This window comes from Nicotiana sylvestris, chromosome 2 (assembly GCF_000393655.2).
Source record: "Nicotiana sylvestris chromosome 2, ASM39365v2, whole genome shotgun sequence".
NCBI classification, from domain to species: Eukaryota; Viridiplantae; Streptophyta; class Magnoliopsida; order Solanales; family Solanaceae; genus Nicotiana; species Nicotiana sylvestris.
The window spans coordinates 15,918,050-15,990,138 of NC_091058.1; the positions used below are offsets into that span (position 1 = coordinate 15,918,050).

At 39.8% G+C, this 72,089-nt stretch overlaps 4 protein-coding genes across 9 annotated transcripts; 3 read left to right on the top strand and 1 right to left on the bottom strand.

The window, feature by feature from the left end:
• Positions 1-16,061: 16,061 nt before the first annotated feature.
• On the top strand, positions 16,062-16,415 carry LOC138882908 (uncharacterized). Its single transcript, XM_070163552.1, has one exon. It carries the CDS (start codon positions 16,062-16,064, stop codon positions 16,413-16,415), a length of 354 nt encoding a protein of 117 aa, XP_070019653.1.
• A 4,062-nt stretch (positions 16,416-20,477) lies between these two features.
• Positions 20,478-22,415, top strand: LOC104214787 (lysM domain receptor-like kinase 4). Its single transcript, XM_009764506.2, has one exon. The coding sequence runs from the start codon at positions 20,478-20,480 to the stop codon at positions 22,413-22,415; it is 1,938 nt and encodes a 645-aa protein (XP_009762808.1).
• Positions 22,416-24,322: 1,907 nt separating this feature from the next.
• Positions 24,323-26,173, top strand: LOC104214786 (protein LYK5-like). The gene has a single exon (XM_009764504.2). It carries the CDS (start codon positions 24,323-24,325, stop codon positions 26,171-26,173), a length of 1,851 nt encoding a protein of 616 aa, XP_009762806.1.
• Positions 26,174-26,425: 252 nt separating this feature from the next.
• LOC104214784 (protein DA1-related 1-like) lies at positions 26,426-32,202 on the bottom strand. Of its 6 annotated transcripts, none has more exons than XR_011405247.1 (12): positions 30,641-31,477; positions 30,351-30,441; positions 29,754-29,892; positions 29,150-29,270; positions 28,958-29,041; positions 28,246-28,365; positions 27,840-28,052; positions 27,686-27,748; positions 27,482-27,597; positions 27,294-27,352; positions 26,763-27,211; positions 26,426-26,643 (listed from the first exon to the last, which is right to left on the bottom strand). XR_011405247.1 is itself a non-coding variant. In XM_070167727.1 (12 exons), exons 2-12 carry the CDS (start codon positions 30,830-30,832, stop codon positions 26,871-26,873), a joined length of 1,539 nt encoding a protein of 512 aa, XP_070023828.1. In that variant the 5' UTR covers positions 30,833-30,935; positions 32,096-32,202; the 3' UTR covers positions 26,659-26,870. The 6 variants fall into 6 exon arrangements, 5 of the variants coding, with proteins under 5 accessions (XP_070023828.1, XP_009762802.1, XP_009762803.1 ...); XM_070167727.1 differs by lacking the exon at positions 26,426-26,643 and adding an exon at positions 32,096-32,202 and having other exon boundaries at positions 26,659-27,211; positions 30,641-30,935; XM_009764500.2 differs by lacking the exon at positions 26,426-26,643 and adding an exon at positions 31,889-32,199 and having other exon boundaries at positions 26,659-27,211; positions 30,641-30,935.
• Between the last annotated feature and the right edge of the window lie 39,887 nt (positions 32,203-72,089).

The window sequence follows — 72,089 nt, forward strand, 5'->3', positions numbered from 1 at the left end:
TTAGGAGTACAAACACATCTCTAGGATAGACAGATAATCCAACTCCACTACTAGCTCCCTGAGGAATTTGATCCCGACCCTCATATCGGGTAAAAGCTATTGCAACCCGCTCTACCTACCTTAGTGTAGTGTCGAGTTGGCAGCGATCACTTTTTGGTGCCATTGCCGGGGAGCTTACGGTGTTGACTATCTGTTTATTTAGTTTTATGTTTTGCTTCTCTTTCCTTCTTGTTTACTAATTTTGTTTGTGTTGATCAATCAGGCACAAATGGCTCTTAATGCAAATTACCCTCTCGGCAACGTGGTAGCGGGGGAGGAGGTAGAGGATCTAGAACTAGATGAGGTCTTACCTCAAGTTCCACGGAGAGGCCAAAATGCCAATGTAAATGCAAATGAGAACAACAATATTCCAGACCCTCCTCCGGCACCGCCAAGAGTGGCTCCCAGAGTTTTACCAAATCAAGGATATGCCAGTGCTATTGTGCCTCCCCGAATCTGGGCGGGAAACTTTCAAATCACAAATGTTATATTGACCTTGCTCGAGCAAAGAAGGTATTTCACGGGTGCCTCCGATCAAAATGCCTACAAGCACTTGAAGGGGTTCGTGGATACATGTTGGGGTAGTAAGCAGATAAACGTGTCCAAGGATGCGTTGAGATTGAGGCTTTTCCCGTTCTCTCTTTGGGGTAAAGCATTGGATTGGTTAGAAAGGCTCTCCAATCATTCTATTACAACATGGGATGAATGGGCGGACAAATTTATTGCCAAGTTCTTTTCTCCAAGTCATATGGCGGCTCTTCGAGATGAAATTTTAGCCTTCAAGCAAGAGCCAACAGAACCTTTGCACGAGATATGGGAAAGATATACAACAATGGTGAAAGAGTGCCCTAATAACGACATGACCGAAGCTATGATTCAACAAACCTTTTATCGGGGCATCAACACCACGAATCAATGTATTGTGAACCAACTGGCCGGAGGGAACTTTATGAAACTTTCTTACCAAAAGGCATGTGATGTACTTGATGAAATGGCCGACACCTCTTCGGCATGGCAAAGCCGAGCAAATGTGCCCCAAGGTGACCCCACGGTCATCCATTTGCACAAGGAATTGCACGATCATGGACAATCTATTGCCGAGCTTACAACAACTATGAATCAATTGGCAAAGGCGCAATTGCAACAAGTCCAAAACCCGCGCCACGTCAATGCAATGGAAGGTGTTTCTATGTTAAAAAAGAGGCAAAGAGGACAACAACCTCAAGGTAATTGTGAACAATATGACAACAACAATGATGGTGGTGGTTATTCAAATGAGTGCTATAATGATCAAAGCGAAGAGGTCCAATATGTCAATAACTACCAAGGGAATAGAGGCAACTCTTTGAATCAACAATGGCATCCTCAAGGAAATTGGGGCAATTAACAACAAGGCGGAGGTAATTGGAAAAACAACAACTAAAACAACAATTGGATTAATCAAAGTAACCAAGGGAATTGGACTGGTAATAACAATAATTGGGGCAACAATAACAATCAAGGAGGGTGGAACAATAGCGGGAACCAAGGCAACCGGGGGCAAAGCTTTCAAAGGCCCCTCATGTACCAACAACCGAACAATCCACCCCCCTTTCCTTCTCAAGGTCCAAGTTCTTTCGGGAGTGATATGGAGAGAATTGAAAGCATGTTCGAGCAAATGATGAAAAAGAACCAAGACTCCGATGCCCAATTAGCTTCTCATAATACATCTATCCGGAACTTGGAGGTGCAATTAGGACAAATCTCTCAAGCGTTGAATACTCGTCCCAAGGGTGCGCTACCAAGTGATACGGTAGTAAATCCGAAGGGTGGGAATAATAATCATGTGATGGTGGTTACAACAAGAAGTGGGAGAGGCGATGATGTGAATGCCTCAAAGCAAAAGCAAGTTATGGATGAAGATGTTGAGTTGCGGGATAATGATGTACCTATGATTGTTGATGATATGGTTAATCAAAATGTGAACAATGATGTGCGGATTGATATTGATGATGAAGCCGAGGTAGAGACTCAAGATACCGTGAACCCGTCTAGGGAACACGTGATTGACATGCCCGAGCCAGTTGTACCAAAGGCCAAGGCACCTTTGCCTAGGACACCTCTACCTTATCCTCAACGGTTAGCAAAGCAAAAGAGTGACAATCAATTCAAAAAGTTCATTGACATGATGAAGAGCCTCACAATAAATGTGCCTTTGGTGGAGGCGCTTGAGCAAATGCCGGGGTAAGCTAAGTTCATGAAAGATTTGGTAACAAAGAAGAGGTCGATGGAGTGTGAAACAATTAAAATGACTCATCAAGTGAGTTCCATAGTGCATTCAATGGCACCCAAGCATGAGGACCCCGAAGCTTTTACTATCCCTTGTACTATCGGAAGTGCGGATTTTGCCAAGACCCTTTGTGACTTGGGGGCTAGCATAAATTTGATGTCGTACTCGGTCTTCAAGACTTTGGGAATTGGACAACCCTGACCCACCTCAATGAGACTTCAAATGGTGGATCGATCGATGAAGCGACCTTTGGGCATAATCGATGATGTACTTGTCCGGGTGGATAAGTTTATACTTCCGGCCGACTTTGTCATATTGGATTATGAGGTGGACTTTGAAGTGCCGATTATTCTTGGTAGGCCTTTCCTAGCTACGGGGAAGGCATTGGTTGATGTTGAAGCAGGTGAGTTGACTTTCCGAGTGGGGGATGAGAAGGTGGTATTCCATGTTTGCAAATCAATGAGACAACCTAATATCACGGAGGTGTGTTCATTTGTAGACATTGTCACAGCTGTGATCGTGGATGACACAAGTTCCATGATCCATGTTGAATATCCCCTTGAGGTCGTGCTTCTTAATATGGATGTCAATGATGATGCTAGTAGAGTGGAGTGCGTGAATGCATTGCATGGTATGGGTTCATATTTATATGAGCCTAGGAGGCTATCTTTGGACCTTAAAAACCGCAAAACTCTACCAACAAAGCCATCGATTGAGGAGCCACCGGTGTTGGAGTTGAAGCCACTTCCTCCACACCTCAGGTATGAATTCTTGGGTTCAAATTCTACTTTACCTATTATTCTTTCTTCTTGCCTTACTAACATGCAGGTTGAGGCCACCTTGGTGGTTCTTCAAAAGCGGAAAAGGGTAATCGGATGGACTCTAGCTGATATTCAGGGAATAAGCCCCGCATTTTGCATGCACAAAATCATCTTGGAGGAGGATGAAAAGCCTTTCTTAAAGCATCAAAGAAGACTAAATGAGGCGATGTAAGAGGTGGTGAGGAAAGAGGTTATCAAGTGGCTAGATGCAGGGGTGGTTTATCCTATTTCTGACAATTCGTGGACCTCTCCGGTGCAATATGTGTCGAAGAAGGGTGGTATGACCGTGGTGACCAATGACAACAATGAGCTTATTCCCACTAGAACGATCACCGGGTGGAGAGTTTGTATGGATTACCGGAAGCTGAACAAGGTGACTAGAAAAGATCATTTCCCATTGCCATTCCTTGACCAAATGCTTGATCGTCTTGCAGGTCGGGCTTTCTATTGTTTTCTGGATGGTTACTCGAGGTACAATCAAATTCTAATTGCCCCGGAGGACCAAGAGAAGACCACCTTTACATGTCCTTATGGCACATTCGCTTTCTCTAGAATGCCATTTGGATTGTGTAATGCTCTGGCGACCTTCCAACATTGCATGATGGCTATTTTCACCGACATGGTGGAGGATGTCTTGGAGGTATTCATGGATGATTTCAGCGTGGTTGGGGATTCTTTTGAGGAGTGCTTAGTAAACTTGGATAGAGTGTTGGCCCGATGTGAAGACACCAACCTTGTTCTCAATTGGGAAAAGTGTCATTTTATGGTAGAAGAAGGTATAGTGTTGGGTCACAAGATCTCGAAGCGAGGAATTGAAGTTGATAAGACCAAGATTGAGGTTATTTCAAGGCTCCCTCCCCCTACTTCTGTCAAAGGGGTGAAGAGTTTCCTTGGACACGCGAGTTTCTACCGGAGGTTCATAACGAATTTTTCTAAAGTGGTGCATCCGTTGTGCAAGTTGCTAGAGAAATATGCAAAGTTCTTGTTCGATGAGAGTTGTATGCAAGCATTCGCGCTTCTTAAGCTCAAGTTGACTTCTACCCCTATCATTACCGCACCAAATTGGAGCTTGCCTTTTGAGCTCATGTGTGATGCTAGTGACGTTGCGGTTGGGGCTGTTTTGGGCCAAAGAATCAACAAGATGTTTCATCCGGTGTACTACTCAAGCAAGACCATGAATGAGTCTTAAAGAAACTATACAGTCACCGAGAAAGAATTGTTGGTTATTGTGTTTGCTATGGAAAAGTTTCGACCTTACCTTATGGGGGCCAAAGTTATAGTGCACACCGATCATGCCGCCCTTAGGTATTTGATGACCAAGAAGGACTCCAAGGCAAGATTGATGAGATGGGTGCTACTTCTTCAAGAGTTTGATCTAGAAATTGTTGACCAGAGGGGTAGTGAGAATCAAGTGGCGGACCACTTGTCCCATTTGGAAGAGGAGGTGAGGCCTTGTGACGGGCTTGAGATCAATGATTCATTTCTCGACGAACAACTCCTTGTGGTGTCAATGAAGGATATGCCATGGTTTGCCGATGTTGCCAATTACCTTGTGACCGGAATAATCCCGTATGAGCTCTCGTCTAACCAAAGGAAGAAGCTCAAGCGGGATAGTTTGGATTTCTATTGGGATGAGCCATACTTGTTCAAGATTTGCATAGATGGTGTGATTCGACGATGTGTCTCGGAGGAGGAACAATTGGGTATTTTGGAGGCTTGCCATTCCTCTCCCTATAGTGGCCATCATGGCGGGGCGAGAACGGCTTCTAAAGTGCTTAGTTGCGGATTTTACTAGCCTACCTTGTTTAAAGATGCGGGCAATTTGGTGAAGAGATGTGATGAGTGCCAAATAGCCAGCGGAATTTCTAAAAGGGATGAGATGCCCCTCAATACAATTCTCGAAGTAGATATTTTTTATATTTGGGGCATCAATTTCATGGGTCCTTTTGTGAGCTCTTCTGGGAACACTTACATTCTCGTGGCGGTGGACTATGTCTCAAAATGGGTTGAAGCCGTGGTTTTTCCCAACAATGAAGCCCGAAGTGTTGTGGCATTTTTGAAAAAGAGTATCTTTACAAGGTTTTACACTCTTCGTGCTATCATTAGTGATGGGGGTCTCACTTTTGCAACAAGGATTTCAACACGCTGCTTTCTAAGTACGGTGTCAATCATAAGGTTTCGACCCCCTATCATCCTCAAGCTAGTGGCCAAGTGGAAGTCTCCAATAGAGAAATTAAGAGTATTTTGTCTAAAACTGTCAATGCTAATAGGACCGATTGGTCGAAAAAGTTGGATGACGCTCTTTTGGCTTATCGGATGGCCTACAAAACTTTGATTGATATGCCACCTTACCGGTTATATTTGGGAAAGCTTGTCATCTTCTGGTGGAATTAGAGCACAAGGCCATGTGGGCTTTGAGAAAGTTGAACTTAGAATGGGATATTGCGGCAAATCTGCGGGTTGAACAACTTAATGAGCTTGATGATTTTAGATTCCATATCTACTCTAGCTCGTCCTTGTACAAGGACAAAATGAAGTACCTTCATGACAAATATGCTCTGGCCAAGTAGTTCAAGGTTGGAGATATGGTTCTCTTGTTCAATTCCCAGTTACGTCTGTTTCTGGGTAAGCTCAAGCCAAAGTGGAGTGGGCCATTTGAAGTTGTGTTCGTGACCCCATTTTGTGCTCTTGATCTAAGGAACAAGAACGGTGAAGTATTCAGAGTCAATGGACATCGGTTCAAGCATTATCTTGGGAAATTTGATGATAGCCACGTGGTGGCACTTCTCCATCTAAAATGATATGCTGGTAACATGCGTCGTGCCGCGATGTTAAATCAGGCGCTGCTTTGGAGACAATCCATGTCTTTTTTTTTGTTGTTTTCTGTGTTTTTCTTGGTAGTGTAGGTTTGATTTGTGAGCTAACTGATTGTGAGATGTTGCAGGGATTGAGTTGAGGCAGTGAAAATTAGTTTGGAAAAAAAAAGTTGAACAGTCTTTAAAGGTTGCCAGTGCGGCCGCATTGCACTTTGTGCGGTCCGCACTGGTGATGGTGAAAAGTGGTTCTCTTTGAAGTATGCCACTGCGGTCGCATTCCATTTAGTGTGGTCCGCGGTGGACCTCTGCGACTGCCGAGGTTGCCTACTCAAGCTTCATTTTGAACAAACCCAGCGCGGTCCGCGGTTGGTTTTGTACGACCGTGCTGTTAGGTAAGGCTGGGTCCCACTGTTTTCTATAAATAGAACTCACAGGTCACTATTTACCTTTTTCGAACTTTTTACACTCAGAGAAATAAAAGTATTGTTCATAACCTCTCTTGACCGTGATTCTTGCTTAAGATTGACTAATTACATTTCATTATCTCATTTGGTAATGTTTCACTCAGTCCTTGTACATTTACTTGATTAATTTTGTTTAATTTTATTATCATTAGCTCATAACTTCTTTTTCTTCTCGGTAGTTTTAAATGATGGATTTGTGTGCTAAATATGCATAATGGTTGGGCAAGTGAGTAAGGACAAAGTAGGTGAACAAATTTGAACAATTGTGCAAAAAAATGAAACCCTAACTTAGTGCCTGTGCAAATTACTCTCCGCGGTCCGCAGTTGCCTTTGTGCGGTCCGCAGTGCCCTGACGCGGTCCGCATTACCATTTTGCGCGGACCGCGGTGCCCAAATGACTGAAATTGAACCTATGCCTAGCGCGGCCACATTGCACTTTATGCGGCCTGCGTTGGCTTACCGCGGCCGCAGTGCTTCTTTGTGTGGGTCGCGGTGGTTGGATTCGGAGAGGTAGTGTTACAAACCTCACCTTAGTGCGAACCGCAGTTGCTTTTATGCGGTCTGCGGTGCCCCCAATGCAGTTGCAGTACTTTTTGTACGGATCATGGTGGGGAGATTCAGAGAGATGTTTTCCATGGCCTTGTCCCAATGCAGAATGCGGTAGCCTTTGTGCGGTCCGCGGTGCCCCAGTGTGGCTGCACTTCTGTTTGTGTGGGTTATGGTGTTCTATTCTGTACTATTTCTGCAACCTGTAATCTATTGTCTGCAATTCATTTTCAACCCTTTTTTCACTGCTTGTTCTAATACTAATCATGTTAGATGGGTATGCTTGCAGATAATGGTCAAACAACGAGGTGGAGGTGCCAAACAAACCGGGCGAGGTAGTTCCTCCTAGAGAGGGAAGCAAAGGATGGTAAAACTCACTCCCCATGCTAAAAAAAACATAAAAGAAATGAGAAAAGCAATCAAAGCGGCTGATAGAGCCATTGACAACTCGGGGAGTGAGTACGAGCCCTCCTGGGAGATCTCTTTAGATTCAGTCCCTCTTTACATCCCCTATCCGGAGAACGCCATATATAGAGACATTCCTCCATCTTCCCCTGATGCTCGAGCTTCAATCAACATTTCTTCTGGGTCGTCTAAGGGCTCAACGGCAGGTAGTGGGGATGAACACTCTACCTCTCCCACACCGTCTCTATCGGGAGAGGTTGTTAGGGGTAATGAGGGAGATAGGGAGTTACCTAGGGGTGGTGTGCCTCAGGTTGGGGGTGTTGACCGGACTAGGAATTCCGCTGTGTGGGAGGACAGATTTGTCAGCCAGGTGGCATTCCACAAGTTTAGGGAATGGTGGCCGTCACGAAAATTGATTCTTGAGAGGAGTTTCATTGACAGAGACCTCCTACCCCTACACCCCAATGTACATAGACAATTTCAGGCTCGGGTGGGTTGGGAGTTCTTTAAAGATAATTGTGTAAAGGCGAATGAGCATATGATCAAGGAGTTCTATAGCAATGTGGCCCACTTCTTGAAGGGCACTAAGGTGACCAAAGTGAGAAACAAAAATGTGGTATTTACCTGGAAGGCACTAAATGAATACCTGGGGTTCAATGATGAAGATTAGTCCTTTTACAATGAAAAGTTGGCAATGGGCGAGGAGGTTCGTCCGTGGTTAGCTTCATACCTGGCAATCCCGGGTACGGTTCCAGAGTGGTTGCAAGCAGGGGCCAAAATACTTTGGAGAACTTTCAACTTTGAGGCTAGAGGGTGGTTAACTTTTGTGTGCAGTCAGCTCGACCCCACTACCCATGATCAGACTATTCCACTTGCTCGGGCTGTTCTTGTTGCTTCTATTATGGCAGGATATCCTATCAACGTGGGCAATGTAATGTCCCGCATCATTTTTGCAGTGGGGGTTGAGCATGACTGGAACTATCCTTTTCCCAGCACCCTCACTATGTATTTTCGGGACCTGGAGGTGGAGAAGAGACCTTTTGACGTAAAGGTCAAACCCGTGGCTCCGTTTTCATGGTACAGTTTGAAGGGGTCAGACAACCCCAAGGATAAAAATTACAAGCCGCCTTGTTCTGTCCCAACCGACCAGTCTGAAGAGCCGGTTGCGCTAGAGCCCTCCACTGAGCCTACTTCCACAGTTGCTGACATGCCTCCCGGACCTTCCACTTCTGCTGGTCCTTCGACTTCAACTGGCATGGGGATTCCATCTTCTCGGGCCCATCCTATTACCGCCCACCAGTTGAGCCAGACACTTCATAGCTTGAACAACTGGATGGCGACTACTTTATCCAAGTTGTCCACCTTGACTTCTACCATTGCAGCTCAGTCGGCACCACAGCCAGTGCAGGTGCCCCAGTCTATCGAGGATTCACTTAAGGAGATTCTTGCCAACCAGCAAAAGATCCTCGATTTTCAGGTGCCTTGGTTAAGGCATTGGATTCACATGGCAAGGCCCTAAAGGAGCTTGCCAGGGAGCACAAGAAGTTGCGCAAAACACGGGCTTCCAAAGAGACTGTGAAGGGGCTGAGGGAGGATGTTGACAAACTGAAGGCAAACCAACTACCTTTAGACTTGCTATTTGAGGATCCAGCCCCAGTAGCAGCACCAGTAGCAGAGCCACAGCAGGAGCAGACACAGAGGCTTCCAAAAAAGAAGAGGAAGCTCCCTAGTGCAGATGAGGCAATCATCCAGTTGGCGGACCCACCGGAGGTTTCCCACAGTCAGCCACAGGATGTTCCAGATATTCATCCCATACAGGTCCAGGACCCAGTCCCAGCAGCTGAGCAGCAGGAGACCGAGAATCAGTCTGAGGTTCCCGTACATACAGAGGACTAGGGGGCCACTCATGTTCCCATGCAGACAGACGAGGCTTAGGGAGCTCCTATATCCTTTCCTTTTGATTTCTTGATGCTTATTTGTTTAGTTGGCATTGGGGACAATGCCAACTTTTATTTGTGGGGGTGCGCCCTACTTTTTATCTGGATGATTGTATATATTAGTTGACTTAGTTTATGTTTTTGTTGATTTTTTTTATTTGGTCTGTATATAACTTTACATTTAATTACTTTTATCAAACTTTTTATCTTCTCTTTGGTCTGTATATAAAGTTATATTTTTGTATATATATTCATCTCCTGTTGTATATTCTAATCCCCTATTGTAAATATTCATTCTATTTTCTATTTTTGTACAAATATTTCATTCTTAGCTTAGTAGATAGGCTCGCGGCCTTTTTGTTTCGGTTTTGGCACTTTCAATAAATCCTTGGTTTTCTTAATGCCACGGTTCTTTCCAAGGGTGGAGTATTGTGCGAACCGGGTGGCTCTTCCCGATGATGGATGGCGTGACAACCTTCTTAAGGGTTTGAGTCCATTTTTTATTTTTCTCTTATTTTTAGTAGTTAGTTAAGGGTACCTCAATCAAAGCTTCACTTGGTCCTAACACATTTGCCTTTGATCCCATGGTCAAAGACAAGGGGTTGTGTTTAAGATGGTGAAAGTAGTGACCTTGTGACTCTTGTTTTGACCAAACAAATATCATGTGGTCTTTCGGGACAATTGTATACTCAATTGTGTCTAAGGTTGTTGTGGGCCCCCGATTCTATGTCTTTAGCAATCCTTGAGTGTATGTGGTGAGAAATCGAATTGTGAGTCCTAGTCCCGAGCCAATGGTCTAGAACTTTCCCTGAATGTTTGTTGAGGCGAAATTTTGAGTGAAATTCGATTTGAGAAGTGATTATAGGCTCTCCTTGATCCAAACAATAGTCGAACAATTCCATAGCCTACCAATGATATAATCCTTAGCTAACCCTTTTGAGCCTTAAACCTTTTTCTTTCAAGAACCAATGCTACAAGCCTATACCCGTTCTAAATTATACCCTCTCTTGGCACCCAAATCGTCCCTTAAGTAATGGAAAAAGTCTAAGTTTGGGAGGGAGAGATAAGAAAGGAAACAAAGTGGTAAAAGGAACAAAAACAAAAGGAAAGGAACGCGATGAAAAGGAAAGAAAAGAAAAAAACAAAAAGAAAGCCCAATATGCAAAGAATAAAACAAGATTCAAGAAAAACAAAAGTGAAAAAGGTGTGGAAAAAAGTAGAAAAGGGAGAAATGCTTTGAATTGCATAAGAAAGAGTGAGAATGTGTCTCTCTAACCCCTTGAAAAGAAGCGAAATACTCAAAGAGTCAAAGAGAATTGTGCTAGAATAAATCAAAAAAAGTGCTTAAGGGAAGATGGAACTCATATAGACCAACAACTTTCATACCCTGAACCAAAAGCCTTCACATTGACTCCACAAAAGCCCTATATGATCTTGAGTTGGATGACGCTCGCATTAGTAGATACTTACATGAGGGTCAAGCATATGGTACTTAGAGCCGGACTTGTGACCTTTCCTTGAGAGAGAGACGAGTGACTTCCCATTAACCTTGGTTTGCGTGCTTATACTCTAAAAGGTGAGGTTTGCTTAGGGAGAGTTGAGGATGTGTGAGTTTGGGGTCCACAGCGACCAAAGTAGTTGAGAGAGTTCTTTGATGTAATGAGTCAATTCTTGATACTCTTGTGCACACTTGATCCATAGTTTTTCAAAGTTTAAATTTTGTTAATGATCCATTTGTATTGAGGGCAATTGTTAGTCCCAATTAATGCTTGTTGAGGTTACTTTAGGACAGCTAGAATTATTTGGATTTTCCTTTAAGGGGTGGGTCTTATTTTGTTTGCTTGAGGACAAGCAAAAGTTTAAGTTTGGGGGAGTTCATAAGTTAGGATTTTAACATATTTTATGCCCCTACTTGTATATGCTTTGATCATATATTGTTACAAAATAGTCCTAAAAGGCTCACAAGTTGTGTTTGATCGCAGGTTTGATCGACAAAGTGACGAAATGTCAAAGATCAGCTCAAAAAGGAGTGAAACCTGCTCAAGTATCAAAGACCAAGAAATTTAAGAAAAGAAAGCCTAGTACGGACCGCGCAAAGTGGAATGCGGCCGCACTAGGTGGTTCAGAGAGTTGGTGAATCAGGCTAGAAGAAGCGCGGCCACGGTACACATCTCGCGCTCCGCGGTGAAGTCTCCGCGGCCACACTACTATTTTGTGCGATCCACGGTACTAAGATTCAGAGAGATGAACTTTGCAAAGCCAGTTCCATGCGGTCCACGGTCATGGTTGCGCGGACCGCGCCAGCTCCCTCCGTGGCCGCGGTCCGTTCTATGCGGTTCGCGGAGTCTAAGTTCAAAGAAGCAGAAGTGAGCCCACAGTGGCCGCGGTCCATTTAATGCGGCCCGCACTGACCTCGCAGGGATATTTTTGTCCAGTTTTTCCAGCCTAGTATAAATAGAACATTTTACCATTTTTTAGGTTATCAGATATATCATTGGAGAGCTGCACTCGTGAGAACATATTTTGTAGCCATTTTTGGCACTTTTGCTTTACATTTACGATAGATTCTTGTAATTTAATTTTAGCAATTAATTAATATGCTTAGTTCTTCATCTATTTCTTCAATTTCTTTATCTAGCATGAGTAGCTAAACCCATTAGCTAGGGTTGTGGCTCAACCCTAGTGTGGGTAATTGATGGGTGTTGCTATCTAGTGTTAGATTGACTATAGGTGTTTGCTATTTTGGTTGATTTTATGTTATAATCAAGAATTGGTGGTTGCAAACACTGATTCAAGCTTTGTGGATTTAACTCTTCTCGAAAAAGAGAGCCTATGACCCCAAAAATTGAGCCAACAAGGAATTGAGATGGGCTCATGAGAAATGATAGTCCCAATTAACGGGTTAAATCTTAAGAGAGTAATTACCCTACTTGAACCCTAGTTGCTTGGTCTAATTTGCTTACCCATTTGGTCTTGAGAGAGTCAATTGGGGAAAATCACTCTCTCTACCGAGAGGTGTGAGAGTGGCTAAAATTATGCAATGGTTATAGCATAAGCCCCAATTATGTCAATCGAACCTTAGTAACAACTACCCGTTAATTAGCCACCTAGGTAGTGTCACGACCCTAGTGCCCGTCTTCCCATTAGATACAACTTAGCAATATTCTCGTAGCATAATTTAGTGTTAATCAATAGTTTTACAAAAATAGTTATAATTTGAAAACCCAAAAATGTTTAAAGTGACATTAGGAGTACAAACACATCTCTAGTATAGACAGACAATCCAACTCCACTACTACCTACCTGAGGAATTCGATCCCGACCCTCATATCGGGTAAAAGCTATTGCGACCCGCTCTACCTACCTTAGTGTAGCGTCGAGTTGGCAGCGATCAACCACCGCAGTCTAGGATGCAGACAACTTTTAGTAGCCCTCCAGTGGCATACAGTTCTGAATAAGGAGGTCAGTCTAGGTTCGTTCAGAGTGAGCACCGTACTGCATAGTAGGGTCAAAGTAGTGTGGGTTCTCATCAGCGTCAGCCTAGTGTTACTAGGGGACCCTGTGGTCCGTGCTATGGATACAGGTTGATGGGTCACATCTGAAAGTTTTGCCCTAATGGGCAACAAGGTTCGAGATCTCACCCGACACCTTCTATGGCTACTACTTCAGTTGCACCGCCCCCACCTAGGGGTAATGGGGCCTACATCGAACGCAATGCAGGAAGGTGCCACAGACAGCTGCTACTTCTTGGGGAACTCATCTTAGTTTCTGTGCCATGCCTACTCGCCCTACTGCAGAGGCTTCAAATGCTGTCATCACAGGTATACTTTAGAGTTTGTGCTCTAGATGTTTATGCTCTTATGGATTCTGGATCTACTTTTTCCTATGTCACTCCATACTTTGCTTTGGATTTTGGCATAGATACAAAACAACTATTTGAACCATTTTTTGTGTCGACTCTATTGGGAGATCCTGTTATTGCCTCCCGCATTTACAGGGGTTATGTGATCATAATCCAAGATCGAGAGACTACTATAGACCTTATTGAACTAGAAATGGTTGACTTTGATGTGATTATGGGGATGAATTGGTTATACAAGTGTTACGCCATTCTTGATTGTCGTGCTAAAGTGGTCAAGTTTGAGTTTCCTAATGAGCCTGTTCGTGAGTGGAAAGGCAATATTGTTGAGCCTCGAGGTAAATTTATTTCATACCTTAAGGCGAAAAAGATGATCACGAAGGGATGTCTCTATCATTTAGTCAGAGTCATTGACACAACTACGGAGGTAACAAGCATTCAGTTTGTGCTATTTGTTAATGAGTTTCTTGATATTTTTCCCGATGAGCTTTCGGGTATCCCACCAGATCGGATCATCGACTTTGGGATAGATGTGGTGCCAGATACTCAGCCGATATCTATTCCCCATACCGAATGGCTCCAGCCGAATTAAGAGAATTGAAGGAGCAATTGAAAAATTTACTGGATAAAGGGTTTATTAGACCTAGTGTATCACCTTGGGGTGCGCCAGTGCTATTTATGAAAAAGAAATATGGTTCTTTGAGGATGTGTATTGACTACAGGCAACTTAACAAAGTGACCATCAAGAATAGGTACCCACTACCTCGGATAGACGACTTGTTTGACCAGTTGCAAGAATCAAAGTTCTTCTCAAAGATTGATTTAAGGTCGGGGTATCATCAACTGAAGATTCGAGAGAAGGATATTCCCAAAATGGCCTTTCGGACCCGCTATGGGCATTATGAATTTTTGGTGATGTCATTTGGACTAACAATTTCACCTGCGACCTTTATGGATCTAATGAATCAGGTTTTCAAACTAGTTCTTGATAGATTCGTGATTGTTTTCATTGATGACATATTAGTCTATCCGCGAAGTCAAGAGGAGCATGCCAATCATTTGAGAATAGTGTTGCGAACGCTTTTGGAGAATGAGTTAGATGCCAAATTCTTTAAGTGTGAATTTTGGCTCGAATACGTGGCATTCTTGGGCCATGTAGTATCTCGTGAAGGTATTAAGATTGATTCTAAAAAGATTGAAGCAGTTAAGAGCTGGACTCGACCAACTACACCAACGGAGATCCACAGTTTTTTGGGATTAGCGGGTTACTATCAGCGGTTTGTTGAAGGATTTTCTACTCTTGCATCTCCGTTAACTAAGTTGATGCAGAAAGCAACGAAGTTTTAGTGGTCGGATGCTTGTAAGAGAAGTTTTCAAGAGTTGAAGGCTAGATTAACTACGGTGCCAGTGTTGACATTGCCAACAGGTTTGGGTGACTTTGTGGTTTACTGTGATGCCTCTAGAGTTGGGGTGGGTTGTGTATTGATGCACAAAGGTAAGGTTATCTCTTATGCTTCTAGACAGTTGAAGATCCATGAGAAGAACTATCCAACCCATGACTTGGAACTTGCCGCGGTTGTTTTTGTTTTGAAAATCTGGCGGCATTACTTGTACGGTGAGCATTGTGAACTATACACCGACCATAAAAGCTTGCAATATATATTCAAGTAGAGGGAATTAAACTTGAGCAAAGGATATGGTTAGAACTATTGAAGGATTATGATTTAACCATTCATTCCCATCCGGGAAAGGCGAATGTGGTAGCCGACGTGCTAAGCCAAAAGTCAGGAGGTACCTTAGCACAATTACCGATAAGTAAAGAGCTATCCGCTTGTGCCATAGCACGTTCTTCTCCTATTGATCATGTCAAGGCTAAGCAATTTGTAGATCCAAATTTGGTCAATATTCGAAATAGTGTAAAATCTAAAGAAAACCTTGCATTTTCCCTTGATGAGGATGGGGTGTTGAAGATGAACGGTCGCTTGTGCGTGCTAGATGTTGATGGGCTTCGTAATGAAATTATGGATGAGGCACACAGTTCGAGATATTCTATACATCCAGGGTCCCCAAAAATGTACAAAGACTTGCAGGAGATCTATTGGTGGAATCGGATGAAGGAAAACATTTCGGACTTCGTGGCTAGATGTTTAAATTGCCATCAAGTAAAGGCTGAGCATGAAAGACCTGGTGGGTTGGCTCAGAATATTGAGATTCCACTTTGGAAGTGGGAGATGATTAATATGGACTTTGTTATGGGTTTGCCTCGCACTCGCTTGAAACATGACTCTATTTGGGTAATTGTACACCGACTTACGAAGTCGACGCATTTCTTACCAGTAAAGATGACCGACACAGCACCACAGTATGCTAAGTTGTACTTGAAAGAAATTGTCCAACTTCACGGGATTCCAACTTCCATTATATCTGATAGAGGGGGCCAATTTACTGCTCATTTTTGGCAGTCCTTTCAAGTAGGATTGGGTACAAGTGTCAATTTTAGTACCGCTTTTCATCCATAGACTCATGGACAGCTGAAAGAACTATTCAGATACTTGAAGATATGTTGTGGGCTTGTGTCCTTGATTTTAGCGGGAACTAAGATGAACACTTACCTCTAATCGAATTTGCCTACCATAAAAGATATCATGCTAGTATCCAGATGGCTCTATATGAAGCTTTGTACGAACAACGTTGTAGATAACCTATTGGATGGTTTGAGCCGACAGAGGTAGGACTACTTGGTCTCGATCTTGTACATGATGCCTTAGAAAAGGTGTCTTTGATTCAACAACGGCTTAAGACTACACAAAGTCGACAAAAAAGCTATACAAATGTACATCGACGTAAGTTGTAGTTCAATGAGGGTGATCAAGTGTTCTTGAAAGTATCACCAATAAAGAACATTATGAGATTTGGGAAGAAGGGCAAGCTAAGTCCTAGATTCATTGACCCATATTGTATCTTGAAAAGGATTGAGAAAGTAGCCTATAAGCTGGAGTTACCTGCATCGATGACTTTGGTTCATCCTGTTTTTCATGTATCGATGCTACGAGGGTATGTGCATGATCATGCTCACATCGTCTCACCAGAAGTAGTAGAAATAAATGACGGCTTAACTTATGACAAAGAACCTGTTGAGATTCTTGATAGGCAAGTTTGTAGGTTGAGGACTAAAGACATAACTTTAGTTAAAGTGTTATGGCATAATCATGACGTCGAGGAGGCTACTTGGGAGGCCGAGGAAGATATGAAAATCTGATATCCACAATTATTCACAACTTCAGATATGACTATTTTTTTGAAATTTTGAGTTTAGAGTTTATTATAATTTAATTCCATGGGGCACGTGATTGATTGATTTATCTATTGCACATGGTTGTTAGACTTGTCTTATTTTGATAAATTTAATTGTTGTGATGTTGGGAGAGGCTAAGTACTAATGTCCGGAGATATAAGAAATCGCGGATACATTCATAAGGTAGTTGTATTGAGTTGAGCCATGTAAGGCCTTTTATATTGTATTCTTATAACTTGTTGTAAGGTTGAAATTTTGGGATAAGCCTATTAACGAAGGAAACTCTACTGATTTTTTTTTTTTTGGAGAGTTAGTCAAATTTCGAAGCCTTAAAGAGTTAAGGATTAAGCAAAAGGCTCGGAGATTGCGTTTTTAGACTTTAACATGACAAGAAATTTACATTCGAGGACGAATGTTTCTAAGTGGGGGAGAATGTAAAGCCTCGTAAATTCTTTTAGTTAACTCCTACTAATTTTGAACTTGAGAATGCAATGTAATTAAATCTGAGCTACATGATTATTCGAGTGGAACAAAGTTATTGGAATGCTTAGGGACAATATCAATAGTTAATCATTGAATTAGTGGATGTTACAAGGTCATTAAATGCATTTGAAGTATTTCAAGTTTCTATTCATAAGTGCTGAAGTTTTGAGAATTCAATGGTATGTAACCAACTTGAAGAGTTGGAATTTAATAAGGAAAATAAGGATTTAAAATCCTAGTATTCAGATGGCAACGAGAAAGGATTTAGAATATTAGAAAAAGTGGTTGGCCAACAAAGAGACAAGTGGGGGGGGGGGGAATGGAATTAATTAAATAGCAAGGATAAGGAAATAATGGAAGTAATTATGAAAGACAAAAGCAAGTGGAAAATAGAATGATTAAAGTTGAAGACCAAAATATTGCTTCTGTGATGGAATAAATTAGAACCCAGTGAAGGCGTGCAACTCAGCACACGAAATTTAGAATCCACAGCTGAAGTTTTTGTAGGCATTTTGTAAAGGGAGAGATTATATTATATTTGACTTGGTCTTGAGGATTAGAGAGAAGGAGGAATTATTTACCATTAATACATCTTCAATGTAAGAATTAAATGCCTTTCTTTGATAAATTTGATTCATTTATTACATCTCTTAACCCTCCAACATCGTGGGATTCATGGATTTTTGAGGATAATCTCAAGGACATTTCAAGAAACTCAAATATTAAAACTTTTAGGGTTTGACAAAGAGGTAATTTCTCACTCCAATCTTATGTACCATACTCCACGGGCGTAGTAGAGTATATTTATGAAGTTAGATTTGTATTTAAACATCTATTCATAAAACCCTAGAAGCTAGTCTTGAAATTGAAAAGTTGGTTAGTAAGAATGATGAATAGTGATGCGTATTGTTTGAACGATGTTATTTTGAGTTTATAGTGCAATGACTAGATTCCATAACAAGTTTAATAAATAAGTTGGAGTTAAAATTCAAGGATTTTCATTCAAATAATCAAATGAGGATTTTTGTTAAACTTACAAGATTAGATTTAAGTGTTAGACACTTAGTTGGTTTAGTAGGTATCGTTGTGATTCGTTCTTGAATTATGTGAGTTCGTATATGTAGATCGTGACTCATTGGCGTTACTGGATCAATTGTGATAAGGTTGGAAGAAATTTGAGGTACGTTGAAACTTACTACTCTCAGAACTTTTCTCCAAACTCATATCGAAACACGATTAAACTAAGTTTCAAAATGCGAGTCCTAGCTTGTGGGGACGAGTAAGTTGAGATTTTACCATTCTTGCATCATAAAAGATTTAAGTGATATGTATATTATTTTCGTGAAATATTGTATCTTAACTAAAGAAAAAAAACTAAATAAATAAGGAATAGCACTTGTAGTATTTTGAAATGAAAATACATGAGTTGTAAAGTATCTTGGATATAGCTATTCTCAAATAGTTGATTTGACTATAAATATCATCATTGATAAATGTAAAAGTTTTGGGAGTTACTTAAATTCACTGAGATTGACCTTGGACATTTTTCCTCATTAGGTCATGAAACTACATGTGCCGGTGTAGGCGTAGAACCTACCTTACGGTTGGGGACTGCGACAGAGTACTTCCCATTAGGGGAACTATTGTGCTACTTTATTAGCATGGCTGAGTCGATTCGTGCAGCACAACGATTAGACGACCTGAGCAAGTAGGGTATATGATACTTGCCGCTAGGTACATAACCTAGTTGACCTTCTTTCGTGTCGGTGATGGTATAGTGCTCCCGGTAAATGAAAAATCTAACATGATTTTGCAAAGATCAATGATAAAGGAAGACTTTGAAATATGTTTTACCATATTATTTTATTGTACTTTTTAAATTATTAATTGATATGAATATTTCTTTCTTGATATCAATTATTATTGCATATCTTATGTCTTCTTAAATATCGTCCTATTTTCTTTTTGTGGAACGGTTCATGATTCGTACTAGGCATGTGGAGCTTAGGCCTTTCGGCCACATTTCCATTTTCTATTTTCAGGGACTGGACCTGAGCAACTTGGACCGCATGGATAGGGCAGCTCTACATTTCCCGTTGATGTTATTTGGTGAGACTCCATGCTTGTATTTGTCGAGGACTTTATTATATTAATATCCTTTTGAGCCACCGGGTTAAGCCTTGGCTGACTATTCCAGTTCGTGTCATAGAGATTCCATAGACAACAATAGTATTCATTTTGGGTTGTAATCCTATGGTTACTTACATGTCGTGCATGAACGAAATTTTCTTTTATCTTTATGAAGCTTTGCCTTCAAAAAAAAATATTTACTTAAAGACATTATTCATGTTTTGCGTATATCTTAAAATGATTGAAATTGAAGAGCCTTTCGCATCCTCCTATTAAGCATATAGATGTGTATTAATCTATAGGATGGTTTCCTCTGGTCAGGTAGAATACCGGGTGCCGATCACCTAGTATTAGGGCATGACAAGAAGAATCAAGAAAAAAATATAATTGTACTCACAATTGATTAATAAAATTACTTTGTTCTTTTGTGATTGTTGTTAATTTTCGTGTGCCGAAAATTTATTGCAAACACTATTATTTTAAGAAAATAAAAACAAAAAAGAATCCCTCTTCCCCGCCCGTTTCTCAGCTTCTCCTGAATACTTCTTAAAAAAGTTGTCGAAAAAGTATTGAATCGGTCAACTTAGTATAAGCAGCACGATATTTCCAGGTAAGTGTTGCTTTTATGAATATCGGCTGTAGTATTTAATTTAGGTCTTTGGGGTCCTCCAATTAGATATTTGATGGTCCAGTCAATTTTGTTCAGCTGCTCCACACGCTTTCTCGCCTACAAAATTTCCTTAAGCAAAGAGTTAGGGCGGACCAATTACCTAGAACGCCTACATAAATTTTAGACGTAAGAAATGTAGCAAATTTAGTGACAGAAATTGTTGTTACCAACTATTTCTTTCAACTGTTGCCCAACTCTTCCATTTTTCATCTCTTATTATTTTTAAATTCTTTTTTACCTCCAATAAGTGAATTTTCATTTTATTTTGCAACTCAACTTGAATATCCATCTTTTTGGATAGCCAACTGAGATCACAAATGAAACTATAGTCCTTTTTTTTTTTTTTAATTTATAAGAGGGTGTTTAATCATTCTATGGGAATGTCCAAATACAATGTCCAGTTGCTTGTAGTTAAATTCTACAGGGTAAAACAGAACAACTGCAATAACGATGGGTCTGGCAGTAGACACAATATTCAATGTCAACGGGTCAACCTACCAAATTATCGTGATTGATCAATTATTCCTGTTTGACTTTCATTACCTCAAACCTTCTATTCTTTCACTTATTCCTACACGTATTCTCGTTGAAATTTTCTTCTTCCAACTCAAACTCCAATACTTTGAAACTCAACATTATTATGCCGCGTTGATGTTTGATCATTTTCTCAAATTTCAAAACTTCTGCTATGCTTATACAAACAACAATCTCTTGAGCTCCTCTTTGTTTCTTCTGAGTTGAAAATGAATTATTCTCATCTCATCTGTGTTTTCACCATTATATTTGCTTCTTCCTCTGTTTCAATCCTTGCACAACAGCCTTACATTGGAAAGGGAACAAACGTCTGCAGCAGCCAAGATAACTCCAATTCTGCTTTTGGGTATTTCTGCAATGGCGTTAACCGCAGCTGCCAATCTTATTTGACATTTAGATCTCAAACCCCTTTTACTTCAGTGGCCTCAATCTCTTCTCTACTTGGTGCTGACCCTTTGGAGCTTTCTCAGCTCAATTCAGTTGCTCAAAATGCTACCTTTGACACAAACCAAATGGTTCTTGTTCCTGTCACCTGTTCTTGTGCAGGTCAGTATTACCAAACAAACACATCTTATGTCATAAAAAAAGATGATACTTTCTTAACAATTGCAAATAATACCCTACAAGGCTTGTCTACTTGCCATGCTATTAACGCTGAGAACAAAGAACAAGCTACTAATCTGATTCTTGGTTCAAGAATTAATGTTCCTCTTCGATGTGCTTGTCCAACAAAGAATCAAACTGATGATGGTACAAAATATCTGCTTAGTTACTTGGTTACTTCTGGAGAATTTGTTTCCCTCATTAGTGGCAAATTTGGGGCAGACACTAGAGCAACACTTGCTGCTAATGGACTATCAGAAAATGATGCTACTATTTTTCCTTTCACTACTCTATTAGTTCCTCTTTTGAACCCACCTTTGAGTTCCCAAGTTGTAGGAAATTCTCCACCGCCGCCTCCTCCGTCAGCACCAACATCACCTGCTGTTCCTGTATCAAATAATGGCTCAAAAAAGACTTGGATATATGTTGTGGTTGGTGTTGTTGGAGGAGTTGTCGCTTTGTCTCTTTTGGGGGTGGTTATTTTCTTCTTGTTCTTTAGGAAAAGGCAAAAGAAAGCTGATCCACAGTTTGTTTCTGAAAGTTTTGAAGCAGTTGAGAAACCATTGAATAAGAAAGTTGAAGATGAGTCTGAGGAGTTCTTGGAAAGTTTATCCAGTATAGCTCAATCTGTCAAGATTTACAAATTTGAAGAGATCAAAACAGCCACAGAAAACTTCAGTCCTACATGTTTGATTAAAGGATCTGTTTATCGGGGCACGATCAATGGTGATTTTGCTGCTATAAAGAAAATGAGTGGTGATGTATCCAAGGAAATTAATTTGTTAAGCAAAATCAATCATTTTAATCTTATTAGCCTCTCAGGAATTTGTTTTCAAGATGGCCACTGGTATCTTGTTTATGAATATGCTGTCAATGGACCATTAAGTGATTGGATATGCCACCAGAATAGTGATCAGAAGTCTCTTAATTGGACACAAAGAGTACAGATTTCTCTTGATGTGGCCACAGGGCTTAACTATTTGCATAGCTACACATCCCCTCCTCATGTTCACAAGGATCTAAACGGTAGTAATATTCTTCTGGATGGCGATTTAAGAGCCAAGATTGCTAATTTTGGTCTAGCAAGGTCAGCGGATGGAGAAGAAGGTGAGTTTGCCTTGACAAGGCACATAGTTGGGACCCAAGGTTACATGGCTCCTGAGTATTTGGAGAATGGTCTAGTCTCCCCGAAGCTGGATGTTTATGCATTTGGAGTTCTGTTGCTGGAAATTCTCACTGGAAACGAAGTTTCTGTTCTATATGAAGGCTCGAATACTTACTTGGCTGAGGTGTTGATCCCTGTGCTTCATGATGAAAATGCAAAGGAGAATTTGAGCAATTTCATTGATCCTTCTCTGCAAGGGAAGTACCCTGCGGAACTTGCCATTGCCATAGTCAGATTGATCGATAACTGCATAAAGAAAGATCCTTCTCATCGCGATGGTATGGATGAGATTGTCCAATCTCTTTCAAGAATTATGACAGCCACACACTCTTGGGAAATGTCATATAGCATTTCAGTATCACCTCAAACATTGCCCTAGATCAATGAATGTAAGGTTTTCATATTTCCTTTTCTTTTTGGGTTTTTCTCCTCTCACGTGTAGCACGATTTGCTATGTGCATAATGTTATTACCTTATTAATGAATTTTGAAGAGCTATTGCTCCAATTACCCTACATAAATATCAGTTTAACATTTCAATCAAGCCACCTTGTGTTCTCTTGTTATGTTCTTTCTTGCTCTGTGTAATGCATGTAGTCCTCCTCATGTTCCAGATATATTCCAGGGGGTAAACCAGTCCTGGATTTAACCTAATAAAATAGAGCGACATCAAACATAATAAATGTCTTGCTAACCGGTAAACCCCTAAAACAAAATACAGGAAACAGGACTAAACTTACCTTAAAACATGGATGAAGACAGCAACTTGCTGGCATTACCTTGTAGTGGCACTATATCATTGACCATGTCCTTTGTTTTTTCATCTCATATTCTTGTTAGCTATACAACTTGTGGACGCAATAGAGCAACCTTTTATCAAGCCATTGTGTGTTGTGTAACCTGGGTATAAGCTATGTTGAAGCTGTAGTTTCAGCTACACTTAAAACATACATCAAGTATAAAGAAAAGATCTAATTGATTGAAGGAATATACCTGTTTGTATGTTCCCACTGATGCCACAACATTCGACTAATCCAGCCGTCTGAAAACCAATAATTAATTAGATCATCTTTGATTTGTAGAATTCGCAGATCAAGAACCATAAAGTATACGAAGGTTTTCGCATTGATGATGGCATAGTTACGGGGTCAGCCTCTGGAAAAAATGGAAACATTGACTATTAGCTTTCAAATCCAATGATTAAATGCATATCTAGGAGCAATATGTGAAGGCAAGGCCGGCCGGCTAGTTGTTTAAATTAAATTAATTTAATTTAACTTTTAAAAAAGGCCAGCAGCCTAGTGGTTATTTTTATTATTATTGGAAAGCAAGTACCCTTAGGAATTTAACTAAAACGATTAATGCATATCCAAGCCTCTTGTAACCCAATGGGTTTGTTATTGGTATATTTAAGTTGTGATCATTTTCAACTGAAATCAGCTTAAATGGAGCGATTCAGATAGTCAGGAGTTATATAGTTGATCCCAATTTGGCTGAAAGGCATAATTTTGTGACTGAGACGAGCATAAATAGAGCAATATGGACAGTAAGGAGTCAAATAGCCAACCCCAATTTGCTTGGGATTGAGTCGTGGTTGGTATTGTTTATATTAAGTTGTGATGATTTTGGACTGCAACGATTTAAATGAAGTGATATGAACAACAATGTGAGAAATAGCCGAACCCAACTTGCTTGCGACGAAGCACACTAGTTGTTTTGTTTATATTAAGTTGTGACAAGTTTGTTTATATTAAGTTGTGATAAGTTACCGACTTCTATCTTAGTTGGTTTAGTAAAACAATATCATTTGGCATATAAAGATTTCAATTTTCAGGATAAATTGTCTATTCCTGGATTTGTTGCAGATGATGCCTTTAATAAGCAGCTGCATCTTAGTTTCTTGCAAGACTGTACAAAGCACCAGACCCGCTCATCAAAGCTAGGTCAACAGCTGATGATGCAATACAAATTTTTCTTAGACAATATTGCAATTAGACCATAAATCACCATTTTGAAACTTCCCTCATATACTAGTAATTGTTTAATACTACTTTTTAAATGTGGAAGGCTGCAATGGTTGTTAGATGAAAAGGTCGTTTAACTAGAAAATTACTCCAGATCATAAGTGGTCTACATCAATGTGGTAGCATCAATTTGTCAATGACATATGATGTTTGACTTTACACAGAAGACCATTTTATGTTTTCACTTGACTTATAGAGCCCATAAGAGCATGCACCTCAGCTTTCTGTGGTGCCACTGAATCACTCTGAACCAATAGAATACCATGGGAAATTTTCTGCTTATTCTTTTCTTGAGTTTCACACTTCTATCTTCAAAGGTCTGTGCCCAGCAAAATTATTCAGGTAATTCTGTCATGAGTTGTAAAGGAACCAATGAAACAGGAACTTCTTCCTCCTTCCTCTATTCTTGCAATGGTGAAAAGCTCACCTGTCGAGCATTTCTGATTTTTAGATCACTCCCTCCTTATAACTCAGTATCTTCCATTTCAAATCTCCTAACTTCGGACCCTGATGAGATTGTCCACATCAACAACATCTCAAGGTCTGAAATCTTGGATCAGAACAAAGAACTTATAGTTCCAGTAAATTGTTCATGTTCAGGTCAGTACTATCAGGCTGTCACCTCTTATGTTATACCAAGCAAATACGACACCTATTTTACAATCGCAAACAACACATATCAGGGGTTGTCTACTTGCAATGCTCTTGTACATGAAAATGTATACAATCCAATGGATTTGCTTCCTGGTTTAAATTTGCGAGTACCGCTCAGATGTGCCTGTCCTACAAAGGATCAGACTAGAAATGGTGTAAAATATCTGCTAACTCATTTGGTTACTTGGGGAGACAATGTTTCTACCATTAGCGCGCAGTTCAGTATCAGTAGTCAAAGTACAGCATATGCAAATGGATTTTCTGAAAATTCAGTTCTTTATCCTTTCACAACTATATTGATTCCTCTGCCAAAAGAACCTTCAAGCTCCCAAACAAGGACTATTAATAGAGCAAGGACTGCAATCAATTACCCTTCTAAGCACAAAATATCGTACAAAAGTCTTTTTATTGGGGTAGGAGCTGGTGTTTCCCTTGCAGTCCTTTGTTTTATATTGTTCATTGTCTTAAAGCATAAAAAGGAAAACAAAAGAAGTGAAGTAGTACTTGGTAAAGGAAGAGAAGGGAAACAGAAATGGAATTTACAAGAACATGTCCTGGAAAGGATAGTTGGTGTCGATCAGATAATAAAAGTCTATGACTTTGAAGAACTGGTGGCTGCAACAGAAAACTTCAGCCCTCGAAAAAGACTTGGTAATTATGTTTATAAAGGGTTCGTTCGAGGAAAGTTGTCAGCCATTAAGGAGATGAGAACAGACATATCGAAGGAGGTTAAGTTCTTTTCAAAGATCAACCATTTCAATTTAATTACCCTCACTGGTGTCTGTAAGCATAATCAATTATCTTATCTTGTTTTTGAGTTCATGGAAAATGGATCCTTAAAAGACTGGCTTCACAAGGATGATAATCCAGAGGCTGAGAGCTGGAACTTCAGAATTCGTATTGCCTTAGATATCGCTGATGGTCTAGATTACATTCATAACTTCACAGCTCCAGCTTATGTGCACAATAACATTACTAGTAGCAGTATCTTACTTAACAGAGATCTAAGGGCCAAGATTGCTGATTTCAGCCTGGCGAGATCAGCTGACAATGAAAAGTCAAGTTCATCTATGAAATGCGTCAAGGGGAGAAATGGCTACTTGGCACCTGAGTACCTCGAAGCTGTTCAGGTTACTCCAAAAATAGATATCTATGCATTTGGAGTCATTCTGTTGGAGATAATTACAGGAAAAGGGGCTGTTTTCGAGCAGGATGGAAAAGAAGTATTGTTATCGGAGACAGTGCTTGGAATTATGGATGAAGAATCTAACATTCAAGAATTTGCAGATTCCAGGCTACAAGTTAAGCACCCTCTTGGTTTCATAATTCAACAGACTAATCTTGTGCTTCGATTGGTGAAACTATGTGCAGCATGCTTGAAGACAGAACCTGAAGAAAGACCAACTGCTGCAGAAATAATATCTACCTTAATGAAAATCCAGTCAGATGTACAAAACTAGAGAACTTGGGAACAGAATGAATAAGTGCTCATATGTTATATTCAGACAGGTCTCAGTAGTGAATGTTTCTTAAATGTAAAGTTATGACTTAAGCTGTGGCCTCTGTAATGTTCATTTGATTCCTCTTTCTCTCATTTTTCTTTGTTTGGAATGATTGAAGTTTGTTGTGTGTGTGTGTGTTTGGGGTTTTGGGGGAAGGGGGGGGGGGAGGGGAGTCTGAGGGATAAACACAAATTGCTGGTCAGTGGGCGCTGAATCTAAAACATCACTTCTTGATAGATGCGACTCTACAGGATGTACAATGGCAACTGTTAAGAAGAATACAGGGAATAACTAGACGCGAGGACTCCAATTTACAACATATTATGGAGAAAATGCTGAGTTTTGCTGCTTATATGGAGTCAATAGGTATTGAACAGCCAATCTCCCTCTTCTGCAACGTAGAAAAAAAATGAAGCGCCCTTTGGAGACTGGAAAAAAGATAATTCAGCGTTACTATGTTTAGGTTTCCTTTATATGAACAAGTATACAACTTAAAAGTATCGGAGATACATTATGTGTGCATCTTATAGATGCATTTACTCTTTACCTTTTCATTATTGGACTATTATTATGATGATTATCATCTCTGTGTGGTATTTGGTCCTATAAAACAAGAATCGAGTTGAAGTGGAAACACTCAGAGTGACTGAATAATTTAACAAGGGAAGGTTCCTGTAAGCTTGATATGATCAAGTGTTGTCTTCAGGCCATACTTGAGCACTGCCTTATTACCTTCTCTGAATCCATCCCCATAAGCTGCTGATGTGTCTGATTCAATCTGGTGCTTGAAAAAATCACCCAATTTCTTCTCAAACTCAGAACGTTTCCCTTTCTTTGATGAAGTAGTAGATGGTGATGAAGAGGATGATGAGGACGCCGAGGAAGATGCAGAAGTACTATTACTACCAGAACCAGCTATAATTTCAGACTCCAACCACATGTGAGCTAATACTTGGCAGATACCTTCTTCAACTTCTGGACTTAAACTCGGATAACCTACAATCATTTAAATGGAAAAGCTACCTTCAGAACGAGAAAAGGACATAATATACAAGTAGTTATGGAATGAAAGATCCACCTTTAAGCCTCAGCCATGCATGCATCATTTCATGAGCCAGAATTGAACCAGTCAATAACCTGGACAATCGTCAAGTATAAGTAAATTTGTTGTGGGACATAGTTAAGTAACATTTTCTTTTTGGTATCATGAGGAACAATTTTTTAGACTATCATATTAAACATGGACAGAAGAGTGGCATTTATTACCTAGGGAGACCATACAAGATTAAAATAGCTGTCACTTCACATCGTCGAATTAACCTGTAAGGCTCAGTAAACATATCTAAAATCCGATAACTACCAATCCGTGGCCGCCTTGAAATCTGAAATGTTTGTTGTGATAAAGACAGATTTCAATTTGAACACAATTATGGCCATTAAGGAAAGTGCAGAAGAAGGGAAGATTCATACAGTGCTAATGGTCTGTTCTTCAGACAGGCAGAGTCCTCGAGTCTCAGGCATGTGATGATGACCCTATCAAGATGAACAAACAAAAGCTAGAAGTTGAGTAACAGCTTTCTCAACCTCTGAACGTATAGTGTTTTAAGAAATGGATAAGTCTCACATTTTTTTCTCCTTCCATCGCTTCATTTAAGGCTTGTCTTTCCACTAGAAGCAAAGGAATTTGCTGCTCTACTTTCATATTTAAACCTTCGTAAAATTCTTGTATCTCAAGATAAAGTGGTTGGCATTCATGAGTATCCATTATTGCAGAGTCCAAGCACTCCAGACACAGCTTCCTACCATCATCATTTATCAAATATCTGGCATCTACGGGCTACAAAATTTAGAAAGCCTAATATTATTCAACAGGCACAAGAAAAAGAATGTCGCAAATAGTGACATATAATTCAGGTTTAATAATATCCCTATTCGTTCTGCTAATGTTTATGGCAGATACGAACTTTACATCCTTAAAAACCATGTCAAAACCCAAATGAAAATGTAGCAGTAGTATACTAGCAACTAACCTCCATTCTCTCACAACTGCAACAACGAGGTGTCCCATCAGTTTCATGTGATGGGCAATACTTCTGAAGCCAGAAAGGATGAGCCCTATATTCAATTAGACCAGCCGGATTTGTTGGAATCTAAAAAAAATAGAGAAAATATGGTTAGTCATAGTTTACCAGACAATGAAGCTGTTTAATACAGTAAAGGTCACTGTGCAATACCACAATAATAAAATGTCAATCTCAGCAAAAAAATCGAATGAATTCCACAAAACCTCTTAAGGCATCTCCCTGAGGATTGCTCGAGTCAAGCGGAAATTAAATTAAGGGCTCAATTTTGCTCATATCCATATATAATAATAGGAGTTCTAGTTGCTTTGCCTTCTATTTTGTTCTTTTTTTTTTCCTGATCTTTTCCCTCTAGTAGAATCAGTAGACTGTGTGAATGCGACAACGAAATGAAATTGCATTTGCTTGGCTAAAGTGGAGAAGTTGCAACAGCCTAAAATATGGAGCAGAAACATTTCATATGCTCGCTAAGTATTTCGATGGCAAATAAAACATACAACAAGATCAAATAATAGACAGAAAAAGCTTCTTGAGGAAGGCCGCTCTTATATCTGATCTAAAGTAGTAAATATGGAGATTGGAACTAGGAAGAATGTGATGCTGGTTAGAAGATCCAAAAGAACAATGAAAAGCACAAATTTGGATATGAATGAACACTTACGAAGTTCTTGCAAACATCACATTTTGGGTGATGCTGTTCTTTGTAGCATGATTTATGGTACGGACGGTTATCTGACATCGAAAACTGAAAAAAGAAGAAGATAAAGTTGCTTTTATATTCAACAATTCAAGGTAGTAATAATTGAAAGAACCATGGGATAAAACTTCAACAAGTATTTGAGTATATTTAGACCTCATAGTCAGAAATCGGTTGATTGCAACCATGGCAACGGAAACATTCTGGATGCCAAACAGCTCCCATGCAACTTAAATATCTTCCATGACCAATTTCAGCATTACAACCGGCACATACCCTACACTCAGACAAAATGGTACATAAGGTAGTCTGTACACAAATCTGAAAGAAAATAAAGTTTGAAATGACAAAGACGCTCTGAGAAGTCTTATATTGCCAAGAAATATAGATGAGTCCAGGGCATATGCAGATTTATCTGCAAAGATACAACTCTAAGGGCTTGCTGGAGCTCTTTCTCTGTTGAAATGCAAGAGAAAATGAACGAAGCTGTTCAGAGTACAAGAAATTAACCATCTAGTTTTCGGTATGATTTGAGACATCAATCTTTTGAATTTGTGAAAATAAATTTACATACATATTTAGAGGCAATTCCAAGTAAATAAACAACAGTGAATAGCATACATATACATATCAGACCACCGCTCTTCTTTAACATACGACTGCCTCTTCCATTCTTCTTTAAGTGTTTAAAGCATCAATCTCAGCCATGATGCCAGAGAAAGATTGAAGCAGAAGGATGAGTTTATAGAAGAGGTGTTACCTATATCCATGTGGATACGAGTGTGAGACTGGTGGAAAGAAACTTCCATAATCATATCGAGGTGGAGACGACTCCACATTCAAACTTTCCTGAAGAGCCTTGGCAAGCGCCTCGTCTTCCTCCAAGTTGGGTTCACTCTCTATTAAGTAGTGATACAAGATTAAGATATACATGATTAGCAATTAACCACCAATATACTAGAACTGGATAAGAAATTATAGGTTTGCCTAGATACTATATAACCCCTAAAAACACAATTCAAGTAAAAGAACAACAGTAAATAAGTTCTATTATGTCTGACCACTGAAAAACAAATTTAATTTTCAGATTGCTTGCGCATTTATAACCACACAGATTCTCCAAAGAAAGTTTAGGATAAAATTTGCAGGACCACCTCAATAGGGTGAGCATTTTTCACACTTTTTAGATCTACTATGCAGTTCGATAATGAAGTCAACGAGAAATTATCGAGTGGAAACAAGAAGACAGCTTCTTTGTTGTTTACATTATCGTTATTCACCAGATGATGTAGACAATCAGAAGTTCAATCTTTATACATGGGTGACATCCATATCGAATCCTAGTCATGCTACTTACCGATTACTTTTTTCCCTTTCTGATCCTCTTCAGCTAGAGAAAGTGCAATGGCACGATCAATTTCTTCATTATCGAAATCTGACAATGCATCCTACACTCAGTCCGTATTATCATATTCAGTTAGCAAGGGAAAGCCTTATTTAAGAGTTAGAACTTTCAGAGCATTTTCTCAGCAACACAGCTTGGGAAAATGCTCAGTTTCTCCTGCACCAAGAAGCTATAATAAACAGAACAACTTGAAAGAGATGGAGAAAAAAAGTTAAGCAAATTAGCAATCGAACACTAATTACCACTGAGGCAGTTGGTCCCTCCCAAATTGTATTGTCCTCATACCCTCCCTGATATTGCCCTCCTTCGTGCCCCGAATGATATTGTCCTAGGTCGTAGCCCCCATGATATTGCCCACTCTCATACCCCCCATGATATTGCCCACCAGAGATCCTGTGAGTGGAACCTCCAAATATCTTTTCTAGCCAGCCCATAACACAATTGCCGTCACTACTGCACAACAATAACTACGGATCAATCGCAAGCAAGTTGGCGTCAGCTATATGAATCAGTCACTGGTATGTTGGCATTAAAAACCTGCAAAGCCAAATAAGGATATCGATTAGTTAACAATAGAATTGTTTGTGGACTGGATCATCCATATCTGCCAGTAATCTCAAACTGATCCTATAAGCAACAAAACTAATATGAGCTTTGCAGAGATGGAACTGCACATACAAATAGCAAATTATCTACAAAGAATGAATGAAGAATATCATTAACAGAGGAAATGGAGCCTCTAAATAAAGCAAATCCATCATGACCACGAACACAAGCCAATAATCAGCTGATGAAAAAGGATGATCTTTTCAAAACTTGCAATAAAATGATCAGCATAATATGCTGCTATATATCAATCAATCAATCAAACCCAGTGAAATCCCAGTGTGTACGAGAAACTCATGGAGTAATAAATAAGGTGAACACTCATCACTGAACAACGACCCCCCACCAACCGTCAAAAAACAACCGACTATTGATTTGAGGTCTAATATGAATTACTATGATAAGTTAAAAGAAACAGAAAATTCATACAACAAACTGTTCAAAGGAACAGAGAAGAGTCGTTATGTTTTTGGAATCTCACTTCTAAAAAGTTAAAAGAATCAGCACAATTTTGAAGGAATCTGATGAATAAGGAGCAGACAAAACATCAAATTCAGTTTAAAGGTAGGTCATGCCCCTGAATTGGAGATGACACGAGAGATACACATATCCCCCACCACCATCATTCTACACAAGAATATAAGAAAAAAACTTGGGAAAATTACAATAAGAATAAAAGTGAAAGATCATATCACAGCAGTGGGCAGTGGGGAATTCTTCTTGGCAGGTTCAGAGGAACATTCTAGTGGAAGTGTGAAAAAAAGACTTTAAAAAAAAGGAGAAACCAAATAAAGGACTTGAATTCCACGCAAAAATGGACCCAGAAAAAAAATAAAGAAGTTCAAAACTTTTCCAAATCCAAAGTACAGTAATTACATCAATACCTTCCTCAAAAATTGATTCAAGGGGGTATGAAAAAAAATCCGATTTTTCAAAACTGAAAAGTTTTGTGCTTTTCTTGGAGGTGGGACCTTTGGTCCATTATAATTTGATCATCAGTCCACAATATGTCAAAAACCCATAATTCATGTGTGTTATTGAGAATGCGTCAGCAGAAAAAGAGAAGAAGATTTTTGGGTCATATTCCATACTGTTGATTCTTTTGGCTTTTTGCTCCAAGTGGGTACTGTGCAGTGGACTTGATTAAGTCTTGCATTTGCTTTGCTTTTTTGGTGTAAGATGAAATGAAGGAGAATTTTCTTGTTTAATCAAAAGTGAAGATTTTGAGTGGTGTGGCAGGTGAAAAGTACAAATCAAAGCTCAGAAAATTGACAAGTGGCCAAATGAAGATCGCATCTCAAAGTGGCTGCTATCTAACTTTGCTTAACGTTCTGACACCAAGTGCCTGTCTACTACTGTCTATATTGTCCTATAAAATCAACTTTGCTTTTCTAACTTATAACTCTGGAAAAGGCACTTCACCCGCTCTGTTCTGACTTCAAGACATCCAGTGCCTGACTGGTACTTCTCCACGACGCACGTAATATTAAGTTACTAACCGAACCAAGTTTTATGTGCTTTTTTTTTGGTTAGTTGTGAGAACTACTCCATTTTCTTTTATAAATAATAATAATATAATGTCTAGATTAGTTTGTGTGCACCTTAGCTCTCTGCTAGTATATTGACTAGCAAAATTTAGACATATGAAAAAGCTTACGTACTTATTTGAACCTATCACTCATAATTTTCACCCGTTTTATTTCATGTCCACTTCTCTTTGTACTTTTAGTTTTTAGTTACGTTTTATATTGGTTTTAATCATCGAAAAATAAAATTATCTATTTAGAGAAATATATTACTCCTTCTATTTCAATTTAGATAACATATTTTACTTATTAGTCCGTTTAAAAAAGAATGACATATTTTTTACAATTGGAAATAATTCAACTTTAAACTCTTCATTTTACGCATTTACCATTAATGACAAGCTTTTATAACCATACAAATGTCATGACCCCACAAAGCTTTTACCCCTTAAGCTTTTAAGACCACAAGTTAAAAGTCTTATTTTTTCCTTAAACTTCGTACCGAGTCAAACTACCTCATCTAAATTGAAACGTATTTGACCCAAAAGATATTGAAACCTTTTCGATTAAATCAATTAAAGAAGATGAAGAGGTAAATCTCAGCTAAGTATAGTAAACTCTAGAATGAAAGATATAAGGGATGGATAAGGTGGATAGTATTTCTTGGTCTCATGAAACCAAATGATTAAGCCAAAAAAATTTGACAACCTTGAATGTAGAAAGATATTACAATGGGTGTTCTTAGCCAAAAGTTCGTATCCTTTACAAGGGTTTTTTACTCACTATATATAAGGGACAATCCCCTCCTGAACCTTAAAAGACATATCATAGAGAATATTCGAAAGTATATTCCTACTGTCTCCTGTTGGGTCTGTATTACTGCAAAAGTCATGCGTCCTTTAACTGTTGTTGATCGTCGTCGCCTTCAACGGCCACAGGACGTCGTGTCGTGAAGATCTCGTCTCTTGTCGTATTCGTCAGTAGTCGTAGTCGTCCAAATTTGGACCTATACAGTTGCTTGTCGAGGTTGCGACTTGGTGCGTCCTCGATAAGTGGACATCGCCCACACCTATGGAGAAATTTGGTTTTGAGAATCGTCATGGTTTGGCTAACAACGGATGGTTAGCGTGCCCAACGATACCCTGGGTGGTGTGTCTTATCGGGAAATGACATCACTCCCACGTGCGTCATCGTTATGCGTGTTTTAGAGACAGAGGCTGACGGTTTGTTGCTTCGATTTCGGTGCCATTTTGCAGCCTTCCGCTTCGATTCTGGCACCACCCAATCCTATAAATAGGTGGGGGGTTATTTTTTCAAAAACTCTTGGTCATTTCGTCTCTGGTTATCCTTTCTCATCCCTCCTGTGTTTTCTCCAACAATTTCTTTGCTTCCTCTCTTCCATTCTCCGTTCTTAGCTTTTTCTATCATATTAACACATCTTCCTGTAACGACCAGGTCAGTCGTTCTGAGAGTTATAGGCCTGTTTCCCCCATTTCTATTTCTTTATGTGTTGTTCAGTTGTGTTGAGTTGTATCGAGTTGGTAGGTTTGGGTTCGGAGTAGTTTTGGAGTGAAATGATCACTTAGTCTCTTAGTTAGAAAGATAAGTTAGAAAAGTCAACCGGAAGTTGACTTATGAATAATCGAATTCAGATTTGGATTTTTATGATTCGATTAGCTTCATTGGGTGATTTTAGACTTAGAAGTGTGTTCGGAATGTAATTTGAAGGTTAGTGGTAGAATTAGGTTTGAATTGGTGAAAGTTGGAAGTTTAGAAATTCTTAGGCTTGAATTCGAGGTTGATTTGGTGTTTTGGTGTTGTTTTGGAGGTTCGACTAAGTTCGGGTAGTGATATATGACTTGTTAAAATTATTGGTTGAGATTCCGAGGACCTCGAGTGAGTTTTGGATAGGTTTGGGTTGTGTTGCGCTCGTTTTTCTTATGTTTAACGCTGTTTCTTCAAGCGTAAATGATATCATATTGAATAAATGAGCTCCGATTTCATTTTTGATTGTAGCATTAGATCCGTATCATAATTACGGACCTGTAGTAAAAAGAATCGTCGAATTTGGACATCGTATGAGGATTTTATGATCATTTTGCTAAGAATTAGGTTGCGAGATTTTTCAGATTAATTACGAAATTGCCACTAGTAGGGTATTTAAAAATCTATACTATTTGCAAATATTAAAACCTACATATCTCATTCATTATAAGGTCAAATTGAGTGATTCAAAAGCCTAACTTGACTAGAATTTCACAAGGAATCCATTGGAGGCATAAAATACGAGTTTCATAATTTTTTGGCATGAGAAACGAGGTAGAATAACTGACAGAAAAATATATAAAATTGGGGTTTGTTCATTTGGTCATATTTTGAGTTGGGGATGTCGGATTTAGGCAATATTGGAGGCAATTTTCACCATATGGATTGGGGTAAGTGTTCTCTACTCGGTTTTGATTATATTTCATGAATCCATCATCATTTTTTGGATTTGATTGATGATTTCAAAGTGAAATTGAGGGAGTTAGGGTTTGAGTTTTGGAGAGTTTTAAGTGAGGATTTGAGGGACCAAACGGAGTCCGATTTTGATAAATTTTATATGGTTAGACTCGGGAGAGAATGAGGTTTATGATTCTGCCATTTTTGATTGATTCTGAGATGTGGGCCCGGGGGCTAGATTTTGGCCGATTTCAGATTTTTGGCATATTTTGTAGTTTTTATTGTGGAATTCGATTCTTTAGAACATGGTGATGGTATTAATCTGATTATGGTTAGATTTGAAGCTTTTGGAGACCGAGTCCAGAGACGAGGGCATCCCGAAGTAGGATTTTATGCGGTTGATGTAAGTAACAGTTTTAACTCAGGCTTTGAGGGTATAAACCCGGAGAATTTGATATCCTGCGATTATTTGGAGGTGATACCCACGCTAGGTGACGGGCGTGTGGGTGTATATCTCTAGGGATTGAGACTTGGTCTATCCCGTGAGGCTGCGAGGCCTAATAGCTATTATCCGTGGTTATGTATTTACTTGTTGTTGAACTTGTTTGCCTTCATGTTAGAGATCATGCTAAGGCTTTATTCATTCTCACATTATTTGTACTCAGTCATAGAAATTATTGTACATGTGTACCTCAGTCTCTATTATTTGCTAATATGTTGTGATACTTGATGTGGGTTGTGTTCCCTTATTTGTTGATGATGGTGAGGCTAGTGAAGTACATGATTGAGTGAGACCAATGTCCTGATTGTGAGGATAATAATACCATAGCGTGTGAGTTGTCCGCGTAGCACGTGAGTTGACTGTGCGGGTCCAGGTATTGATACCATAGCGCGTGAGTTGTCCGCGTAGCACGTGAGTTGACCGTGCGGATTCATATATTGATATAATGGCCTAGTTGTGAGGATATTAATACTATAGCACGTGAGTAATCCACGTAGCACATGAGTTGACCGTGCGGGTTCAGGTATTTATGTCATAGCGCGTGAGTTGTCCGCGTAGCACCTGAGTTGACCGTGCGGATCCAGGTATTGATATGATGGTACGTGAGTTGTCCGTGCTTAGCGCTTGGGCTTTGGGAGCCCCTCCGGAGTCTATACACACCCCTAGTGAGCGCAGAGTGTTGAGTGTATTGAGTGTTGAGTGTTGAGTGTATTGAGTGTTGAGTGCTGAGTGTGAGTGCTGAGTGATGGAGTGACATTGTTGTGAAGTTACATTTACTTTTGTTGTTGTTGCATTTATCTGTTAAATTTCTTTGTGGCATTTACTGAGTTATGAAATTTACCTATTTATTCGTGTTATTTTTAAATTGTGAAAATAAATAATTGGACTATTTTGTATAGCTCATCACTACTGCTTAGTTCCTTCGTTATTTCTGTTACTACTGAGGTACCGCTCTTGCCAGTCGTCTCATGAGTTACCGCTCCGTTTTTCCCCATTCTACTTCTTTATTCTTTGTTTATCCATGTTATGTGGTATCGGGTTGGTCGGATCGAATCCGGAATGATTTTGGTAAGGTTTGAGACACTTAGTCTCTAAAAGTAGCTTTAGAGTTAGAAAGGTCAACCGAGAGTTGACTTATTGGTAAACGACCTCGGAATATGGATTTTATGGCTCAGACAGATTTGTTAGGTGATTTTGGACTTAAGAGTGTATCCAGAATATTTTTGTGATGTCCGGTGTAGAATTAGGCTTGAATTGGTGAAAGTTAGTTTTTGGCAATTTCTGATCGGTAGTGGAAAATAGGCTATCGGGGTCGGAATGGAATTCCGACAGTTGGAACATGTTTGTAATGTCATTTTGGATATGTCTTCAAAATTTTAGGTCAATCAGAGTTGTTTTGGATAGTTTTGGCGTCGTTGGTGGAATTTAGGAATTTCAAAGTTCATAGGCTTGAATTTGATGTGATTTTGGTGTTTTGATGTTGTTTTTGGTGTTTCGAAGGCTCGACTAAGTTTGAATGGTGTTATGGGATGTGTTGGTATATTTGTTGAGATTTCCGAAGGCCTCGGGTGGATCTCAAAAGTTTAACGGATCAATTTAGACTAGAAGAAAAGCTGCTGCATTTTTCACAGCAGCATGAACAGCAACTCGGATGAATAGTAAAACACTTGAGCAGTATTTAAATAAACCCTCCACGACCATTAAATCCTTTTACACCATTGAATGGGAAAAGAGCTTTGAGGTAATTTTGAAGAGAGGAAATCATTGTTGTTCATTGAGGTAAGGATTTTGGACCCTAAAACTCGATTCTTTTGTATTAAGGAACAAAATATCAGTGTTTAATTCATGAAGATCAGTAGAAAAATGTGGAGTTAGGGCTTGAGATTATGAGACCTTCTAGGGATGATTTGAGGGGTTAAACGAACTCCGTTTTCCAGTTCTTTATATGTACGGACTCGTGAGATGATGAAGAATATTATGGTATAAAGTTTATCCAGTTCTGGGATGAAACCCGGGGGTCGGGTTTTGACTGATTTCGGATTTTGTGCTTAAAATCAATATTTTTCAATTGGAATTCATTCGTTTAGCATAATTTGATGATAAAAATCTGAACTTGGTAGATTTGGGGCACTCGGAAGTTGGTTCGAGAGGCAAGGGTGTTGCAGAGTAGCTTTTCGGGCTAGTTCGAGGTGAGAAGTGATTTTAAATACTGTTCTGAGGGTATGAAACCCAGGATTATACAACGTTCGGCTGTGTTGAGATGACGCACACGCTAGATGACGAGCGTGGGGTCGTGCACCTTTGGGGATTATGACTTAGTCCATCCCGAATGACTATTCTCCTGTATATTTGGTAGCTAATTGTTCGATATTATTATACTTTGGCTAAATGTCATATTTGGGCTTCGTGCCAACTGTTTGAACCCTTAGGGGATCGTTAATGATATTTTCCTCACTGTTTGATTTCATACTTGTGCTCAGTCATGCCAGATCTTTCAATGTTTTCAAAACTCAGCTATGTTAATCTGTTTTAGAAACCTTAAATGATGTTTTAAAGATATTTTGATCTGAGCTGCATATTTTTACTATTGCCCGAAGGACTTATGGGATTCTGATTGAGTAAGGCCGAGAGTCTGTATTGTGAAGATACTTTTGGGTCAGGCTGCACACCGCAGCAGTGATACACCAATTATGATAATGATGTTGATGGCCTGAGATTGTACGCCACGAGGTGGCTTTATATTGATATGAGGTCGAGATCCTGTTTATGATGCCACACGATGGCTTGATATTGCGCTTGGGCCATAACGGGCCCCTCAAGGAGTCTACACACCCCCAGTGAGCGCGGGTACCCATTGTTCCGTGAGATATAGCCCGAGGGGCTGGTATTGTTCTGTGATATTGCCCAAGGGGATGATTTGATGTTATTGTGCCCGAGGGGCAGTTCTTATGTGTTTACCATTCCTAGTTGTTTTTCCTATCTATTGTTGACTGCTTAAAAAGGTGTTTTTATAAGATTTCATTATTAAATTGTGTTACTGATTTTGTTATGCCTCTGATAGCTAAATGTTGTGTTTAACGTGATTTTATATCATTCAGTCTTCATTTATTCTTATTACTCACTGAGTTGGAAGTACTCACTTTACTCCCTGTACCTCTGTGTGCAGATTCGGGCGCTATAGGTCCTGCTACTGAGGGTTGACAGTTCCAATAGATATTCGAAGGTTTACTAGGTAGCTGCTTGGTGATTCGCAGCCCAGTGCAACCTCCCTCTATCTTATTTCTTTTCTAATTTAGTTATTTAGTAGTGAAGTAGACTTTCAGACTGATAGTATTGTTTTAGATGCTAATGACTGGTGACACCTTGATATCGGGCTGTGTTGGCTTTTATTTTCACAAATTATACTGTTAAATGGTTATTTTGGGATTTTATTTTTGATTAAAGGTGTAGTAGTTATTATTTTAATTGCTTAAAGTGAATTGGAAGTGAGTCGGCTGGCCTTGTCTTCACGAGAGGCGCCATCACGACCGGGTTGGGTTTAGTGTCGTGACAAGTTGGTATCAGAGCCTAGGTTACATAGGTCTCATGAGTCATGAGCAGGTTTAGTAGAGTCTCGCGGATCGGTACAAAGACTTTTGTATTTATCCTCGAGAGGCTGCGAAACCTTTAGGAAAAATTTCATATTCTTGAATTTCTTGTCGTGCGAATTTGTTGATCCGAGAACTAAACTTCTGTTATCTATTCTCTCACAGATGGTGAGGACACGCGGTACTGTTCAGGATGGACGACCACCAGTACCACCAGCTGGAGCCACTAGAGGTCGAATATGCGGTCGAGGCCGTAGTAGGGGCAGAGGTGCAGCCCACATAGCAGCTGGGGCAGCACTTGCAGATCCACCAGCCGCCCCAGTTCAGGATCAGGTCCCGGCTATGGACGCTCCAGTAGCACCCCCTCAGGCACCAACTGTGCCCATTGTTATTCCGGGTCTTTTGGAGACTTTAGCCCAGATATTGACCGTATGTACGATGCTTGCTCAGGCGATCGTGATTTCTACTGCCGCAGCCATTTCTCAGGCAGGGGGAGGCTCTCAGACTCCCGATGCCCACACACCCGATCTGGTGGTTCAGGGAGTGCAGACACCGGAGCACATCCAGCCCAACCGGTTGTAGATGCTCAGGATTATGTAATTCCTACTAGCCAGAGGACGAGCACCGCAGGTTGGAGAGGTTTGGTAGACTTCAGCCTCCGACCTTCAGTGGTGCAGAGGGCGAGGATGCCCAAGGTTTCTTAGATAAGTGTCAGAGGATGATTCGTACAGCAGGTATTCTGGAGACCAACGGGGTCGCTTTCACTACTTATCAGTTTTCTGGAGCTACCTTTACTTGGTGGGAGGCATTTGAGAGGCGTAAGCCTGTTGGTGCAACACCTCTTACCTGACAGCAGTTCTCCGTTCTCTTTCTGGAGAAGCATGTGCCGCAGTCTCGCAGGGAGTAGCTGTGTAGGGAGTTTGAGTGGTTGCGTCAGGGAGAGATGACTGTGACGTAGTACGAGATAAGATTTTCTAAATTAGCTTGTCATGCGATTTAGTTGGTCGCGACAGATAGAGAGAGGATTAAGAGGTTTGTTGATGGCCTCACTTATCAGCTTCACATTCTTATGACTAGGGAGAGGGTGGCTGGTGCTATGTTCGAGGAGGTTGTGGATATTGCCCATGAGAATGAGTCTTTTTGTTGTCAGGAGCGAGAGGAGAGGGAGGCCAAGAGGCCTCGAGGATCTGGTAGTTATAGTGGTGCTCCATCGAGAGGTCAGTTCCAGCACGGCAGAGGCCGTCCATTCAGGCAGGCTCAGCCAGCTTGCCCAGGTTATCATGGGGCGTTGTCGGGTCATAGTTATCACAGTTCTAAGCAAGTCCAGTTATCACTTAGTGCCCTTCCAGCTAATAGTTCGTCCCGTGCTCCATCGGTTCAGGGCTCCTCTATGCTAGGTATATCTGCTAGTCACTCCGGTGTGAGGGGTTCCCTTAAATCCCCTTCTCCAGCACTTGGGAGTTGTTATGAGTGCAAAGAGATGGGTCATATGTGGAGGCAGTGCCCTCGTCATCTCACGAATTCATCTCAGTAGAGGGGTCAGTTATCGGCTTCAGCGCCAGTTGCTTCATCACCACCCACCCAGCCAGCTAGGGGTGGAGGTCAGTTAGCTAGGGGTCGCCCTAGAGGGGGAGGCCGATAAGGTGGCGGTCAGGCCCGTTTCTATGCACTTCCAGCTAGAGCCGATGCTATTGCTTCCGATGCTATCATTACAGGTATTGTTTCAGTCTACCATAGAGATGCCTCTGTATTATTTGATCCTGTTTCCACCTTTTCTTATGTGTCATCATACTTTGCTCATTATTTGGGTACAACCAGTGAGTCTCTGGTTTCTCATGTTCATGTATCTACCTCGGTGGGTGATAACTAGGAATTATGATGCATTTTACACTCCTTCATGCTCAAGTTTTGATTAGAAATGTGTACAAAATAATCCCAAAAGCTCACAAGTTGTGCTTGATTGTAGGTTTGATCAACAAGGTGAAAGAAGTCAAAGATCAGCTTAAAAAGGAGTGAAACTTGCACAATTACCAAGACAAGACAAAGCTCAGTCAAACAGGGCTAGTGCAGCTGCCCACCATTCTGTGCAGTCCGCACAAGTGACGTTCAGAGAGGGTGTTATTTAGGCCAAAAGGCAATGCGACCGCAAGGGGTTTTGTGTGTTCCGCATTGGGATCATTGCGGCCGCACTCGATTTAGTGCGTTCTGCGGAGCCAAGGTTCAGAGAGGTGGTGTTTTGGAGGTTGAAGATCAATGCGGTCTGCGGTCCTTTTTGTGCGGACCGCAGTGGAAACCACCGCGGCCGCACTCGATTTCGTGTGGTCCACATTGCCCAAGTTCAGAGAGCTGAGTATTTAAGTTCAGAGCCTTAGTGTGGCCGCACTCATTTTTTGTGCGGTCCGCACTAGCCCCGTAGGGGTATTTTTGTCCAGTATTTTTGTTTTGGCAATTCGCTAGGCAATCGCCTAGGGCTAGTTTTTATTAATAAAAGAAAAGAAAAATACAACAATTAGGAAGTGTACAAATAAGAGGGACAATAGCATCGGTTTTGTTACCCATATGCCTTGGCTATATAATCACTCCTCTACGCCTCACATTGCCTTATGATGGCAGCCTCATGTAGAGGATTCATGGGGTAGCTGCCGGCAAAGTCTCACGAGGGCATATAATCTCATAGCCGTGTGGATAATTTCCAAAGGCATAGGACCAAGGTAACACAAACTGGGCTAAACCTTACCTTACTATTCCTATTGAGGCTTTAAATAACCTCACCTACTAACATGCATGTAAAAAATAAGAACTGGAAAGTACCAAATATTCAATGATCACCACAGAGTTTATAACATACTCTGTGATGATATTACAAATGAGAATACTAATATAATGGTAGAATAAAATGATGAAGGAATTTAAATGTTGTCCCTTCTTCTCCGAACTTGTAATTTCTTCAATTTGTAACTTTTTTTCATCACAATCCCAATTCTTCAAAATGTATTCAAAATTCATGATTTCTTTTTTGAACGATTGGACTTTGTAGATGTAGTTGGGGCGGCCTTCTTTTGTTTGGCAACTCTCATTGGAGGTCGCCTAACATTTAAAAAATCACTAACCTTTTCGTCCCAACTATTTTTTCTTGTATGAGTTTTCTTACCTTTGCCGCTATGCATTGGTGATAGATCCCCTTTTCTTGCTGCCTCTGCTCTATACTGTTGTAACATTGCTTCTTCCTCTCCGTCTTCATACAAGTCTCTCCCCAGGTGCACTTGTTGTGTAACATTTTGGTCGATAACAATTGTCTCCAATGCAGATTGACCTTGTGTATTAGTCACCATTGTCTTGCTTTGATGATGTTCTATTTTTTGCAATTTGTTCCTGCTCTTACTCAACATTCCAGTGCTAGAAACATTAGGATTTACAGGATTAGAACTCACCATTGCATCCAAGAATCTTCTTTCCTCCTCTGAGATATCTGGGATGGTTGTAACAGTTTGGTTCTTTCCATAATTTGTTGTTGTGACTTCTCGATCACCTAGATGAGTAGCAGCTGGAATAACCTGCCTTGTAGGTGTTATTGCATGAAGACTTGTTGTCACAATTTGGATCTGCCCAGATTTTGATGTTGTTGTTTTTGTTCATTCACCAGTAGAAGTAACATTTGAAGTGTTGGGATTAACTTGCTGCTGCTGCACAGTAGATGTAGGTGTTCCAACTACTATGTTTTGAATAGCTGGAGATGAAGGATTTCTTGGAATGAAAGCAGGAGCATTGGAGTTCAAATTGCTCATTGGACTTGCTGCTGGCACTCGTTCAGATTTTATCATCTCTAAGGAATCAATCTCCTCACCTGTACTATCATGATTAGCCTCACGATCAGCTTCTTCTGATGAATAACCAGCAAAACCATCTCCCCAATCCTCTTCATCATCATCATCCCGTTGATCTAGCCAAAATTTGGACTTGATAGCCATCAACCTCAAATTTCCTTGTGTAACATCATTGTTATTCCCCATTGATAACATAAGTTGCCCAGTTTCACCTTCAACCTCTCCAGAAGATTCCATTGACTGCGAAGGAACCTCAAAAACAGATTTGTTTAAGGTGACCAAAGGATGTTTGGCCATGAGATTGTTCATCATCATTTCTTTTTGAACATCTTTAATGAGTTGTTCAACATGTGGATTGGAAAAGTGCAATGTAGGTGCATTGGATTTGTGTGCCTCTGTATTTTGCACATCAACTAGAACAATGTCCTTCAAAGTAATGAGTCGTTCACCTGTGTTCTTGGATTTTTGCTGTTGTGTGTTACTGTCTCGAGCTTGTGGCTGCCCATATTTTGTAGTTGTGTTGATCATCGTAGCTGCATGGGCATTCTCTACCATTTTATCTAGCTCTGTATTGGACATGTGCATTGTTGTTGTAGGATCATCAGGTACTTGACTTTGCTCACCAAACTGATTTTTATCTGTTGCAGTCCCAAGTCGCATAGCTAAGTCCTTTACATTTTTCTCCTGAATTACACTGCATGTAACTCTTGTTTTTCCACCAACTGATTGTGTCTCATCCTCCCTATGTTGCTCCTTATTTTTAGCCTCATTCACATCATGCTCACCCTCATTAACCAATGCATCAAAAGAGTTCAAGACTCCAATAATTGTTGATGGATGAATCTGATTTTGAATAACTGGAGTTTGCTTCTTTATAGGTGATTTACTCACCACTGTCCAATTACTGCTCTTTGTATCAGATTTGTGTGGTGAAGTAGCAACATCATCTGCCTTCAAATGCCCAGATGTTTCAAACTTTGGATCAACAGTGAATTACAAAACGCCAGCTGATTTTGCCATAAACTCCAGCTGAGATGTCGTAGCATTTGTCCATTCCAAAGCCTCAACACTTGCATGCTCATATCTTTATCCATTTAAAGTAGCAGCTTTGTCACCTACTACTTTACAAAATTGCTCAGTTGAAACTATCCCCACTTCTTGTTGTATCAAATTGTTGACATCATTTGCATTCACCATAGCATTGTAGTGTAAAGTTGACTCCACAACCTATGTACCTCTTGCTACAACAGGAGAAAAATCATCTGTAATCTTGGTTGTAGCTCGATTGGTAGGAACTTTAGCATGCTTCTTGGAATTAGAAGCTCGATTTACTACTGTCCAGACTGCTCCCATCGAATGTTGCACAGTTTGAGCACTAGTTTTTACAACATCACCATTAATCAATGTAACTACTGATTTTTCAACTGCATTAACTCGATCACAATTTTTATTCAATGCAACTGTACCATCCAAATTCGAAACAAAAGAAGCTTGTTCTGGCAGTTTCTGTATAATAATTTGCTCATGTCCTTTAAATAATTGATTCCCAACTTCAGCATATTTTTGCCCAGTATGTGGACCCTCATGAACACCAATTGGACCGCGATCAAAATCAGGACCTGTAGCTGCAATCTCTTCACACTCCAATGCATCAATAGCTCCTGCGACTGTCGCTATATCACTGACAATCCCTCGATTTTTCGACACCCTATTTCTTGCTTCATCAGCCATAGCTTGAAACATCCTGGCTAAGGCACGATCAACAGGGACAGTAGCCAAATTCTTTGAGGTCCCTCGCTTGTTGGAATCATCGTGGATATTAGAATAAGCTAAAACTGCTTTTGATCCATCTGTTCTTGGTGCCTCAATTATACCATGCATTTGTCTCTTTTCATTGAGCATCTGTCCAGGATTTTTAGCCTAGTATAAATAGATTTTTTTCCCATTTTTAGGTCATCAGATAGTTTTTGTACTGAGATGCGCTCGTGACTTCATATCTTCGACCTATTTTGAGTAATTTTAGCGTGATTTCAACATTGAATCTTCAAGTTTATTTTAGCAATTAATTATTATGAGTTTTTCTTCATCTATTTCCTTATTTTCTTATCTAATTATGAGTAGATAGACCCATAAGCTGGGGTTGTGGCTCAACCCTAGTGTGGGTAATTGATGGGTCTTTTGTTTTGATGCTTGATTGTCTATGGGTGTTTGATATTTGGGCTAATTTAGGGTTTTAATTGTGAATTAGTGGTTGTATACACTAGTTTATGCCTAGTAGACTTTGATTCTTCTTGAGAAAGAGAACCTAAGTCCATGAAATTAGTCAAACAAGGAATTGGGGCATATTCAAGAGATTGATAGCCCCAATTAAAGGGTTAAACCTATAGATAGTAATACCCGACTTGAACTTTGATTGCTTGTCCAAATTTGCATACCCAATTGGTCTTGAGAAAGTCAATTTGGGCAAAATCACTTGAACTACCGAGAGGTATAGAGTGAGTAGAATCGTGCAATGGTTATATCATACTCCCCAAATGTGACAATCTAGCTTTAGACTCAAGAATCCGTCAATTGACCACCTAGGCGAAGGCCTCTACCCTAGTGACTTTTAATCATTTGAACAACTTGCAATAGTTTAACCTTAGCTTATTTTAGTTTAATTGAGAATTGTAGTTTTTTAAAATTATAATCATAATCAAAAACCAAAAATGTGTAGAAGTGCAATTTAGAGCAAATACGCAACTGCTTTAGATAGACACCCGACTCCAATATCTAGCTCCTGTGGAAATCGATCCCGGCCTTAATCAGATAAAAGCTGTTTCGACCTCTCTCGCTACTCCATAGTAGTGCATGGTTGACCTCGATCAACTTTTTAGAGCCGTTTCTAGGGCTACCTCCACCTTATCCTCAAAATCTCGCGAAGTAGAAAAATGAGAATCAGTTTAAAAAGTTTATTGACATGATGAAGAGCTTATCCATTAATGTGCCTTTGGTGGAGGCTCTTGAACAAATGCCGGGCTATGCTAAATTCATGAAGGACTTGGTGACAAAGAAGTGGTCTATGGATTGTGAAACTATAAAGATGACTCACCAAGTTAGTGTAATAGTGCATTCAATGGCCTCGAAGATTGAAGATCCCGGTGCTTTCACCATTCCTTGCACCATTGGGAGTGCGGACTTTACCAAGGCTTTATGTGATTTGGGGGATAGTATCAATTTGATGCCCTACTCAGTTTTCAAAACTTTAGGTATTGGGAACCTAGGCCGACTTCCATAAAGAGACCATTGGGTATTATTGATGATGTGCTTGTCCGGGTGGACAAATTTATCTTGCCAGCTAACTTTGTGATCTTGGATTGTGAGGTGGATTATGAAGTTCCTATCATTTTGGGGAGACCTTTCCTTGCTACTGGGAAGGCGTTAGTTGATGTGGAAGCAGGGGAACTCACCTTCCGGGTGGGTGATGAAAAATGGTCTTTCATGGGTGTAAGCACGTGATTTTTGCCCTATATGAGAAATACTCCCAAAAAATGCAAAATAAAATGATTTTCCATGGTGTGCAATTTTGAGTATTTTTGTGATATTTTTGGATAATTATTTGTATTTGTCTGTGTTTGCTTATTTGTTAAATTAATAAAAAATATAAAAATATGTCGCATTTTGCATGTAGGATTTAATTCTACAATTGTTAGTAATTAAATTAGTTTTAACAAAAATTAAAAATTACAAAAAATAGGCATCTTTTGCATTTTTAGCATTTAATGTCCAAATGAACAATTTTATGCTTAATTATTACTTAATTGTGCGTTAATTGTTATTGGGAGTTAATTTACGCTTTTATAACTTAATTTAGTTCTTAATAATAATTTAAGTACTTTTATAATTTAGTTTTAGAAAAATAAAAAAAGAAAAGATAATAAAAATACAAAGATAAATCGGATTGGGCCACTTCTTCAAATTTCAACCTCAGGCCCAAATAATTGCCCAATCTTCCCCATGACCCAGTCCACTTCAGACCGGGTCGACCCGGTCCGCCCCACTAACCCATTTACCCAACACCCATTCTTCATTTTTGTCAAAACACAAAAAAAAAAACCCAAAAACCCTAAAAGTCTAACACAGTCCCCCCCCCATTTTTTGCTCCTTCTTCTTCAAAAAACTTCATCCCAAGCCAACCATGGCTGCTACCATAGCTTCATCTCTTTCGTCAAGCTCAAAGCTTGCTCGACTATGGCTGCCTCCCCCGCGTCCAAGCGCGCCTCCAGCTGCTTCACGCTACGGTTGATTACGTCGTCGGGATCCACCGTGAAAACCCAGCTGCGTCCAGCCCGTCGACCTTCTGCCATTTTCCTTCGACGCTGCTGTCGAGTATTTGCTCCAGCTCCCTCCAGCTGCCATCGCGTCGTCAACCCCCGTTGTTGCGCCTTCACGATTCGGCGAGCAGCCATGACTGCGACGAGCTGCGACGAGCAGCCATGAGTGTCCAGCTGCGACGAGCAGCCATGACTGCTCCAAACGGATGTTGATTGCTCCAGCTTCGGCGTGGACATGGCTACCATTGCATCACCTCAATACCGAGCAGCTATCCGTCGACCTCCCCGTCGACTTTGTCGCCGCTTTTTCTTCCTTTTCCTCCACTGATGCTGCGTCGAACCACCATTGCTATTGTTTCGACGTTGCTTCAGTCAATTTATTAAAGTCGAGTTCGTCGTTGAGTTAGTCGTTGAGTCTGGACAGATTTATTCCCATTTGAGGTTCGTCGAAACAGTCCATACAATCGAATTCGTCGTTGTTCATCTCCGGTTAGTAATTTTTGAGTTTTATTTTGTCCGTATTTTGTTTTGATATTTTCGAACCTAAAATCGGCAAATGTTTGTTTTGTTCATGTAAAATCGGTAGATATTTGATTTTTGGTTTTGTTCATGTTCATGTGTTCTTGTTAAATTAATTTTTCAGATTTCAAATGAAAGATTAATTAATTGTTTTCATGTTATTTCATGTTTGTATTATTGTTTATGTAAATATTTGTTAGTCTAATGTTTGTTGGATTCAAATTGAAATTTAATTAATTATTTCTTCAATTTGTTTCATGTTGTTATGTATTTTCCAGAAATTAGTAATGTTGTTTGAATCATGTGAATCCGTCATGTTTTGTTGCTTAAAAATAGATTTAATTCATGTTCATCTTTGTTTGAAGTTCATGTTTAAATCCAGTGATTTAATGTGAGGTTATGTTTGTTTTTGGTTTTTGATTCGTTGATGAATCATGGATTGTGTCGTTTGTATTGTTGTATTCTTGCTCATACATTCATGGTCTAAATTAACCAGGATTGGTTCCCGATATGGTTAATTCATTCCATTAATTTTGAGTTGTGTTGTTAATCATGTTCATGTGATTTGTTGTTAAAATATTGAAGAAATCATGTTCATGTGATTTGTTGTTTAAACATTGTTAGAAATTGATCATATTGTCTATATTTTGGTTAAGTTTGATTAATTGATTGTTATAGCTGATGGGGTAGTTTGGTAATTTGTAGTACGTTCGGGGTAAAATAGTAATTGCAATAAGGTCGGAGGGGTAGTTTAGGAATTGTACATTTTGTAATTTTTTATATGAAGCATGGGGGACAAAATGAAATGGGGTGGGTTGTGATATAGTTATTTAATATAAAGGGGGGACAAGACAAAATTTAGTGGGGAGGAATCTTGTATTTGTTTAGTGAAAGCATGAGGGACAAAATATAATGGGGTGGGGTGATATATTTATTTAATGTAATGGGGATGGGTGGGAAGATAATGGGTTTTGTAGAGAAAATGGGTTGATTTTAATTGATTAAAAGATTTATGGGATGAGTTATAAGAAGTCTTGAAATCAGAATAGACAGAAGAAGAAAAAATACAAAAAACAGAATACAGATAGGAGAGAAAAAAAATCTGAAGATAGAGAGAAGAACTGAAAGAAAAATAACAAACAGAAAAAAAAGAGCTGAATATTTAAGAGAGAGAAAAATTCCGAAAAATATTCAAACCTTCAAATAAAAAAAACAAAAAAAATATTCTACTTTCTTTCATTGTTTGAAATCAGCATTAACTGTTGTTGTTTCATAAAAGTTGGAAGCATTTGTTTTGGGATTACTACTCCACCGGTCTGTTACTGGGTTGTTACTGTTGCTGGATTGTTGCTGCTGTGTTGTACTGTTATTACTGCTACTAATTCTCATCTTCATTTTCTTTTGCTTCCAATATCAGGTACACAACTGAAAAGCTGGTTATTGTAATCTGAAATATAAAGCATGAATACGAAAAAATGAAGAGTTGAAATTCTGAATTATATTCAATTATATTCTGAATTTTGTTTGTATAAATTATTTAGCTTGCAAAAAATCAGAATCATGTAGATATTTAATACATATAGTGGAACATTCGACGATAGCTTAACAAATGAACTATCTACATCTACTGCCTAAAAATAAATAAATGGTGTAGTAATTCCGTCGAGTCAAAAATCAAACGAATAGGCCATCTAGTAGGAAGTTGGTAGAAATATTGTTTAGTTAAGTAATATTGGTTAATTTCAGTATGTAAATGGTCTAGGATTAAAATTAGAATTGCTATGTTTTTTTTTTAATTTGACAAACTGAGAACATGCCTAGTATAATGTAACTAGGTAATAACATGTAAATAAATTAAGATATTTCTCCTTTATTTTGTAGAGACAAATTTCAATAAAAAATGTAGGCATTTTAGGACTGTCCTTTTAAAAATAAAATGAGATGAGCCTCGCCCAATAAAATGCACTAATTGCGGGGCCCTCAATAAATGTTTAATTGAGTATTTAGAATTCGGGATGGACTGTTTAGTGAATTCCACAGTCTTACCCATAAATAATAATACGCTAATTGCTTTAGGCACGATTTTAATAATAATACATTCTTAAACACGGGTGCGCATTTATGCGACCCAAATCCAAATCCCTAAACATTGAATAAAAATACGTTCCGTATCGCGGGTGCATTTTATGTGACGCAATCCAAAGACATGTTTTTAAACAATGTTCACATTCTTGTAAAAATAATTAAAAAATAATAAAAGCGGTAAAAAGATAAAATTTGCACATAAGTTCATATTTGTATAAAATCAGATAATCAAGCCGAATATAACAGTTGAGCGACCGTGCTAGAACCACAGAACTCGGGAATGCCTAACACCTTCTCCCGGGTTAACAGAATTCCTTATCCAGATTTCTGGTGCGCAGACTGTTAAACAGAGTCATTCTTTTCCTCGATTTGGGATTAAAATTGGTGACTTAGGACACCCTAAATCTCCCAAGTGGCGACTCTGAAATAAATAAATAAATCCGTTTCGATTGTCCTTTAATTGGAAAAAACTCCCTTGTACCCTAGCGGGGGCGGAAAAAGGAGGTGTGACAATGGGTGTAAGTCAATGAAGCAGTCCAACAGTTCCGAGGTGTGCTCTTTTGTGGACCTTGTCACAGTAGTGATAGTTGATGACACTAGTGCAATGATCAATATGGAAGACCCTCTTTAGGCCGTATTGTTGAATCTTGATGTCAATGATGATGAGGGCCGAGTGGAGTGTGTGAATGCTTTACATGGAATGGGCTATACTCTTATGAGCCTAGGAAACTTTCTTTGGATCTCAAGAATAGGAAGACTCCACCAACAAAGCCTTCAATTGAGGAACATCTGGTGTTGAAGTTGAAGTCGTTGCCTCCACACCTCAAGTATGAGTTCTTAAGCCCAAGTTCTATTTTTCCAGTTATTCTTTCCTCTTATCTTACTAACATGCAGGTTGATGCCACATTGGCGGTGCTTCAAAAGCGGAAAAAGGCAATTGGATGGACTATAGCTAATATTCGGGGGATAAGCCTTCTGTATGCACAAGATTATTCTAGAAGATGATGCAAAGCCCTCATTGGAACATCAAAGGAGGTTGAACGAGGCAATACAAGAAGTTTTGAAAAGGAGGTGATCAAGTGGTTGGATGCCGGGGTTGTGTACCCCATCTCTGATAGCTCTTGGACTTTACCAGTGCAATGTGTACTGAAGAAGTGTGCCATGACCGTGGTTGCAAATTTCCAAAATGAGTTGATTCCCACCAGAACCGTCACCGGTTGGAGGGTATGCCTGGACTACCACAAGTTGAATAAAGTGAACCGCAAGGATCACTTTCCTTTGCCTTTTCTTGATCAGATGTTAGACCGACTTGATGGGCGTGCCTTCTATTATTTCTTGGATGGGTATTCTGGGTACAACCAAATCTTGATTGCTCCGGAAGATCAGGAGAAGACCACATTCACTTGTCCATATGGCACTTTTGCCTTTCCTAGGATACCTTTTGGGTTGTGTAATGCACCAGCAACATTCCGACAGTGTATGATGGCCATTTTCACTGATATGGTGGAAGACATTTTGGAGGTGTTCATGGACCACTTTAGTGTTGTGGATGATTCATTTGATGAGTCCTTGAAGAATCTTGATAGAGTTTTGGCCCGTTGTGAAGAAACCAATCTTGTTCTCAATTGGGAGAAATGCCACTTTATGGTGGGAGAGGGCATAGTTCTTGGGCATAAAATTTCAAAGCATGGTATTGAGGTAGACAAAGCAAAAAATTGATGTGATTTCCAGGCTCCCTCCCCCTATCCCTGTCAAGGGAGTTCAAAGTTTTCTTGGGCATGCGAGGTTCTACCATAGATCTATCAAAGACTTTTCGAAGGTAGTGAATCCTTTGTGCAAGTTGTTGGAAAAAGATACCAAGTTCGTATTTGATGACAAATGTATGCAAGCCTTCAAACTTCTCAAGAATAAGTTGACCACCTCTCCTATCATTACCGCACCTAATTGGAGCTTGCCCTTTGAGCTCATATGTGATGCGAGCGATGTTGCAATTGGGGTGGTTTTGTTTTAAAGAGTGAACAAAATATTTCATCCGGTGTACTATGTGAGCAAGACAATGAATGATGCTCAAGTGAATTACACGGTGACCGAGAAAGAACTTTTGGCTATTGTGTTCGCAATGGAGAAATTTCGGCCGTATCTCATGGGTGCCAAGGTTATAATCCATGCCACACCCCTTTTTTTACAACCTTACTAACCCTATTAAAATAAATAAAAAGATTAGTAAAGCTCAAACAAAGGTTTTTAATTAAAATGTGACAAAATTATGTTCAAAAGGAAATTACTCAGAGTCGCCACCTGACATTGATTTCGGTGTACCAGGTCACCATTTTTTTAAAAATGATTTCTCCTTTAAAACACTTGGGACTCCAAAAATAAGTCCGCACCAGAGATTTAGGTAAGAGGGTTCATTTGACTCAGGGAGAAGGTGTTAGGCACTGCCCAAGTCCCATGAAGGTCACGGTTGCGTACTCGATCTAGTTGGCTTTTAAAACATTCAAATTGAGGTAAAATCACAGAAAAGGAAAACAAACACAAAAGAGGCTCGAGGTCTTCCGCACCTAAATGAAAGAAAATTAAAAGAAAGAAAATTAAAGTTCCAAATTATCCTACGCTACTTCTTCGATGTTTGTCACGATCTCCAATTATAGAATACTAAGGGGCATTCCCCAAAATAAAATATATAAAAATCCTTCGGGGCATTCCCCGAATAAATTTAATTAAGGGAATGACCTCTCGCCTCAAACTAACCAAAAATCCTAAAGCTTTCCTACCCAAGTGTGGTCGGCCTAAACATGCTCCTAGCGATTAGGTAAGAAAAACAAAATTAAATAAAACTAAAGAGGGCACTTCATGGCATGTTTTATTTTGAATTTTCTCATTTCATGTTTTTGACCAAGCCCGATCCCTATGGCCAAACAACCATTTAAGATTCGTAATAATAAACCAAAATTCAATTATACAACACGTAAAAGCATTTAAAAGAAGCTATCAACTAAACTAAAATGGAATGACAGAATAGGTGGTCTTGAAACGTGAAAAGAGCCTTTGAACTTTGATATACCTCATCCATGTATATCATCTCTCAAGTCCAGTGAACTGCATATTATATGGTGGCTAACCTTATAGCTCTATGAAGCCACACAAACTCACTGTTCAATTCAAAACTCTTAACAATTTCACTCATATGGTATTGAACCCACCAAAGCCTAATGATACCGCCAAATAATTCTAACTTGACACAAAAAGAGCCTATTAATCTATTGAAAAGATTATCTCCGTCTAACATGTGGATAAAACAATTTTCTGTCTAGACATCCCTTGACAATAAGAACACTAATTACAGTAAGCTCTAACACTTTGAATGGAAGATTGAATTCAAATAAACACTCTATGATAGAAGTAACTTAGGACCAGACAAATCAAGAATAACTTGTGCCATTTCCAACAATTTCAATGTGTTATGGACAAAATTCTCTATTAATGACTACCCAATTGCAACTTTAAAGAGAATTACTAGAGGACAACCCGACTACAGTAACGAAAACTGACAAGATATAAACTAATATTGATGAAGCACTAAGGATCATGATTAGAAAAATTCAACAGGACTCAAAAGCCAATATCATGTTTAACATTATCACATAGAAATAAAAATGAGAAAATGGGATAATAGGCCAATACTATAGTTCAATCACATAGAAGCCAAACATTAAAGTGAAAGAGAGGGGGAAGAATGGACCTCAACGAGCAAATTCCTTGTAACTAACTTTGGTTGAAAATACCAACAAATGATATGCCAACGACGAAAACTCGACTAGAACAGGCAGAAACAACGACGAAAAGCAGAACAAAAGAGATTCCTTAAAATCCTAATATAAACGCGGACGGTGATGAACAGACGACGACGAACTCGAACGTTCTTCAAACTCAATCTAACAGTTTTTCGAATGAGATCTATCACCCGATACTATTATATAGTTACTGGCTGCTTAGGGGTGTTTAAGGGTTGAAGAAGACGAAGTCAGGTGGCTGATGTTCTGGTTCCCAAAGTGTGTGGCGGCGGAAGGGTGGTGGTTGTTCGCTTGGTTAGAGTGAGAATGGAGGTGGAAACGGCTGGAATGGGGTGGCGTGAAGAAGCAGCAGCCGCTGCTTGAAGGGTGTTGGAATGGAGATGGTGATTAGGTCTGGCCGCTGGGATATGGAGAGGAGGTCCGGCGACATTTAGGGTGGTCGTTTTGGATTGAAGAAGAAGCTGTCCTCTTCTGGTCAAGGTTTTTGAGAGGTTGACCACTGGTGGCGTGGTTAGTAAAGATGTAGATGAAGAAGCTTGGAGGCGGCGGTGATGGCAGGTGACAGTGGGTGTGAGACGGTTGTGTGTGGCTGGTCGGAGTGTGGTCGGCGCCTGACCTAGATGTGAAGAAGAAGGTGACGACCTGGTTGGTTTTTTCTTCCCCTTCCCTAGGGTTAGGTCTTGTGTATATTAAGAAGGAGATCTGTTGATGGGTCTTTGGGGTTAGGGAAGGGTCAATAGGGCCAAAATGATTGGGCTTGGTGAATTGGGTCATAAATTTGGTTTTTAATTTCATAATTTTTGCAAGTTGGCTAAAGATATTAATTACTTTTATAAAATAATACCATAAAAATATAAAATTAATCCTAATGAACTAAAACAACTATATTATGACATGAAACTATTTTTGATATTTTCAAGGATTATACTAAAAATAAAAACGGGTTAAAAATAATATTTTTCTAAAATACCTAATACTTTAATTAAATAGAAAAAATAAGTAAAACTATTTTTGTATTTTTCAATTTTGTGATAAAATAATATAAAAGAGTCAAAATTAGTTGAAATAACTATATTAGACATAAACTAAGTATTTAAATGCTAAAATATGTAAAATCTTGGGGAGGGTCAAAAATCACATGTCTACAGCTGCCCCTCTTTGACTGGAAATACGAAGTATTTTCAGACAAAGAACGACGAGACAGGTTTTTTGACCCGACCCTTATTTAGAGAGACCAAAGACTAAAAGAAAGGAGAATGTGACTGAGCCCTGGTATATGAGCTGCCTACATATCCTTGGCGATAAAGGAATCAGGCCACGTGTAGTTTAGAAATAGGAGAAGTGATGGAGTTTACCGAGGTGGAAAGCCGATTGAGGCGTTGTCGAGGTTCCAGTCCGCGGTCCTGTTATTATATCAAATCAAAATCTAAAAGAACTAAGCAAGTCTATCAGCTATAAGTTACAAGATTCCTATCTATAAGTCTACTGAAGCTTGATATTGAGTCTTGAATGGTTCTTCATGCAGACTTTTGATTTGAACCTTGATGTTTTCTAGCTGTAGGTGCTGATTCATTCCTCCACGACTTCTTCGTATCAAGACCAGACATGTAGTGCTCGTTACTTCAACCATATCTTGAGCAGTTCACATCTTACATCTGCTTCTGCATTTGGATTTACTTATTTTTTCTTCTTTTTTTTATTCTGGATTGAGACTTCTTCTTTTGGCCATCTCAGAATGTCGACTCACATTCTTGTCGCGAGCTTCTACTACTTCTAACTTGAATTGAATTTTGAAATGACTTCCCTCGTTCTTCAGGTGGGCACCTGCTACTGACTTGAAACTTGAAATATTTCCGAAACGAATTTCCTCATTCTCCAGGTGGGTGCCTGCAATCAAAACAATAAAACAAACAAAATTTTCTGCCCCAATTTGCACTAGGAAGATTTGTGAGTTGTTAGCAAAACTATAAATCACCTATGTTATTGATGCAATAATGAGAGTAAAACTAAAGACTCGACGAGGATGTGCGTCTCCTAGGGATAAAACTCGAATGACTTAAACTAGGAAGTGCGTCTCCTAGGGAAGAAACTTGAATGAACCAAACTCCGAAGTGCGTCTCCTAGGATAAAACTTGAGTGACTCAAACTAGGAAATGCGTCTCCTAAAATAAAAATATAACTTGAATGACCTAGACTAGGAAGTGTTTCTCCTAGGGGTGAAATTTCAATGACTCAAGCTAGGAAGTGCGTCTCCTAGGTGTGAAACTCAATTTGGGAAGTGCGTCTCCTAAAATGAAAATATAACTTAAACGACCTAGACTAGGAAGTGTGTCTCCTAGGGGTGAAATTTCAATGACTCAAGCTAGGAAATGCGTCTCCTAGGGGTGAAACTCAATTTAGGAAGTGCATCTCCTAAAACAAAAATATAACCCGAAAGACCTAGACTAGGAAGTGCGTCTTCTAGGGGTGAAACTTCAATGACTAAACTAGGAAGTGCATCTCCTAGGAATAAATTTAAATGACTAAAGCTAGGAAGTGCGTCTCCTAACAAGTATAATCTGAAAGACCCGGACTAGGAAGTGCGTCTCCTAAGGGGTAAAACTTCAATGACTCCAACTAGGACGTGTGTCTCCTAGGGATGAATGACCAACATTAGGAAGTGCGTCTCCTAAAATAAAATATAACTCGAAAGGCCCAGACTAGGAAGTACTTCTTCTAGGTGTGATGTGTGATCTTCTCAATAGCCTTTGCGCAGGCGGAATTGGGGCATTACACCTGAAAAATTCAAGCTTTCTTATGCACATAGCCTTCATCCCTATTTCAGACAAAGAAAACTTGTGAGTTTAAAACACGGTGGTTAGTTTGTGGCCTTGACTGTGAGGGCGATTGCTCCTTCGGTTCCTATGATAACTGTGATTTCAACTTGAAAGACCTTGCTTGTTCATTGACTAACCATTTTCTCTATCATCATTATCACAAAAATATCTCTGATCCATTCAAACCCAATACCCTTTATCTATTGTATTGTGCTCATGAATTGACATTTACTGAATCTTTGCATTTCACATGAATCCCAAAGCATGTTGATTGTTACCAAGTCAGTGTGCATACTGTTCTTTCCTGACTTATGTCATTTTGATGTGCTAACCAGACTCCGCTTTGTGCAATTGGAAAGCTGGTAGTAGATTTTGAAGTCAATTTCTTTTCTTGTTCTGACAAAACAGACTCCAGAGAACTTAAACAGAGCAAAAAGAACACAGTTAAGGGGACAATAGAAAGAGATGACATCTAACAAGAAAATCACCGAGTAGAAACTTGACAGATGTAGATACCAACTCTAATGACTGTGACATACATTTTGGATTAAAGTGGCCTAATCTGTTAAGCAATTCTAATGTTCAACTCTTGTTGTGCCTCTAAGCTGCGAAACTGGGCTTCGGCACTCTAATTGTCCCATTTGATCCACAATCCTCAGTCGACTTATAGTGCCCTGAAGGGTTTTCACCATCAAGCCTCTCTCATTTTGCTCTTTTTCTCAACTCACCGTCGCCTTACGGTGCCCATGAGGATTTCACCTATAAGACTCTCTTATTTATCATTTCCTCTCTTTGCGATGAGAACAAGGTATTACTCATGATGTAGGAAGATCATACTTTCACCACACACTTGATTTGGCATCCTCAAAGATTGGTCAGAAGGTCTTTCTTCGGACCGTAATGTAGGCTTTTGGACAGGGTTTGAAAGAAAGGGTAGCATGAAGGCTCAAAATAATTTAAGATGAAAGAGTTCAAAATTACAACTTTTGGAATCAGATCTTTTGGCAAAATTAAAACTTCTGCCCCAGTTTCTTAGAGTCTAGGGATATTTTTTTTTGATTTTTTTATGGGATTTCTAAGAAAACCCGCCCCACTCTTGACTTCGGGGGATTATGAAATATTTATTTGGTGTGACCGAACCGTAAAGCTGCCTACGTATATTGAGGTGACAAGAATCCGGTCGAATGTAGTTCAAAAACAAAGTTGTTTTTTTTTCTTTTCCTTTTTTTCTTTTCTCCTTTTTTCTTTTTTTTTCTTCTTTTTCTCTTTTCCTTTTTTCTTATTTTTCTCTTTTTCTTTTCCTTTTCTAGTTCCTAACTCTATTTCTAATTCCAAAAGAGGGGTATGAAACAAAAATTAGGGCTCAAAAGGGGTAGCAAAAGATAAAAGTGTTTGGGTAGCGGAATAAATTGCCTTCGTCATACCAAACTTAAAAATGTCAAGTACAAACATGAAATTGAAGATAAGAAAACAAATCACACATAGTATCTATTGATGGCATCAACACAAACAAAACGTGCCAATGGGCAATACCTTTGTCCCAATAAATGATCATTGCCAGTTCGAAGTAGACTTGACTCAACCTTATCTTGACGTGGAAGAATGCATTTCAGCATTGACTGATTTACCTCAAACTGCTTGAGAGGCATCTCCTTGTTGTATTCTCTTATCAACCTCTTGATTTTCCAGACTTACTACCTCAGTTTCACTCAATTCAAAGTTCAGGTCATCTCAAAATGCGTGAATCTTTAATTGTTTCCTCAAACACACCCTTTTATCATATTCAAAACTGTGTCATTTCTTCATGATTAGACTAATTTTCAAGATCAAGATGAGAATTATGCGTGCATGTCATGTCACTAGAGTCGGCATGAAAAGAACTATAAAAGGAAAAATGACCAAAACAAAAACTGACTAGAACTAACGAAAAATAGGAGATTACATTAGACAGATGATGAAAAGGGTTTGACCAAGACAAGCAAAATAGACATGGGTTACAACCTTGGAACAATCTTAAATAGCACTAGATGAGTTACTACAACTAAACGAACTAGACAAAATGAGAAGAAGAAGAGTTTGATCCACAAGACAATATCCGAATTACAACCCTGAAATAACCCGGACAACAGAAATGACAACAAAATAAACTACCAAAACTCCTCCCTGGCTAGCCAAGAAAGGAGTGTCTTTCCAATTACCAAGTTCGACATCTTAGCCACTGGGTTGTACATCAAGATTACTAGGACCTTCACCAATTCCCAACACGTTGACCTTAGTAAATAGCTTTTGGGTCCCTTTATCCAACTCATCCTTAAGATTAACCTCTGGAACCGAGACTGATAGAGCAAAAAACATTGCAGTAAGTGGCCCTCCAAGGGATTCAGGACAACTCTCATATTCCCTTTCCACACAAATCATGTCCACCATATGCGTTTCATTATGAACAAGCAATAGACTTTGTCTAGTATCTACTACATTTGGATTTTGCACGGTAATGTCACCTGCATCAATAAGCTTTGGACTGCTCTTTTTAGATGCCAACACTTTTCTATGTCATGCCCCGGGGTATTAGAGAAATATGCACACCTTTGAGAAAAATCAAAATTCTTTGGAAATCATTTCGACATATTTATCTAAATCAGCTTCAACATGTCCAATTGCCTCAGCCTTTGGAACAGACTAGCATATGATTCTCCAATAGGAGTGAAAGACTTTTCTCTTTGCTGCTGCCTTCTCATTTTGTACTCCGGCCTTGGTTGGAACCTCTTTCGGGTAGGGGTTGATATGCTTGTAGATGTGGGTAAGACATTTATGGAGGCGGTACAAGTTGTTGCGGGTTTCGTGGATGTGGAGCATATGGTGGTGCATTGTGGATAGAGTACTGGGGAGGTGAGGTATGACTTTGGGGATTCTGTGGAGGAAAGTATCATTGGGGAGGATTATCTGGAGTATGAGGATATTTATGGGTTTGGTATTGAGGCTGAAAGCATTTAGCAATAATGCTCACTGGATTCTGTTGTTGGCGGGGCTCAGCAACATCTTTTCTACCAATCAGAGAACTGACCCGAGCAACTTGTTCATTCCATCTGAACCAAAACCCCCTAAAGCCTTCCTTGGGTTTCTTTTCCATCTGAGATAGGGAAGAGCGGTCTGGGATAATGTCTACATTGTACTGATAGTTCCGAACAAAATCTTGAGCCATGTCCCCCCATGCATGCCACTTACTAGCATCTTGGTGGGTGTACCACTCCAGAGATGTCCCACTTAGACTTTGACTGAAATACGCCATCAATACTTCATCTTTCCCGGAAACATTTCTCATTTCACTGCGATAACCCCTCAGATGGGCTACTGGATCTCCACATCCATCATATATGGCATTTTAGACCCTTTCAGCTTTCTGGATATCTCATCCTGCTCCACTGTCTTATCCGGCTTTGCAGTTTCACCGGGAGGCTCAAAGTGAGGAGCGTAAGAATATGGATCCGAGACCTTGAAAATTGGTTCTGGAGAATAGTGTTGGACATCTGGAGCTTGGAAAACAGTCTCGCTGGAGGATCGAGGAAGAGTAGCTGGTGGATGAGCTACAAAAATACGAGTGGTCAAAGGAGCGAGATATGATGTGCTTTTGAGGGGTGGAGTGTGAAAAGGTTATGGGGAGATATCGGCAGCAGTGGAAACCTGGGCTTGTAATAGTGGTGGGATAGTTGCAGGGTTTCCAGTGTAATTAGTGGGGAATGAAGGTGGAGGATGCCCCCTGATCCAAGACTGATACATTTCTGCCATCTGTTGTTTCAACCTTTGGACCTCCTCTTTCAATTCAAATTCCGACTTCTCAATCCCCTCGACGGGTCAACAATTTTGTGTCCAAGTCTTTGCTAGCCATGGTTACCTTGCTCTTTGACCTTTTGTTGTATGGATGAATTGCCAAAGTGCCACAAACTAACCACCTTCTGTTATGATAACAATGAAAGTAACAAAGGGGAGCAAAACAAAGCCAACATGTTAGCGTTAGGGCATTTATCAAATAGAAATATCACATTGCGTGTAATGCCCCTAGTCACAGTTAACGGTTCTAGAATGGCTTCGAGGGTACAAAGGCCATATAGCATCATCCCAATTTCACTCTTCTTGGCCCATTTCCCTCTTCATTTTCCTTTCCAACACCACTTGGTTTCTCATTTCTTTCACCCTCTTTTCTTTTTTCTCATTTCTCACGTTCCACAACTTCATTCACTTTTTCTCTTTTTTTTTGTTTATTTTGTTAAAAGATGCTTCGATCGAACCCTATGTAGGTTTCCTACATATCATGTCCCTCATGAATCAGATCAAGCGTAGTTCTAAAAAAAGTAATGGACAAATAACTAAAACTAAAAATATTTTTGAATTTTTCATTTATAACTTTTTTTTATTTTTCAAATACAAAATGGGATGTAATATAACAAAAGACTCGATATTACTGTACAAGTCAACATGAATGACAGACTCAAAACATAAAAGTATCTATAAACAACTCCTAAATGCAGTGGTCCTGGGGTATTTATCATGCTCGAGCTCTGGTACACTGATCTTTACCTAAATGAAACAAAAATAAGATCAAATAGAGTTAGTGACTCAAGACATATATGATGCCACAACACCTTCTATTGGACACATGCAAGGCATGATTAAGTCTATTTCTGCAAAATGACCTACGTAGCCAAAATGTGGCTATTAGGGCAAACTCAACAAAGATGACCTCAAGACATGAAAAAATACTTCACTAAGGCTTATATGGATTCAAACTCCCAATAATCATGGCCCAAATTAATTTGCAGAAATGACCCATTTTGCAAAAACGGCCGATGTGAACCGAAGTGGCTAAAGATGCAAACTCAATGAGGACGTGTCTTAACTTAATATTACACCTAATTGTGGAATCAAGTTTCTGAGACATGGGTCATTGGACCACTTTTGCGAAAACGATCCCATTTTGTAAGAACAACCGACGTGTCCCAAAGTGACTAGACATGCAAATTTAACAGGAATGAACCTTCAAACTGAGAGGACACATTGTTGTAGACTCAACTCTCTAAGATATGAGATAACAAACTACTTTGAGAAAATAGCTCTATTTTTCAAAAACGGCTGATGTGGCCAAAAGTGACTAGACATGCAAGATTTGGCTAAGACCCCGCGAAACCGAGAACCTAAGACTCACTAGGAAGACCGGACCCTATGTGAGTTGCCTACGTATCCCGCCCCGAAAGACGAGAATCAGGTATGCGTAGTTCAGAAAGATCGGACATGGAAGAAAGCTTTAAAAAGAAATGCAACTAGTTTGGAAAAACTATTTTTTGTCTTTTTGAAAAATGATGGAAAATATAAAATCTTTTTTGATTTTCCTTTTCTCTCTTTTTTTGATTTTTTTGAAAAATGACGGGAAAGTGCAAAATCTTTTGAATTTTTCATTTTTATTTTTTTTATTTTTGTAAAACTATGAAAGAAATATGTGAGTGGGGCCTACTTGCTTCATTTTATGTTTCACCCTCAAATATCCTTGATCCGCCAAATGACCTTTCTACCCTCGTAGATGCAACATTTAGCACATAAGATGATTAAATGTCATTTTGGTCCACTGCCTATTTTTGCCATAATTTGGATAGGCCTCCTACAACGGGACACGATGCTTGGGACCGAACTCTGCTAGATTTAAATGATATGATGCAAACAAGCATGACCTAAAGGCTGACCTACGTTTGGGGATCACTAGACAAGGCAATTCGGGACGACACGTGGTCGATGGCGGCTGCTCTAGCTGTCCGCTCACTCCACGCTCCCACGCCATCCCTTAAAGACACGAGTGACTCACAAAAAGGTCGTGTATGCTCAAACGTACTCCGGAAGACTTGTTGCAAAAAGAAGACCCGAGTTATGCAAATGATCACAATTTATAAAGCAGTAACACATAAAGGAAAAACAGTAAGCAAATAAGCGACTAGCAAATAAAAAACAACATAAAAAATCAAATAAATCAAACAAAACACATAAAAACCTCAAACGAACATCCTAAAAGCCAACAAGATCAAATACTGGCTCGAACCTGCAGCTCTCCAGCAGAGTCGCCAGAGATGTCACACCCCCTTTTTTACAACCTTACTGACCCTCTTAAAATAAATAAAAAGATTAGTAAATCTCAAATAAGGGTTTTTAATTAAAAAGTGACAAAATTGTGTTCAAAAGGAAATTACTCAGAGTCGCCACCTGACATTGATTTCGGTGTGCCAGGTGACCGTATTTTTAAAAATAATTTTTCCTTTAAAACATTTGGGACTCCAAAACTAGGTCCGCACCAGAGATTTGTGTAAGGGGGTTCATTTGACTCGGGGAGAAGGTGTTAGGCACTCCCCAAGTCCCGTGAAGGTCACGGTTGCGTACTCGATCTAGTTGGATTTTAATACATTCAAATTGAGGTAAAATCACAGAAAAGGAAAACAAACACAAAAGAGGCTCGAGGTCGTCCCCACCTAAATGAAAGAAAATTAAAAGAAGGAAAATTAAAGTTCTAAATTATCCTATGCTACTTCTTCTACGATGTTCGTCACGACCTCCAATTACAGAATACTACGAGGCATTCCCCGAAATAAAATACATATAAATCCTTCGGGGCATTCCCCGAATAAATTAACTAAGGGAACGACCTCTCGCCTCAAACTAACCCAAAATCCTAATGGTATTTGACCAAGCCCGATCCCTATGGCTAAACAACCATTTAAGATTCGTAATGATAAACCAAAATTCAATTATACAACACGTAAAAATATTTAAAAGAAGCTATCAACTAAACTAAAATGGAATGACAGAATAGGTGGTGTTGAAACGTGAAACAAGCCTTGGAACTTTGATTAACCCCATCCATGTATATCATCTCTCAAGTCCAGTGTACTGCATACTATATGGTGGCCAACCTTATAGCTCTATGAAGCCACACAAACTCACTGTTTAATTCAAAACTCTTAACAATTGCACTCAAATGGTATTGAACCCACCAAAACTTAATGATACCGCCAAATAATTCCAACTTGACACAAAGAAGACCTATTAATCTATTGAAAAAATGATGTCCGTCTAACATGTGGATAAAACAACTTTCTGTCTAGACATCCCTTGACAATAAGAACACTAATTACAGTAAACGCTAACACTTTGAAGGGAAGATAGAATTCAAATAAACACTCTATGATAGAAGTAACTTAGGACCTAACAAATCAAGAATAACTTGTGTCGCTTCCGACAATTTCAATGTGCTATGGACAAAATTCTCTATTAATGACTACCCAATTGCAACTTTAAAGAAAATTACTAGAGGACAACCCGACTACAGTAACAAAAACTGACAAGATATAAACTAATATTGATGAATCACTAAGGATCATGATTAGAAAAATTCAATAGGACTCAAAAGCCAATATCATGCTTAACATTATCACATAGAAACCAAAATTAGAGAAAATGGGATAATAGGCCAATACTATATTTCAATCACATAGAAGCCAAACATTAAAGAGAAAGAGAGGGAAAAGAATGGACCTCAACGAGCAAATTCCTTGTAATTAGTTTTGGTCGAAAATACCAAGAAATGATATGCCGACGACGAAAACTTGATTAGAACAGGCAGAAACAACGACGAAAAGCAGAACAACAAAGATTTCTTAAAATCCTAATAGAAACTCAAACGGCGATGAACGGACGACGGCGAACTCGAACGGTCTTCAAACTCAATCTAATAGTTTTTCGAATGAGATCTATCACCCAATACTATTATATAGTTACCGGTTTCTTAGGGGTGTTTAAGGGTTGAAGAAGACGAAGTTAGGTGGCTGATGTTCTGGTTTCCGGCGTGTGTGGCAGAAGAAGTGTGGTGGCTGTTCGCTTGGTTAGAGTGAGAATGGAGGTGGAAATGGCTAGAATAGGGTGGTGGGAAGAAGCAGCAGCCACTGCTTGAAGGGTGATGGAATGGAGATGGTGATCAGGTGTGACCGGTAGGAGATGGAGAGGAGGTCCGACGACGTTTAGGGTGGTCGTTTTGGATTGAAGAAGAAGTTGTCCTCTTCTGGTCAAGGTTTTTGAGAGGTTTGTGGTTAGTAAAGGTGTAGATGAGGGAGCTTGGAGGCGGCGGTGATGGCAAGTGACAGTGGGGTGTGCGGCGGTTGTGTATGGCTGGTCGGAGTATGGTCGACGCCTGACCTAGATGTGAAGAAGAAGGTGACGGCTTGGTTGGTTTTTTCTTCCCCCTCCCTAGGGTTAGGTCTTGTGTATATTAAGAAGGAGATCTGCCGATGGGTCTTTGGGGTTAGGGAAGGGTCAATTGGGAAAAAAAGATTGGGCTTGGTGAATTGGGTCATAAATTTCATAATTTTTGCAATTTGGCTAAAGATATTAATTTCTTTTCTAAAATAATACCATAAAAATGTAAAATTAATCTTAATTAACTAAAACAACTATATTATGACATGAAACCATTTTTGATATTTTCAAGGATTATACTAAAAATAAAAATGGGTTAAAAATAATATTTTTCTAAAATACCTAATACCTTAATTAAATAGAAAAACTAAGTAAAACTATTTTTGTATTTTTCAATTTTGTGATAAAAATAATATAAAAGAGTCAAAATTAGTTGAAATAACTATATTAAACATGAACTAAGTATTTAAATGCTAAAATATGTAAAATCTTGGGGAGGGTAAAAAATCACATGTCTACAATCCATACCGACCATGCCGCACTCCGGTACTTGATGACGAAGAAGGATTCCAATGCTAGACTGATGCGATGGGTCTTGTTACTTCAAGAGTTTGATTTGGATATTATGGACCGGAAGGGTAGTGAAAACCAAGTGGCGGACCACTTGTCCCGCTTGGAGGAGGAGGGGAGGCCTCGTGATGGCCTAGAGATCAATGATTCATTTCCCAACGAACAACTCCTTTCGGTGTCGGTGAATGGTATGCCATGGTTTACAGATGTTGCTAATTTCCTTGTGAGAGGTTTAATCCCGTGTGAGGTTTCTTTTAACCAAAGGAAGAAGCTCAAACGGGATAGTTTGGATTTCTATTGGGATGAGCCATACTTGTTCAAGATTTGCATGGATGGTGTGATCCGAAGGTGTGTCCCGGAGGAAGAGCAATTGAGTATCTTGGAGGCATGTCATTCCTCTCCCTATGGTGGCCATCATGGCGGGGCGAGGACGGCTTCCAAAGTTCTTAGTTTTGGGTTTTATTGGCCAACGTTGTACAAATATGCAAGTGAACTAGTAAAGAGGTGTGATGAATGTCAAAGAACGGGTGGAATTTTGAAGAAAGATGAGATGCCTCTCAATACCTTGAGGTTGATATTTTTGATGTATGGGGCATTGATTTTATGGGCCCGTTTGTTAGCTCGTATGGGAACACATACATTCTTGTGGTGATGGACTATATTTCAAAGTGGGTTGAAGCTGTGGCTTTGCCCAACAATGAAGCCCGGAGTGTTGTTGTATTTCTCAAGAAGAGTATTTTTACAAGGTTTGGTACTCCTCGTGCAATCATAAGTGATGGGGGTCTCATTTTTGCAATAGAGTTTTTGACACTTTGCTTGCAAAGTGTAGTGTCAATCACAAGGTTTCTACTCCCTATCATCCTCAAGCAAGTGGTCAAGTTGAAGTCTCCAATAGGGAAATCAAGAGCATATTGTCAAATACGGTCAATGCAAATAGGACCGATTGGTCAAAGAAGTTAGGATGACGCTCTATGGGCTTATATAATTGCTTACAAGACTCCGATTGGTATGTCTCCGCATCGGTTGGTGTTTGGGAAAGATTTCCGTCTACCGGTTGAGTTAGAGCACAAGGCCATTTGGGCTTTGAGGAAGCTAAATCTTGAATGGGATGTTGCAGCCAATCTTCGTGTGGAGCAGCTTAATGAACTTGATGAATTCTGATTCCATGTCTACGCCAGTTCGTCCTTGTACAAGGACAAGATGAAGTACCTTCATGATAAATATGCTCGTAGCAAGGAGTTCAAAGTGGGTACTTTGCTTCTCTTGTTCAACTCTCGGTTATGTCTGTTTCCGGGAAAGCTTAAGTCAAAATGGAGTGGACCTTTTGAAGTGGTGTTTGTGACCCCGTTTGGTGAACTTGATTTGAAGAACAAGAATGGGGAAGTTTTCAGAATGAATGGGCATAGGGTCAAGCACTACTTGGAAAACATTGATGACAGCCACGTGGTGGCAATTCTTCATCTCAAATGATTTGATGGTAACCTGTGTCGTGCCGCGACGTTAAATCAGGCGCTTCTTGGGAGGCAACCCATGTGTTTTTCTTTTTGTTTCCCTTTGATTTTCATTGTAGTGTAGGATTTATCTTTGGACTGACTGGTTGTGAGATGCTACAGGATTGTGTTGATGCAGTGCAGGACAAAGTGGAAAAAATCGTTCAAGTCTCTGAAGTTTGCATTGTGGACCGCACTACATTTTGTGCGGCCGCAAAGAACTTAGTGCGGGGGCACAAAATCAGTGCAGAACGCACTAATGATGGATGAAAAAACCAACTCTCTGAAGTTTGCCACCGTAGCCGCATTACATTTTGTGCGGTCCGCGGTGGACCACTACAGACGCAATGGTATTTTATGCGGACCGCAGTGGTTGCCTTCTCAAACTTGTATAAATTCCATGTGGTACAGACCACACTGTATTTTGTGTGGCCCGCGGTGGGTAGGTAAGTTGGGCCCCAGGACTTTTTCTATAAATAGTACCTAAGACCCTCATTTTGAATTTTTCGATCTTTTAACTCTCAGAGCTTTAAAATCACTGTTCCTCTCCACTTATTGCACGTAACTGATCACCAAAGCTTAATAATCATCACAACATCTTACTTCTGGTACTTTCATCTCTTTTCAAGTGTTAATTTTATTATTTTCATTAAATTTTTGTTTTTCTTAGCTCTTCTTCTGCTTTTCCCGTATTTCTTGCGATTTGGTAATATTAGGTTAGTTACTTTCTTATTTAAGGTAGAATTAGGTAGTTAAATGACTGAACCAACACTTAGGGAACCTTTAAGAGGTGAAAAATTGGACTTAAAGTGAGTATTTCATGAACCCTAGGTTGGTGTTGTGTTTTGGTATTCAATGCGGATCGCGATGGAAATAGTGCGGTCCGTGGTGCCCTTGTGCGGTCTACAATGGTATTTTGTGCGGACCGCATTGTTAAAAGTTCTGAAACCTGATCATTGAGGACCGCGGCCGCATTGCATTTTGCGCGGTCCGCAGTGCCTCAATGCGGACTGCATTGACTTTTTGTGCAGTCGGTGGTGCGTTTATTCAGAAAGTGGGTAGTCTGAACCCCACCTCTGTGCAGACCGCGGTGCCATTTTGTGCGGTCCGCATTGGCTTCTGTGCGGTCGCACTATATTTTGTGCGGACCGCATTCTTCAATGTTTTACTATCTGCAACTATCTTTTCTGCAACTCTGAATTACATTGATTATATTGATACTAATAAAGCATGATTGAATTTATTTGCAGACAATGGTGAAACAAAGAGGCAAGGGTGCTAAACAAGCAGGTAGAGAGAATCCTCTCGAGGTGGGAAACAAAAGATGATAAAGTTGACCCCCCAAGCCCAACAAAATATAAAAACACAAGGAAACTCATCAGAGCTGCTGATAGGGTTATTGATCAGTCGGGGAGTGAGTACGAGCCCTCCCGGAAGGCATCATTAGATTCAGTGCCATAGTACATTACTGACTGGCCAGAGAAAAACAGATTGAGAGATACCCCTCCACTTTCCCCTACTGCTCAAGCTTCAGTGCGTGTATCTTCTAAGTCATCTAAGGGCTCAGCTACCAGTAGTAGAAATGAATACTCCACCTCTCCTACAGCTTCATTATCCGAAAAGGGTGCAGAAGGAGAAGAAGAGACAGTAGGAGAAGGGGTTGAACCTCAGGTGGGAGGAGTAGCGAGAACTAGAAACCCGAAGGTGTGGCAAGACCATTTTGTAAGTGAGGTGGCCTACCATAAATTCAGAGAATGGTGGACTGTGAGGAAATTGATTCCGGAGCGAAGTTTTGTGGATAAAGACCTTTTACCTCACAACCCCAATGTGAGAAGACAATTTAGAGAGAGAGAATGGGCTAGGAGTACTTCTTAAGCAATTGTGTAGATGCAAACGAGCACCTGGTCAAGGAATTCTACACCAATGCTGCCCACATCAAGAAGGGCACCAAAGTGACCAAGGTGCGGAATTTGAAAGTGCTATTTGATGGGAAAGCAATAAATGACTACTTGGGCTTCAATGAGGAGGATGAATCACTATATCTGGAGAATATGGCATTAGGTGAGGCGGCCCGTCCTTGGTTGGCACTGTACTTGGCAATTTACCCCCGATTGGTTGAATGCCGGAGTGAAGATCTTAAGGAGAAGTTTGAATTTTAAGGCTAAGGGGTGGGAGACATTCGTGTGCAGTAGACTGGACCCCACTACCCACGACAACTCACTCCCTCTTCACTAGGCGGTACTGGTAGCATCAATTATGGCGGGGTACCCGATTAACGTTGGGAATGTGATGTCTCGGGTTATTATACAGGTAGTGAGTGAAGGTGACAGAAACTACCCCTTCCCTAGCTTCTTAACCATGTACTTCAATGACCTAGAGGTAGAAAAACGGAAATTTAACGTCGAAGTGAAAGCAAGGGCACCGTTCTCATGGTATAGCATGCAGAATGATGACAACCCTAAAAGCAAGAACTACAAGGGAATAGCCACTACTTTAACTATTCAGTCTGAAGAGCCAGTAGTGGTAGTGGCTCCTACTCAGCCTTATTCCACCTCAGCGGACATGCCCCCTGGTCCATCCACTTCGGCAGTTCAAGACATATCCTCCACCTCAGCCTACCCAGTTCTGCCCACCGTCTGAGCCAGGCCCTTCTCAGCATCAACAATCGGATGCAGACAACTTCATATAAGTTGTCTGTCCTTACTACTACAGTGGCAGCTCAGTCGACACCTCCGCCTTCATAGGTCCCACAATCTATTGAGGACTCCCTCAAGGATATTTTGGATAACCAGAAGAAGATCCTGGACACTCAGAAAGTGTTTATAGAGGCTGTGGATTCTCATGGGAAAGCTCTCAAGGAGCTTTCTAGGGAGTCCAAGAAGATGAGAAAGACTCGGGCTTCCAAGGAGTCTATGAAAGAGTTGAGGTTGACAGGTTGAAGGCCGATCACCTGCCTTTAGATTTATTGCTAGATGACCCGGTGCCAGCGACCCATCCCCATCCAGTGCAGTCGAAGAGGACTCCCAAGAGGAAAAAGGTGATTCCCCGTGCAGATGATGCAGTCATACAGTTGGAGGACTCGCAGGGAGATTCCTCCAACCAGCCCCAAGAGTTAGTCCAGGCCTCGGTCCAGGTCAAGGTCCCAGCAGCAGAGCCACAAGTCATAGGGAGCCAGTCTCAGGTTCCCGAGCTTATAGAGGACACAGGGACCACTCATGATCCTATGTAGACAGACGGGCCATAAGGAGTTTTTGTATCCTCTTCCCTTTATTTTTGGTGCTTATTTTGCTTAGTTGGCATTGAGGACAATGCCAGCTTTCATTTGAGGGGGTAGACCCTACTTTGATTTGTCGGATGACTGTATATATATGACAAATTTTATTATCTCTTTCTTTCCTTTTTCATCTTTGGTATGTATATAATTTTAGCACTTTATTACATTTTTCGTACTTTTCACTTTGGGTCTCTATATAAAAGTTATGTTACATTGTATATATTCATCCCCCTTATTGTATATTCGATCAAACCCCTCTTGTATATATTCATTTTACTTTACGTAATTTTTCTTTCTTAGCTTCTTATTTGTGTTCGTAGCTTCTCGTTTTGGATTTTTGCAATAAGCCTTTGGTTTTCTTAATGCCACGGTTCTTTCCAGAGGTGGAATTTGTGTGAACCGGGTGGCTTTTCCCGATGATGGATGGCATGACTACCTTTTTAAGGGTTTGAGTCCGTTTTTCCTTTCTTTTTACTTTTTAGTAGTTAGTGGGTAAGAGTGCCTCAAGCAAAGCTTCACTTAGGCCTAGTACATTTGCCTTTGATCTTATGGTCAAAAACAAATCGTTGTGTTTATGATGGTGAAAGTTGTGACCTTGAGACTCTTGTGTTGGCCGATAATCATCAAGTAGTTTTTTGGAACCATTGTGTGATAAAATATTATCTAAGGTTGTTGTGGGCCCCCGACTCTGTGTCTTTAACGATCCCATAGCTTGTGCGGTGGGAAATTTGCATTGCAAGTCCAAGTCCCGAGCCATTAGTCTAGAACTTGCCCTGAATGTTTGTTGAGGCAAAATCCTAAGTGAATTTTGACTTGAGACATGATTATAGGCTCTCCTTGATCCAAATAATAGCTTGAACACTTCCATAGCCTACCAATGATAAAATCCCTAGTCAACCCTTTTGAGCCTTAGACCTTTTTCCTTCAAGAACCAGAATACAAGCCTTTACCCGTTCTAAAAGATAACCTCTCTTAGCACCCTATCTTTCCTTACCACATGGCAAAAGTATAAATTTGGGGGGAGAGACGAGGATTGCAACAAAGTGGCAAAAAGGCACAAAATAAAGAAAAGGAAAGGCCATGAAAAAGAAAGAAAAGCAAAAAGATAAAAAGAATATTCAATATAGAAATGAATAAAGGGATTCAAGAATAGGCAAAGAATGAAAGGTGTGGAAAGTTGAGAAAGGAGAAAAGAATTGAAATGAACAAGAAAGAGAGATAGTATGTCTCTCTAACCCCTTAGAAAGAAGTGAAATGACTTAAAAAGTCAAGTGAATGTGTGCCAAAATGAAACAAAAGAAGTGCTTAAGGGAAGATGGAACCTACTTAAACCAAACATTTCCTACCCTGAACCAAAAGCCTTCACTATGTCTCCACAAAATCCCTATATGATCTTGAGTTAAATGAAGCTTACATTAGTGGTGACTCACATAAAGGGCAAGCATATGGTACTTAGAGCCGGACTTGTGACTTTTCCTTGAGAGAGATGAGTGTGCTTCCATTAACCTCGTTTTGAGTTCCACTATCCTAAAGGTGAGGTTTGCTTAGGGAGAGTTAAGGATGTGTGAGTTTGGGTTCCATAATGACCAAAGTAATAGAAAGAGTTCTTTGATGTGTTGAGTCAACTCTTGATTCTCTTGTGTCGCACTTAATCCATGGTGTTTAAAAGAGTAAAATGTTGTTAATGATTCATTTGTATTGAGGGCAATTGTTAGTCCCAATTGATGCTAGATGAGGTCATTTTAAGATAGCTGAATTTTCTTGGATTTTATTTTAAGGGGTGGGTCTTATTTTGTTTGCTTGAGGACAAGCAAAAGCTTAAGTTTTGGGGAGTTGATAACTAGGAATTATGATGCATTTTACACTCTTTCATGCTCAAGTTTTGATTAGAAATGTGTACAAAATAGTCCCAAAGGCTCACAAGTTGTGCTTGATTGCAGGTTTGATCAACAATGTGACAAAATGTCAAAGATCAACTCAAAAAGGAGTGAAACTTGCACAAGTACCATGACAAGACAAAGCTAAGTCAAACAGGGCAAGTGCGGACCGCACACCATAAGTGAAGTTCAGAGAGGATGTTATTCAGGCCAAAAGGCAATGCGACCGCAAGCGGTTTT

What these genes read in the sequence shown, in the direction of transcription:
- LOC104214784 (XM_070167727.1), bottom strand. Translation starts at nt 30,832, where the DNA reads ATGGGCTGGCTAGAAAAGATATTTGGAGGTTCCACTCACAGGATCTCT. An exon ending in GAAAGGGAAAAAAGTAATCG is followed by an intron (nt 29,893 to 30,350) that starts GTAAGTAGCATG and finishes ACTACTTAATAG; the next exon opens with AGAGTGAACCCAACTTGGAG. An exon ending in TCGTATCCACATGGATATAG is followed by an intron (nt 29,271 to 29,753) that starts GTAACACCTCTT and finishes GTCTGAGTGTAG; the next exon opens with GGTATGTGCCGGTTGTAATG.
- LOC104214787 (XM_009764506.2), top strand. Translation starts at nt 20,478, where the DNA reads ATGAATTATTCTCATCTCATCTGTGTTTTCACCATTATATTTGCTTCT.
- LOC104214786 (XM_009764504.2), top strand. Translation starts at nt 24,323, where the DNA reads ATGGGAAATTTTCTGCTTATTCTTTTCTTGAGTTTCACACTTCTATCT.
- LOC138882908 (XM_070163552.1), top strand. Translation starts at nt 16,062, where the DNA reads ATGAGATTTGGGAAGAAGGGCAAGCTAAGTCCTAGATTCATTGACCCA.